This window comes from Nicotiana tabacum, chromosome 14, assembly GCF_000715075.1.
Source record: "Nicotiana tabacum cultivar K326 chromosome 14, ASM71507v2, whole genome shotgun sequence".
In the NCBI taxonomy this organism is placed as follows: Eukaryota; Viridiplantae; Streptophyta; class Magnoliopsida; order Solanales; family Solanaceae; genus Nicotiana; species Nicotiana tabacum.
In genome coordinates this window covers 44,393,275-44,465,363 of record NC_134093.1, presented here as the reverse complement: position 1 = coordinate 44,465,363, position 72,089 = coordinate 44,393,275, and the positions used below count along the sequence as shown (strand labels likewise).

The 72,089-nt window shown below is 38.9% G+C and overlaps 2 protein-coding genes across 2 annotated transcripts; one reads left to right on the top strand and one right to left on the bottom strand.

The window, feature by feature from the left end:
- Window positions 1-14,149: 14,149 nt before the first annotated feature.
- On the top strand, window positions 14,150-14,659 carry LOC107797357 (serine/threonine-protein phosphatase 7 long form homolog). The gene has a single exon (XM_016620238.2). The coding sequence runs from the start codon at window positions 14,150-14,152 to the stop codon at window positions 14,657-14,659; it is 510 nt and encodes a 169-aa protein (XP_016475724.2).
- Window positions 14,660-33,447: 18,788 nt separating this feature from the next.
- LOC107797358 (uncharacterized) lies at window positions 33,448-45,520 on the bottom strand. Its single transcript, XM_016620239.2, has 7 exons — window positions 44,763-45,520; window positions 43,322-43,519; window positions 42,946-43,218; window positions 42,131-42,233; window positions 34,824-34,942; window positions 34,562-34,738; window positions 33,448-34,259 (listed from the first exon to the last, which is right to left on the bottom strand). Exons 1-7 carry the CDS (start codon window positions 45,057-45,059, stop codon window positions 33,513-33,515), a joined length of 1,914 nt encoding a protein of 637 aa, XP_016475725.1. The 5' UTR covers window positions 45,060-45,520; the 3' UTR covers window positions 33,448-33,512.
- Window positions 45,521-72,089: the final 26,569 nt, after the last annotated feature.

Sequence of the window (72,089 nt, the reverse complement as noted above, 5' to 3'; positions counted from 1 at the left end):
CCCCTCAGGACCCCGTCCGAACTTACTACCACATCCCAAAAAATAACATGAATCTACTCGAGGCCTCAAATCACAGAAAATAACATAAAAAACACAAATCGCACCTCAATTCAAGCTTAATAAACTATTTCAAATTTTCAAATTCCAAACTTACGTCGAACACGTTTAAACACCTCGGAATAACCCCAAATTTTTCACACAAATTCGAAATGATATAACGAAACTATTCCAACTCTCATAACAACAACCCAAACCTCATAATATCGAAGTTAACTCCCGTTCAAACCTATGAACTTTCCAAACCTTCAAATTGCCAATTTTTGCCAAATAAAGCCAAAACCTTCTAGAAATATCCAAATACGAATCTGGGCATACGTGTAAGTCCAAAATAACCATACTAACCTATTGAAACCATCCAAATATGAATCCGAGACTATTTACACAAAAGTCAAACCATGGTCAACTCTTCAGCTTAAAGCTTCCAAAATGAAACTTCTACTCCACATCAATTTCGAACCTCTCGAACATCGAAACCAACCATACACGCAAGTCATAATACATCATATGAAGCTACTCAAGACCTAAAACCACCATATGGAAGGCCAACGCTTAAAACAGTCAGTCGAATCTTATATTCTCCCCACTTAAACATATGTTCATCCTCGAACGTTCCAAGAGTCATTCCAAAGCCATCAAATCACTGTATAAAATCACCATAAACATACCCATGGGCGATCCCACTTAATCTAAATCCATAAAATATCATAAAAACAACCTAACCAAAGACTCTTCCTTCATCCTTAATATATCAACCATAGACCCAAATTTCAACATTCGAAATTCCTGATACGATCTGATTCTCGCATATAAATATTATATCAATCTCAACATTTAATGACCCGACCGGTCATTTTGAGCATTTACGCTCCTTTCCACTATTTGAAGCCTTGAATAATTCCCTACGAGGTATTATGACTTGTGTGAATTGTTGGTTTTGGTTTTAAGGTATCTTGGAGTTAGCTTGGAAGCATAAGTTGAAATAGTTGACCGGATATTGACTTATGTGTAAACGACCTCGAAATTTAATTCAGATGATTCCAGTTGCTCCGTATGGTAATTTTGGACTTAGGAGTGTGTCCGAAAAATTGTTTGGAGGTCCGTAGTGGAATTAGGCTTGAAATGCCGAAAGTTGAATTTTGGGAAGTTGGGTCGGGGGGTTGACTTTTTGATATCGAGGTCGGAATCTGATTCTGAAAATTTGAATACCTCTGTTATTTCATTTATGACTGGTGTGCACAATTTGAGGTCAATCGGACGTGATTTGATAGGTTCCGGAGTCGTTTGTAGAAATTAGAAACTTCAAAGTTCATTAGGCTTGAATTGGGGTGTAATTCATGGTTTTAGCGTTGTTTTAGGTGATTTGAGGGTTCGACTAAGTTCGTAAGATATTTTAGGACTTGTTGGTATATTTGGTTGAGGTCCCGAGGGGCTCGGGTGAGTTTTGAATGGTTAACGGGTTGGATTTTGGACTTGAAACTCTGTTGGAATTTTTCTGATGCACCATATGGTTTCCTTCATCCCGTTCACGAGTGGAGCCTCACGTTCACGAAGAGGAACTGAGAGGCTGGCAATATTTGCTCTTCGCGTTCGCGAAGAGAAGAACGCATTCGCGAAGGGTAGACTAGGTGTACATCGCGAACGCGAGAGGTGTTACGCGTTCGCGAAGAAGAGAGGAAGCAGCTGAGGACCCCAGGCAATTAGTCTATGCGTTCGCGTAGGGGGTGTCACATTTGCGTAGTGAGTGGGAATGAAGCATCGCGTTCGCGATGGGTTGAACACGTTCGTGTAGAAGGCATTGAGGCAGAGGTATTTTGTGCTTCGCGAACGCGAGGGTGATGTCGCGTTCGCGAAGGTGGAATTTGGACGGGAACTATTTTGTGCTTCGCGAACGCGAGGCACTGACCGCGATCGCGAAGAAGAAAAAGCCTGGCCAGTGAGTTTAAGTTCTGAAAATGGGACTTCGTCCCATTTTCAGTTTTTGACGATTTGGAGCTCGGATTGAAGCGAGTTTTGGGTGATTTTCAGAGGAAACAACGGGGTAAGTGTTCTTAACTCAATATTGGTTAAATTACCCGAATCCATGGTTGTTTTTATCATTTAATTGGCGAATTGAGTTTGTAAAAGTTTGAAAACCCTCTTAGTTTAAATTGAAGATTGAGGGTCGAGTTGGGGTCGAATTTTGATAAAATTAGCATGGTTAGACTCGTGGTTAAATGGGCTTTTAGATTTTGTAACTTTTGTCGAGTTCCAAGACGTAGGCCCCATAGGCAATTTTTGAGCTAAAATTCGGATTTTTATGGAAAATTTGCATTTTCTTATGAAGTTAATTCCAATAAATTTTATTGACTAAAATGAATTATTTGTGACTAGATTCGAGGCATTCGGAGGCCGATTTGCGAGGCAAAGGTATAGCAGAGTGAAGAATTTCATGCTCTGAGGTAAGTAACACTTCTAAACTTAGTTCTGAGGGTACGAATCCCCGAATTTGGTATGATATGAACTGTTTAGAGGTGACAGACACGATAGGTGACGAACATGTAGACGTGCACCATAGAATGTGTGTCTTGAATAAATCCTATGAAGAAGAAAAATTAAAGAATCATGTTATTATCTGAACATGTGGCACGTGTTAAAGGAATTAAGTTGAGGCTAGTAATAAAGATCATGTTTAGGCTATGTGTCGATATTTTAGGACCCATGGGGTCGTGATGCTATTGAATTAATTATTCTAAAATATACATTTCACACTCAGTAATAATTGTCCAGTGTAAGGATATTTATGGGATTGAGCTGCGCAACGCAGCAGGCCATTTGGCTTTATATATGTTACTATTTTATGGATCGGGGCTGCCCTCCTGCAGCAGGCCTTATTAGCTTTACTATTAAATGGATCGGGGCTGCCCAACTGCAGCAGGCCTCATTAGCTTTATTATTATACGGATCGGGACTGCCCGCCTGCAGTAGGCCATATTGGCTTTATATCACACTTGGGCTGAAGGAGCCCCTCTGAGAGTCTGCACACACTCCCAGTGAGCGCAGTCGACTTATAGCGCTTGGGCTGAAGGAGTCCCTCCGGAGTCTGTACACCCCCAGTGAGTGTAGATGATTATATATATTCGGGATGGATTTCCCACGGCATGGACTTGCCTTACTTACTGCTTATATATATGTTTGGGATGGATTTTCCTAGGGCATGGACTTGCCTTACTTATTTATATTGTAATGAATTTACCTGGACATGGATCTTGTCCATATCATTTACATTTGGGGATAAATTACCCCAGGGCTGGATTAGCCTTATACGGCACTAAATGACTGACTGTCAGTTGATGTGCATATGTGTGTATATATATATATATATACGGGTTGGAACACCCCGGGGCTGGACTGGCCATAAACTGTACCGAGTGACCATATAATTGGTGACCAGTATCTACAGGAGGTCTTGCTACTGAGATGTCATATTCTTTATATCATGCAGTATTGATCTATTTCACTTGTACTGAGTTTATCTGTTGAACTTGAAAGCATGCCTACATTTCTGTACCATTATTTTTACTGGACTGTACCTGCGGAGCTCATCATTTCTTTCAGCCCAGAGGTTAGTCTTGTTACTTATTGAGTTAGTTGTACTCATACTACACTCTGCATCTCATGTGCAGATCCAAGTGCTTTCGGACACAGAGATTGTTAGATTTCAGAGTACTGTCAGTTGGAGACTATCAAGGTAGCTGCTTCGCATCCGCTGACCTTGTCTCTCTTTCCTTCAGTTATTGTAATGTTCTATACTTTCAGGCAGTGATTTTTATCAGTCAAACATTGTATTCACATTAGATGCTCATGTACTCAGTGACACCGGGTTTTGGGAGTGATATATTTGAAATGTTAAGATTTCTTTCGCTGAATTTAATTATTTTGTTTTCAAACTTGAGAGAAATTGTAGTTTATTGAGATTTTTGGCTTGCCTAGTATTGAGATAGGCGCCACCACGACAGGTGAGATTTTGGGTCATGACACAACAAGATGTAGCAAATCATAGATATATTCCCAAGATATAATCACACGACATATCCCATCGCTCAGATGTCTGTAGCAATATCTCTAACCACAATAGCTGCCCGGTACTAGTAACAAAACTCATATCTAATAAATCCTTGTTCCAAACCTTCAAAACACTGCTAATGATGTAAGAAATATGTAGAAACTCATAGCCACTCACCCAATCAACAAGTCATGGAGTTCTCTCGCTCAATAAGAACCATTGCCAAACTCTAAGTTGATTAATGACATTCTTATCCAAACATACCTTATTCAAGTCCGATTGCACAAATTCCAGGTCTAATGATCTCATCTCCCCCCGCACAAGCTGCCCAACTGACATGTCACACACAATGCTACCTAGAGCCACATATGATGTAATACGCACCTAATAAGTAACAACTTAAATATAACTAAAGATGGAAGGAGAACCAAATAAGAGAACCACCCTACAAATTCAAAGCAGCACAAAGCACAACGCTATGAATGCATCTCACAAGGGAGAAGCAAAACACAAGAAGCAAGCACAAAGACTATATATACCAACATAACTCTGTTGCGGTACGTAACCCAATCCAAACATATTGATCCACATGAAATATTCATCAAGCCATAATTCTCACAATCAACAACCACATGTGTACCAATAGCAAACATGCAAAATGCATAACCATAACCATAGAGAAATGAATAGTGCAATATACCCCAGATAGGAAAACCATTACCAAGGTGCAGTAAACATTTCAACACCCCAAGAGCCACCTCGCTCAAAATCTTGCCACAGGGACTAAATGGAATCACATCAGGCATGTGAAAAGCCAGTAGTCTCACAATCTGTCATAGCATAAGAGCAACACGTGAAACATGATAGAACATGAATAAGGTCAACTCTAGCCGGTGAGACACCTCCAACCATAACTGTGTTGAGTAAACAAAACCCGATCTGATGCAGAACATACATTCTCATTAAGCCTACCAATGACTCCCAAATCAGTTCCAATCATCCCAAAATGGGTAAAATACCTTCCAAAAGCGTCAATAACCTATCCATAGCACATACCATCAGCTGACTAACTCGTAACACATCTTCACAGTCCGCAACCAAGGAATAGTCTATCTCTAAGAACATCCAGTCCCTAAACCTCGAGAATACATAAATATCGATATTCAATCCCAACTACACCACCCAAATGACAGTCACATCTCTCATATATAATCATCGTACAAAAAATACTCACATAGATCTTCGGTGCCACGTAGCAAAACCTGAAACTCAGTAGCTAAAAATTAGGCAATTATCGTAATACTAGTCAAGCATTCGCAATTCAAAACACACTGTGTATCCTAATACGCACACCCCTCAGGCGATACAATGTAGTACTAACATCCTCTAAGCATCTGAAATATCCCATGTCGTCTAGAACTCATGACCTTCTTTTAAAAATCAAACCGCAATATTTCCCATGAAATCCCAATCCCACACAGTGAACCACCTCTATCATGATATCGTATGAAAAATACGAGAATCCCATTCTCAACTCTGAATCGCAAGTAGTATAGACATTCCATCAACCAAGAACCTTCCATTTAACTCAATCCAGTAGGACATCACCACACGCGACTAACCTTCTATACCCGTGGAAAATATCAACCTCAAGTCTTGGTCAAAATTTTCACGAACTCTTCGAAACCCATTTGCACATAACAAAGCCATTAGAACTAAATCCCTCTAAGTCAACCAAGTCACGTAGACTGCTAAAACCAATAGTACCTCAACATGAAAATGCCTGCCCTGAAGGACCCTTTAATGAATCTGAAATTGTTTCTCTCACCTTTCTAATACCGCAATATAGAATCAATAATGTTATTAAAATACAACAAGTCTCGGCACCATCCAATGCAAGCCCCAAGTCTTATCCATACACAAATATGAAAACCCTTAAATATCACATAGAAGTCACGAGCCCATTGGAACCTTCTCGAAGGTCATTCACCTTGATCTAATTCCCGATGTGGATCCATTACCCATCGAACAACCTGCACTCCACCAGCACATGAATATCCAAAAGAAGCAACCAAGCTATTCATTTTCCCTGCACACTACATCCACAACGAGTATCAAACCTGAATCATTCCAAGTCCTCTATATATCCTTAAGGTGTAGTACATTATATATCCAACCGGTCCCTTGATCAAAATCATCCTCGATGAAATTTTTTTCAAATCATAGCTAATCCACAAACACATCCTAGTCTAAGAGCTAGTATAATACATGACCATGCAATCCGATCGTCGATAGCAGACTCCCTCACTTGGCTTGAAGCCATAGAACACATCATATGTAACACACAATACCCTTCCTTTATAACTGTCCCGATCTCGCATTGCTAATTAACCGAATACTTCATAAATTCTTGTAACACCAATCATAAAACACTCTAATGACTCTGCCAAGTGTATGCTCATCCTTGTGACCGTTGCCCGAACTTCCTAAAGACCTCAAAAATGGTAGTATATGCATTCCGCTGAATAGAAGCCTCATACGAATCACATAACCTCAAATCTTCTCACAAGAGATAACCTACCGGCTAGCCACGAATCAACATCTTCCCAAGACCCTACCACGGTCACAACTAGGCAACTAGTTAATCCTCTCAAGTTCATACTCATCAACCAGATAAAGGAATCTGTTGCATCCAACAAATGAACAACTAAAAGGTCTACCACTACATCTGCTTCCACTACTAGACGACATAACGCAATGATAATCTAGAATTCATAGCCCTTCGTAGTCCATCCGCATCATCACAAGTCATCAGTGCATAGCTGATACCGAGTGCGCAACATCACATGCAAGTGAGTAGGAAGAAATCAAAGATACAGGTTTCAAGCTAAAACAAGGTCTCACGATAAGGAAAGAAAGAAGGAATGTTTCCTAGGTGCTATGTAGCCTCTTGAAGATAAGTATGGATGTCATCATACCGATCTACAAGATTCTACTAGACATTTGCTCATGACTCGTAGAACCTTTGATTCTACAGCTCTGATACCAACTTGTCACGATCCAAAATCCTACAAAGTTGTGATAGTACCTAACCCAACCCGCTAGGTAAGCCAAATAGTACAAGTCACTATAATGAGAATCATTAATATTATTGATAAAATTGCAAAAGAATTAAATAAAATTGTCCCAATGACTGGTAGTACAAATTATGAGCCACTACGATTTAGATTTACAAAGCTGGTGAAATGATTGAAAATTACATAAACGTAAATAAAATCCTAAGCTAGCATGAATAAGAGAGTAGCATAAATCTGGAACGCTGGTACATCTCCAATTCAAAGCTTCGTGTTTACAGCTACTCAGCTCTGAAATCTGCACGAAAAGTGTAGAAGTGTAATATGAGTACAAGAGACCCCATGTACTCAATAAGTATGTTCAATAACCTCAGAAAAGTAGTGACGAGGTTTATAAGTCGAAAGATACTCACCAGTCAAATAACCTGTGCAATATATCAAAGACTAGAAATGGGAAGTATAGTAGAAAAACAATAACTACAATCTCATCAGAACAAGTGATAACAATTTAAAAGAAGTAAAGGCTCAGCTTCAACAATAAGTCATTAAATATACCCTCTCATATTTGGCGCCTCGCACCCACATTATCAACTACCCTCTCACGACAAAGACCTCGTGCCACAATATACATCACACCCGCACGGAAAGGACTTCGTGCCACAATATAATCTGATTCTGTATCAATTGCCAAATAACACATTCAAGAGAAATTTTCAAGAATCAGAAATAGTAATGCATGATAATAACTTACTTTTTACTTCAATCTGTTACGCTACCAACAACTCAACAGAATATGACATAACAACTCAACGTAGGTAAATCCATTTCAAATCATCAAACAATAACAAAGGGATAGATTAGCTTGTTAGAAATAATGCAACGAATCATGTAAAAAATGCATGACACACATAAAGAAGTCATAAACACAAACAAGAATGTCCCTCTTGTACCAGCACACAAACATAATCAATAAAAGTTCCCCCAAGCTATCCCATAACATGCCCACAATGCCACCCTTATTTCACTGTGTGTGCTAAAATAAAGTAATTGTCCGCCTTGTCTTGCCACATGCATAATAACAAATCATCCCATCTTGTCTTGCCACATGTGCAAACCCGATATAGCCCGCCTTGTCTCGTCACATGTGCAATATCAACAATAATAATAGCACGGCAGAAACCTCGTACCAAAACCCAACAATCCGCCCAACATGTCCACATGTGCCACAATCACAACAATGCAAAATAACACCTCATCATCAAGAAGCATACCCTCATAACTCATCAAGAAAGTGCACTAGGACATAATAAACAAAAGTGCGGATAGGGTTCAAATATAAAACATGACTGCGGCAATACAAAATCACATATGTGTCACAGAGTGCACATGTCCCAATCAAGGCTCAACATAAGAATAAGTACGAATGGGTATTCATAACATACAAGTATCTGCCTCTGAGCTAAGCTTAACTCTCAAGATTTGCTCATCATGTCCAACATAAGGTATATAGCCTAAACATTTCTCTAGCATGGTTTATTGTGCTCATATAATCAATTAATGGAACAATACATAGAATCAAGTTTAACACACAATAAAATAAGGCATAGAGTAAGCTAGAATCTACCTAGAACATGAATACACATGGCACTTGTATATACGCTCTTCACCTCATATATTCATTACCCCCGCATGCAGCAAATAATATAAATTAGTAGGAAATTTCCCTCAACCAAATCTTGGAAATATACTTACCTCAAATAGGCTAAACCAATACTCTAAAAATATCTTCCCGTGCTAATTGACCTCCGAATGGCTCGAATCTAGCCAAACAACTCAATAACATCAAATAATACCATCAGAATCAAACCCAAACGATAAAGATCGAACCTTTAATAAAAAAAAATTCAAAGTCAACAAAAAAAATCAACTCGGGCCCGCACCCCGAAACCCAAAAAACTCACAAATTCCCATAACCTATTTGAATACGAGTTCAACCATACAAGTTTCATCCAAATTTGACTCTGAATCAATGTTCAAAGCCTAATTATTCACTATAGAAAAGTTTTTGGCAAAAACCCCCAATTTCTCTTTTAGATTCACCAATCAAATGCCAAAATCAAAGATAGAATCATGAATAATAATCAAAACTGAGTCAAGAACACTTATCCAATCCAAGTGGGTGAAAATTGCACAAAAATCTCCTCAATTCGAGCTCCCAATCTCGAAATGTGGTAAAATGAGTTCCAAGTCCGAAAATAACATCTTATATGCGCTTCCCAGGTAAACTCTTTGTGATCATGAAGCACAAAACTTCAGATGCCTCAAAGACTCCTACGTGTACACGGCCCCAAGCAAGCGATCACGGTGCATGGCATCACGAATAGTAGTATATGCATTCCGCTGAATAGAAGCCTCGAAGACTCCTACGTGTTGTCTCGTGAACACGAAGGTCAACCAACCTGGCATTCCTAACCTAACTCAAAACTATGTGAATGTGTGGTCCCATATGCGAATACAAAGGCTTAAAGCCTCAACGAACATGACTCCAGTATCGCGAATGCGAAGAAGAACGTCCAGCCAACACCCAGAACAATTCGCGATCACAGCCCTCTTCACGTTATCGCGAAGAACACTCTCAGCACCAGAAAAATCAGAGAAACCAGAAATCAACAACTAGGGGAAAATGGTCTGAAACTACCCCGAAACACACCTAAGTCCCTCAGGACCCCGTCTGAACATACCAACACATACCAAAAAATAACAAGGACCTACTCGAGGCCTTGAATCACACAAAATAATATCAAAACCATGAATCGCACCTCAATTCAATCTTAATGAACTATTTCAAATTTCTAAATTACAAACTTGTGTCGTAACTCGTTTAAATAACTTGGAATGACCCCAAATTTTGCGCAGATGTTCCAAATGACATAAAGAACCTATTCCAACTCCCAAAATAACAACTCAAACCTGATATCATCGAAGTCAACTTCTGGTCAAACCTATGAACTTTCAAAACCTTCAAATTGTCAATTGTTGTCAAATAAAGCCAAAACCTTCTAGAAATCCAAATACGAATCCGAGCATTTTTCTAAGTCCAAAATAACTATAAGAACCTATTGAAACCATCAAAATGTGAATCCAAGACCGTTTACACAAAATTCAAACCTTGGTCAACTCTTCAACTTAAAGCTTCCAAAAATGAAACTTCTCTTCCACATCAATTTCGAACCTCTCGAACATCAAAAGAAATCATACACGCAAGTCGTAATATATCATATGAATCTATTCAAGACCTCAAACCACTGAAAGGAAGGAAACACTCAAAATGACCGATCGGGTAGCTATAGGTGCAACTTGTTCACTAGCTTGCTTCTCCTGATTAACTCCAGCTTTGACAGAGCTATTGTGTGAAATTTTTTCATCATTACTCTCCTCCATAGTCTCCACTTCATCACTCCAACGAACACTAGCATTATCCTTGGTCTTGGACCTTGATCCCTTTTTAGAGTTGTCAAAAGTTTGTGAAGGAATCTCCTAGAACGACTGATTTTAATTCACATTAAGAACTTCTTTAGGTGTGCCAAAATTAATAGATACCCAATCAACAATCTTTTCTTTTTAGTAACCTCCCCAATCCTAGAAGACATAGGATTAGGACTCTTCTCCACTACCGCAATTTGAATCCCTTTTTCCTTAGGATTAGGGCTAGTATTTCCTGGATCCTTCATTTTAAGTTCAGGTGCTTTCTGCACTTCTCCCTTCACCTAGTCCTCATATAACATCAAAGCATTATTATTTTCCCTATCAGCATCTAGGGCATCAAAAGCATTGCCCATTGAAATCCCAGTATCATTGACCTTTTCAGTCACATTTTCCACCTCTTTCCCAGTTGCATTGTTATGTATCCCCTTTTATCTATTTGATATTTACTCTGACGTCTTTGCATATATTCTTATTTTGCGGGATTTTGAATTGGCTTTCCCACAACTTTACTACTGGACAATACCTTAGTTAAGGCTGCAGATGTTCCCACAACATCCTTCTCCTTTCCTTTATCAATTATTGGTTGATCTACCTGCATGAGCTCAGGATGAATGATCTAGCATTCATTCTCCTTGTGACCTTGTTTCATATAAGTTCTACAATATTTGGACATGTAATCATACTTGATTTTAATCCATTTTGATTCTTCTGACCCAGTTTCATCTTCCTCTTATATGATCATAATTCTTTGAGGAAAATTAGATAACAAATTCACTTTTACTTTAATCTTAGCACAACTAGGCCTTGTACTATTCTGTGTAGCCATATCAGCATGCAAAGGTCTACCCATTACATTAGCTAATTAAAAAATAAACTCCTTGCCAAAGAAGTTAGGAGGAAAATCCAGAAAAGAATTCCAAACAATGGCAATAGGAGTCTCCTCTTCAGACTTCCACCATGGACTCCACTTAATGCATCTCATCTTCCACATATCTCCTTGAGCTTTCAAGTAGAATGCAAGCTTTGATAGTAAGTGAATATATTCCTCCATGAATGAGAGTTTGATGAGTACGTATGTATCCTCTATCAATCCAATCGAACAGGGGCCTTTTAACTTACATTGAATTAGAATACCCAATTCTTGAATAACATGTTTCTCATATGAAAACTTCCCAAGAACTGCAAGTTGTAATCCTTGTTGGGCAATAGATTGTCTAACTTTTATTTTTTCCATCGCACAAGAGGTTCTCCATGAAGATACTTCATAGGTTTTAGGTTTACGTGGGGCAATAGTTGTAGGAAAGCATTTAATGTAGGGGGCTGTATAGATGATGAGGACGACTGACCGGCCTCCTTAAGAGGCTGGCCAGCGGCCAGAGAAGTCATGGAAGGGCAGCCATGAAAATCGCCTTCTTGTCGACTCAAAATCGCCTGTCGCCAGAGCTCTCAAGCGTGGGTTTGGGGTAGGGTTCGGGCTTAGGTTATTGGTGTTGATTGAAGTAGCAAATTCAGGCATTTTTCTGTTAAAGGAGAGGCATTATCCTACTCTATCTACTGTATCCCAGTATCTTGTTGTATTCTACTTTTATCCTTAGTGTACAATGTATAATCATAGCATACTCAGTGCATATTTAGTGAGTATACACTAAATATATAATAAATATATATTTAATATTTTAATATACAAAGATGGTGGGAGCAACACAGTGTACAATTAGAGTATATAGTGAGTATAGATTGTATAGTTGCTACATACTGTATAATATGAGTTTTCTTTTTGCGTATTTTTCGGGGTTTTAATGGTGGCTGGCTAAATGTCTATTGATGGGTCTTTGTAGATTGTAGTGTTTCATTGATTGTTAAAGATTGATTGAATTTATGTGAAGGAAGAAGATGTAACGATCATCCATGGCGGTAAGAATGTGAGTGTATGAAAGCTGGAGAAGGTGGTTGGTTTTCTAGAGATGAAGAGTTATTAGGTGGGACAAGGTGGTGGGCTACAGTGGAAAGGAGGTTGAGAATAATAAAGGGTAGAGGAGAGTTGGAACTTTAGTGAACGAGAGGTCGGAAGAAGAGGAACAAGTGTGGCGGCTAGGAACTAGGAAGGGAGGGTCGACGCAAATAGAGTCCGGAACCAAAGTATGGTTCATTTGGACTCAAGAGATATAAATAGGTTAAAAATAATTGGGCACCATTTTATATATAGCGTGGTTATTCACCGCGCTATATTTGTACTTAAAATGGGCGGGAGGTATAGCGCGCATATATAAGGCGCTATAGTATAGCGCCTTATATATGCGCGTTATATCTATATAAAAAACCGTGTCATCTCCTTCCCCCACCAGACGTGAACCAGCAGCCCCCATTTTTAATTCCCAGCGGTACCCCTCCATTTTTAACGCAAACAAACTCCATTGGAGCCCACCGATCCCACAAAAAGTGTAGATTCTCGGTATTGTAGCAAGCTTACATCGGATCTAAGGCGTTATCGCGTAATGGATTGCTCGTTTCGGTCCCCAAATCATCAAATCTTCACCTTTCAAAAAATTTAAAATCGAGGTATTCCGACTTATTTTTTGTTAAAACTCATGTATAAAAAATGACTATTAGTTATTTTTTACTGTGATATATGTTCTTTCGTGATTGTTTTTTTGATATAATTAATTTGTTATTTTTTTATCCGTATTAGATTATTATTGTGCTAAAACAATTAGTAAAGTAGAGAAATTGTTATTCTATGAATAATTAATATTATTAGTTGTTATAAAAAATATTTATTAGTTATTGTTTACTGTGGTATATGTATTTTCATGATTATTTTGTGATTAAATTAATTTGTTTTTTGTTATCCGGATTTGATTATTTATGTGCTAAAAGATTAGTAAAATAGATAAATTATTATTTTATGAATAATTAGTGTTATTTAGTTCCCTTTAGTGTAATGTTGTGCCCATAATTTTAATGTAGTACTCGTAATTATAATGTAGTGCCCTTTAGCGTAGTACAATGTAGGTCCTTTAGCGTAGTATCTTTGTAGTTATTGAAATTAATTATTTAATTATATGTTAACCCCAAAAAATATCTGAAAAAAGATGATAGTTCAAACACAAACTCTCTCAAATTCTAGTCAACAAATGTAAGAAAATAACATAAAAACAACAATATTTGTCAAACTAATTATTTATATATGAATACTTATTAATTAAATCATTGATTCATATAAAACTTAATTATTTAATTCTATTATACCCAAAAATAGGTGAATAAGAAAGAAACATATAAAATAATAAACTAACATATAAAATAATAAACTAACATATAAATTAACATATAAAATTATAATATAGAAAATGTATCAACCTAAGTAACAATATAGTAAAAATATCGATTAAATATTAATATAAAAGATATTGCAATATACTTAAAGATGTTAAGCAATTAAAAAGAAAAATACTTCAATTAATATTTTCAATTTACAAACATCGTCATGGAAGTTCCCCCTGTGCATCCCGGACCTGCATCTCTAGAACGACTATTGATACAGGCCAACCATAGGTCTTCATACATATGGGATGGGCAGTGTTTGTCCCAGACATTCTGCCCCAGAAGTATAGACGATATGTGGGAGTTCATTAGGGACCACCCACTACATCCCTGTATAGTTAGACGCCTTCAGGATACGGGTTTCTACAGGATCATAGAGATCGGTCGGTCGCAGTTCCATTGGGCGTTGATCACGGCTATGATAGAGCGGTGGCGACCAGAGACGCACACATTTCATCTACCCATCGGCGAGGCTACCATCACGGTTGAGGACGTGGAGGTTCTCTTCAGGCTACTGGTTTATGGATTACCTGTAGCTTACCTGCATGCTCTTAGAGACTATAGAGGATTGTATTACCTGCATGCTCATCGGTTTCCAGCCAGCAGAGGAGACTACATTGAGTGGGGCCAGTCGTTTGCATCTGGAGGCGATGGATGCGGAGATTACGGATGATTCACCACCGGAGGTTATCGATCGGCACACGAGATTGTTGCTGCTATTGATGTTTGGTGGTGTACTATTCCCGAACACTTCGGGAAACCTAGTCAGCTTGAGATTTCTACATCATCTTGAGTGGCTAGATGATTTACCCAGTTACAGCTAGGGTGCAGTTGTGCTAGGTTACCTGTATAGGCAGATATGTCGGGCTAGCATGGGCACCCAGAGAGAATTTGCCGGATTTTTACCGTTGCTGCAAGTAAAAACATAGTCAATTCTTTTCATGATTATAACACACATAGTAAAACAATACCTTAAATTTTACATCCACTATCTATATTAGGTTTGGGCTTGGGAGCGGTTCCTGCAGTTCCAGCCACCTCTACCACCCATCGCTCCGGATGCACCACCTTCACCGTTTCTCCCCTTAGCTTGGAGGTGGGTTGATAGGCGAGGCTACGGACACAAGTTCGAGGCTTGACATCAGCTCCCCTATTACAGGGATTTGTTGGATTTGCTTGAAGGCATGCAGGTACATGTATACTTAAGTTTACTTGGCCTGTCTTTATATGTGTTGCGTTTACTCACGATTCTTGTGTTTAATTAATAGTTCTTATGGAGGCCATATAGCGACGCGCTCATAGCTGGTTTGCCCAATTATTGCTCCCACGGCCGAGCTATGTGGAGTTTTTCCGTCCGATTGACATGTCTCGATATTGTCGAGCATAATGCCACGGAGCGAGTCCTTCGCCAGTTTGGTCGACCATAGCTTGTACCTATTCCGCCCACTTGGATTAGGACACATTACCAGCAAGATGATCGCTCTAGGGTTGACCAGACATACTTGGCCTGGCTAGAGGCCTAGATTGAGGTTTGGGATCAGAGGTATGACCTGATTCCTCCACCCCTTGCATCTGAGTGTACGGATGGCGAGCATGAGTATATGGGTTGGTATCGCAGCGTTACCCGACTTCTCGTCGGGAATCCCGTTCATCGCACTGGTGGTCGGTACATTCCATATGCCGGGAGGCCTGAGGCACTGGTATGTTACTTGTTACACTTACTTATAACGTTAAATTATCCTTCTGTAATTAATATTTTACATATTATGCAGGCTATTGGCTTACATCAGTTCTACCGGTTGGGACTGCAGATGCTGCAGCATACCGCCGAGGGAGCGGCAGCTTTGCACGAGTATGGCCAGCAGGTTACAGATCTGGCTGCCCAGACATTGAGGCGTGCCCGAGATGATGAGTGTTTAGGATAAGAGGGGCTGCCTATGTGCCGCCAAAGGAGTACCATCATGGGCCACCAGTGGAGCCTGAACGTGGTAGACGTGGCAGGCATGGGCAGAGAGGAAGGGGTGCCCTACGAGGTCGTGGTGGTCGGCGAGGATGGGGTCCCCAGTAAGGGGGCGTTGAGTCACCCATGGACGATATTAGAGATGATCAGTCGGGTGACCACCCTGAGAAACACGATGCTCATCATGACATGCCATCATTCAGCCTTCAGTTGTCGCCAGGGACTTTGCATGTGACCCTGTCAGCTCCATTATTAATCGCGGTCACAGCCATTACGCGACAGGAGTGGGATCAGTATTTTTCTGATCCTCCAGAGCCATAGACGGTTGTTGATTATCGTCCGACACGAGAGGTGCATAGTGGGCGATGACTGAGTTATGGCTCATCACCGAGGGATGCTGAGGATCTAGCACATACTTCATCTACTCCAGTGCACCTCGATGTTCCGATAGATCCTTGTGGTGCTACTCATACCCAGATTTGTTTGTATTACTGATATTTCTACTTGTTTTTATCTCATTGATTAGTCAGTAATATCTAAAGTGTTTAATATTTTTTAAAGACATCGGCGTTGCCCGTCACGGAGGCCGCATTGTGCGATACTGAGATGCCAGAGACGGATGATCTTATTCAGGAGCCCGCTGAGACCACGGTATGGACTATTAAAAAAAAATTCTAACACGTACGTTAGTAAATATTATTTCATGTAGTAAAATATCTTATTATTCTGTAGGTTACTTCCAGCCCGACGGCCGCTTCTACCGAGTCTGCCAGCCTTACCGACGATCATGCTGCAGCGCATCCTCCGATAAAGAGGCGACGTGATGAGGATGATCCTGATAGCGTAGCCGAGCGGGATGGGATGCGCCTCAGGCCAGCCAATGCTTTAAAGCATACAGGTTGTGGGACACATTGACATTTACTATTATTCGTATATATGACATTAAATATATAATAACCACATTATTTATGTTTTACATAATTTGCGCACAAATTTTTATTTCTCGAGATATTTATTAGTTTAACACTTCAACACAACAAAAAATGACAGCTTAACATAAAATTTAAATTCGTTACAAATTAAAGATAATACATGACACGTACAGCATAAAAATAAAATACTACACACAGCGTATCAATGTATTTGTTAAGTCACTATCGTCCATTATTTTGTGCTTCAACCACATAAATTTCTCCTCTATCCTATTTTTTTTTCTTCTTCTGCCTCTTTTAGTTTCTCTTGCAATGCCGCAAGTTGTTCTTGTAGTTTCACGATCTGGAGTTCATATTCACCGGTCATATTCCAAATGTTTAGCAAACATGATTTGTAGTATTCCTGATTAATGGGTTCATCATACCATTCATCAAAACCATATTTCTTTTCGTCCTACCACTGAGAGAATAACACAAGACTATTAATTAACATGTTATATAAAAAGTATTAACAAATATTTCTTCCAAGAATAATAAATTACAACTTTTTTACACATCCAACGTTCGTGCCCCAGATTGCAATTTGACCAACACGGCTTCAAAATCGCATGTTTGCCATAGTAACACCTTGGTACGTAATTGCGTCCAAATATGTCGTAATGCTCGAAAATTGAAAATTAATGGAAAGTCTTTCTATTCGTTTTGTTACCACGCAAATAATAATTGAAATGTGCGAGGCAGCTAAGAGTGATTTTAGGTTACGTAGCGCATATTGGTGAGGCGCTAAATTTCGCGTGATAATGATTCTTTCGTGTACATGTTGGTCCAGCATTTCAGGTCATCAGCTTTTTCAGTCCGACAGCTTTTTCATGTCGACATGACAATACACATAGCGCATATTGGTGAGGCGCTATGTTTCGCGTGATAATGATTCATTTGGGTACAAGTGGGCCCAGCATTTCATGTCAACAACTTTTTCAGGTCGACATGACAATACACATAGCGCATATTGGTAAGTTGTTATTTTTTGCATGATAATGATTCATTGGGGTACAAGTGGGTCTAACATTTCATGTCAACAACTTTTTCAGGTTGACAGCTTTTTCAGGTCAACATGACAATACACATAGCGCATATTGGTGAGGCACCATGTTTCGCATTTATACAGGTCGACATGCAGCTTAGTTCTTCTTAACTTGAACCAAGAGATCAATATTCAAATACCATTTGAAGAACCAGAACAGCATTCAATTCAGAAATGCCACTAACATTTAATAAGTGGTTTACGAAGAAGCAAAAAGGTGAAGGTAGTTTAAAAGATCCAAATGGATCGCGTCATAACACAATTGATCCCTACCTTGAAAAAAATATGCTAGGTTGCTATACTGATTTGGTTGATGACAAGTGGTATGGTGTTCTGCGTCCCTTGGAAAATAAGCCTATCAATATACATACTGATCTAAAAGTTGCAGGGCATATTATTGAGGGCGAAGCGCATTCTACAAAGCCTGAAGGTATGCGAGTTTGGGGCGAAAAACTACAATGGGTTCCCCTATACACAAAACGGTGTGATTATGAAGTACTATGTCACTGGCATGGGCTTGTTGTACCATAAGCACTATCTTCAACCTTCCAAACAAACACACACAAACATAAACCAGAAGTGATTCGGCATTTGATGAAGGAGATTCTAGAGATGGAAAAGGCACTTGTTGTTCATCATGCTATCGATGATCTTAACTACCTAGAAGGAACGGAGGATCAGTACTGGGATATATTAGAAAATGAAAAATTGTATAGAGACAATGAGTATCATGTTTTCCCAACAGTTGTCGACTAGGAGGGACTACCTAAGTTTTTACCACAAACATTGGACATAGGAGTCCCATATTATTGTAGAAATCAAACAAGTGGTCTTATTGATGATAGCGATGAAATACGAGAAATGTGTGTCAACTGGGGCCTAGATTACGATGCCCTTGGTACCGAAGGGTGCGTACAAGATGTTGACGAATAAGATGAAGACGGTGACAATGAAATACTGCCAGACAGCGACGATAATGGCGAATGAAAACAAAATTATATTCTTTGGGTTGTATGTTAAACTGTTGTATTGAATCTTTAATTCTAAATAACAATTAGATTTAACCCCATTGGAAACATAATTTTATTTCATACATTTTGCAACCTGAACATTTACATAAATTTAGTACAACAAAATTACTCCAATAAAATACTACATTTATCCTTGATAATTGGGCACGTTGGATGAACTGCCACCTGGTGCTGAATTACCACCGCTTCCCAAACCAGCTGAAGGACATTTATAGCGGTCGTGTCCTGTTTGGGAACATATGCCACAGTTATGCGCATAAACGGTATCACCAACATCTATTTGGTTCCGTATACGCGTTCTTTTTGCATTTGTCGTTGATGCACGTCCTTGTTACACACCATTTTAAATGGTTCCGATGGCCAATAATGATCAGCACCCACTGGCTGCAACTGTCCACTATAGGTGTTTAAGTATGCAGCAACACTATATTCTTCATCAACATACCTCGTTGTCGCGAAACCTGTATGTTGAAAGCACTTCATGGCATGTGAGCATGGCAAGTGATAGATTGACCATTTTCCAAAGGAGCATAATCTTCTGGCTTCATTGACGGTGTGTGTATTATTCCCACGGTTGTGATGTAGACCAGTGCAAACTTCAAAAATATTTCGCTCGCTGCAATACTGCAAAAATGAATGCCACTGCGCTTGCTTCCTATATTTCTCAAATCGCTTCATTGGTTGTGGCATAAATTCAACACCCATTTTCCATCAATGACGATGCACCTCTAGATCTTTCAACAAACCTCTCTGCCATCTGCTTGAATGACATCCTCACCATGGCAGTGACTGGCAATCCACGTGTAGACTTCAATAACCCATTGAAAGACTCTGACACATTTGTAGTCAGAATTCCCCATCTTCTACCACCATCCGCATGCAAAGTCCACTGGTCAAACTCATGTCGCATCAACCAATGATAGGCTTCTGGGTCTTCCTGCCTAATCAATTTTATTTGCCTCCTGAATTTACACTCTTGGTGATCTGTTGCAGCCATCCACATTAAATCATGCAAGTCCTTATTCGGATAAGCCCTCTGGAAGTTGGCCTTCAAGTGCCTAACACAGTAACGATGGTAGGCATACAGTTCCTGCCATGCACGCAAATTCTGTACAAAACTTAAAATACCGCCATGCCGATCAGATATTAGACAAATACCTGAACGCTGTTTGACAATGTGCTCCTTCAAGTGGTTCAAAAACAATGTCCACTTATCTTGGCTTTCATTGGCACAAATATCAAATGCTAGGGGAAATATACTTCCATTAGCATCTACAGCAACTGCGATCAACAACTTAATATCATACTTTCCATAGACATGAGTGTCGTCTATGGCGACAATGCACAAAACCATCAATGGTTGGTTTAAATGCCCAGAACACAAATCTGAATATGTATTCTAGTATTCCCGGACTCCACTTAAGCTTCCATTCAACAACAGTCCCGGGGTTAAAGTGTTGCAATAAAGCCATGTACTTGGGTAGAGCGGCAAATGACTTATCCCAGTTACCATAAACAATTTCAAACGCACATTTACGCCCGAGAAATGCCTTTCTTTTGGTAATGGTACATCCATATACCTGGTGGACAGATGTTATACACTTTTTGATCTTGTACCTTATGGATGCTTCAATGTGTGGAATCAAGACAAGAGAAATCAAGTCAACATTCAAGTTAAAATGATTACCACTAAATGTATCCATTTCACAATTGTGGGTGCCTTTGTATTTCCCCACAATCCACATATTTGTTTTCAACTTTCTCGCACGTAGCATCCAATTACAACCTTGAAACCATTTACGACAAATAACCTTGTATACTTCCGGAGATGACTCATGAACCTCGATCTCACGACACTCTTTTATATTGTACATTCGTACCGCCCTATTTAGGCGTGCTTTATCAGCAAAAAGCATGCCCTTTGACAGCACCGTTGCTCTAGATTCATCACACATTGCTATCCGAATTTTGTCAAGATCCCTTGTGAGGGCATGGACATCTGGTATACTTGGAAACTGATCAAGGTAGGGAATCACCCTTGAATAAAACGGCACCTGGGACTCGTACACTCTTGGTCTAACGGGAGGTGGAGCATGCTCCCTGTCACGACACAAATACCCAACTAGTCGTGATGGCGCCTATCGTGGAACTAGGCAAGCCGATATTCTCAATATGCTTTCAATATATAACAGAAGTGAGCTAAAGCAATTAGACTAACTGAAGGTTTACATAATAACGGGGTAAAAACCCAAAACACAAGTGCGGAATAATAGCCTGACATCGGGGTGTCACTAAGTCATGAGCATCTAATAACCAATCTAGAAACAGAGTCTACTGCAGTCTGTGCCAAATGCCAATATAAGAGAGAAAAGATAATAAGAAAGGAGAAACAAGAACTGCGGACGCCGGCAGCTACCTCGTAAGTCTCCGATAATCAGCTCGCGCACGAACTCAGTGACCGCCAGAACCATACACACTTGGATTTGCACATGAAGTGCAGAGTATAGCATGAGTACAATCAACTCAGCAAGTAACAGGATTAAATAAGGAACTGAGAAGTAGTGACGAACTATAATAATACAGATCATTTCCAAAGTTTTCAATAAAGAGTGAACATGCTTTCAAATCCGGTGGTATAAGTCAAATCAGTTCGAGCTCAAGTAAAGGAGATATGAATCTTCCAGAAATTTCACAACAACATCAGATAGCAACTAAGTGCAACAATAAATAAAATCAAGTACAACCTCTCAAGACAACAGTCACTCAACTCATATCATCAGCTCATACTCTCGACTCTCAGCCCTCGATACACACTCTTAATAGGTGCCTGCGCTTACTGGGGGTGTACAAACTCCGGAGGGGCTCCTTTATATATATATATATATATATATATATATATATATATATATATATATATATATATATATATATATATATATATATATATATATATATATATATATATATATATATATATATATATATATATATATATATATATATATATATATATATATATATATATATATATATATATATATATATATATATATATATATATATATATATATATATATATAGGCTTGTTACGGCGTGCAACCCGATCCATATACCTCACAGCTCACAGCTCGGCACTCAGGCCCTATCTCAGTCACTAACCTCTCCAACCCCTTGGGCTCACAGAATATCATAATAATTAGCCCAAATAGATAATACAGCAAGTATCAACAAGAAATGAGAGAGAACAGAGATATAACACACAAGTAAAACTGTAACTGAGTACAAGACAGCAATTAGCAGTCAATTCAACAAGTATTCGACCGTTGCGGGTCCCAACAGTGATATCATATGGCCTAAGCATGGTTTCTATCATGAAAGGTAGTCAATTGCTCAAAGACAAGGAAAAATAAGTAATAACAATGGCTATTCGACTTTACAGTCTCACGGGACGGACCAAGTCACAATCCCTCACGGTGCACGCTCACACGCCCATCACCTAGCATGTGCGTCACCTCCAAATATTCACATCATACCAATTCTTGGGGTTTCATATCCTCAAAACCAGATTTAAGACTGTTACTTACCTCAACCACACAGAAATCCTACTCTGAAATGCCATTGCCTCTCGAATCGGCCTCCAAATGCCCTGAATCTAGGCACAAATAGTACGAGATAATCAATATTGGCTAAAAGGATAAATTCCACAAGGAAACTACTAAAATATAGTCTAAAATCCGAAATCGACTCAACCCGGCCCCCCGAGCCCACGTCTTGAAACCCGACGAAAGTCACAAAACCCGAAAGCCCATTCACTCACGAGTCTAACCATACCAAATTTATCAAAAATCCGACCTCAATTACCCCTCCAAAACCCCAAAATTCACTCTCCAATTCCCAAGCCCTAATCTCCCAAATCGCACCTCAAACACTCACCAACTAGGTGTAAAATCAGTGGGGAAACACAATTATTGAAGATAAATAGGCACAAGGAACTTACCTCAGTGATTACTCCTAAATCTCTCTCAAAATCCCCAAATTCCGAGCTCAAAAATGATGAAAATGGTGAAAAATCTCGAAGTGTTCTATTTTTAGGTTCGGCCCAGACTTCTCGCACCTGCGGCTCCATTTTCGCATCTGCGGGCAAAGCCCCGCTTCTGCGAAAAAATCCCTAAACACTGCCTCCGCTCATGCAATCAAGTGACTGCATCTGCGCTCTTCGCGGGTACGGGAACTACATCGCACCTGCGGTCCAAACTCGCACTTGCCCCCCTACATCCGCTTATGCGACCATCGCAGGTGCAGGAATGCCATTGCACCTACGTCCTCTGCCCAGGTCCTCCTTAGCCGCATTTGCGGCTCCTCCTTCGCTTCTGCGGGCTCGCACCTGCGGTTCCCACTCCGCAGGTGCGGTTACACCAGTAGCTTCAGCTTCAGCTGCAAGTTCCTCAACTCCCATCAAGTCGTTAACCATCCAAAATCACCCCGAGGCCTCCCGGACCTCAACCAATCATACCAACAAGTCATATAACCCCATGCTAACTTAGTCGAACCTTTGAATCACTCAAGATAACATCAAAACACCAATTACACCCGAATTCAAGCCTAAAGAACTTCTAAACTTCAAATTCCACAAACGATGCCGAAACCTACCAAACCACATTTGATTGACCTCAAATTTTACACACAAGTCAAAAATGACACCAAGAACCTATTCCAACTTCCGAAAATCCAATCAACCTCGATATCAAAATTTCCACTGCCGGCCAAAATCTCTAAAATTCCAACTTTTGCCAATTCAAGCCTAATTCTACTACTGACCTCCAAATCATATTTCGGACGCGCTCCTAAGTCCAAAATCACTTAACGGATCTAACGGAACCATAAAAATTCAAATCCGAGGTCGTTTTCCCATAAGTCGACATCCGGTCTAGTTTTCCAACTTAAGCTTTCAATTAATAGACTAAGTGTCTCAATTCACTCCAAAACCACTACGGACCCAAACCAACCAACCCGGTAAGACATAATATAGTTGTAAAGCACAAAAGAAGAATAAATGGGAGAAATGGTGATATAACTCTCGAAACGACCGTCCGAGTCGTTACATCCTCCCCCTCTTAAACAAACGTTCGTCCTCGAGCGAGTCTAGAAACATACCTGGAGTCTCAAATAGGTGTGGATATCTGCTCCACATCTCCTATTCGGTCTCCCAAGTGGCCTCCTCCACAGGTTGACCTCTCCACTGCACCTTCACTGAAGTTATATCCTTTGACCTCAACTTCCAAACCTGCCGCTCCAAAATGGCCACCGGCTTCACATCATAAGTCATATCACCATCCAACTTAACCGTGTTGAAATCCAAAATATGGGACGGATCGTCGATATACTTCCGGAGCAAAGAAACATGAAATACTGGATGCACACTTGACAAGCTAGGTGGAAAGGCAAGCTTGTAAGCCACCTCCCCGATCCTCTGAAGTATCTCAAAGGGCCCAATGAACCAAGGGCTCAACTACTTGCCCCTCTTCCCAAACCTCATAACACCCTTCATGGGTGATAACTTCAGTAGAACCTTCTCCCCGACCATGAAAGATACATCACGTGCCTTCCTGTCAGCATAGCTCTTCTGCCTAGACTGCGCTGTGCGAAGCCGCTCCTGAATCAATTTCACCTTGTCTAATGCATCCTGGACCATGTATATACCCAAGAGCTTAGCCTCACCCGGCTCAAACCATCCCACCGGAGATCTACACCGCCTCTCATATAAAGCCTCGTATGGAGCCATCTGAATGCTCGACTGATAACTGTTGTTATATGCAAACTCCACGAGCGGCAGAAACTGGTCCCATGAACCCCCAAAATCAATGACACAAGCGCGTAACATGTCATCCGATATCTGGATAGTACGCTCGGACTGTCCGTCCATCTGAGAGTGAAAGTCTATGCTCAACTCAACCTGAGTACCCAACTCTCGATACACGACCCTCCAAAACTGCGATATAAACTGTGTGCCTCTAACTGAAATGATGAAAACTGGGACACCATGAAGGCGAACAATCTCTCGGATGTAAATCTCAGCCAACCGCTCTAAAGAGTAAGTAGTACCAACTGGAATGAAGTGCACGGACTTGGTCAGCCGATCCACAATCATCCAAATAGCATCGAACTTCCTCGAAGTCCGTGGGAGCCCAACTACGAAATCCATGGTGATCCGCTCCCACTTCCACTCTAGGATCTCTAACCTCTGAAGCGAGACACCCGGTCTCTGATGCTTATACTTAACCTACTGACAGTTGAGACACCGAGCCACAAACCCAACTATATCCTTCTTCATCCTCCTCCACCAATAGTGATATCTCAAATCCTGGTACATCTTCGCGGCACCCAGATGAATGGAATACCGCGAGTTGTGGGCCTCCTCAAGAATCAACTCCCGAAGCCCATACACATTGGGCACATATATCCGGCCCTACATCCTCAACACGCTATCATCACCAATAGTCACATCTCTAGCATCACATCGCCGAACCCTGTACTAGAGGAAGAGCAGATGGGGGTCATCATACCGACGCTCCCTGATACGATCATAAAGAAAAAACCTAGAGACCACACAAGCCAATACCCGACTCGGCTCCAAAATATCCAATCTGACAAGATGGCTAGCTAAGGCATAACCATCCAATTCCAAGGGTCTCTCTGCTGCTGGAAGATACGCTAAACTCCCCAAACTTTCTGTCCGACGATTCAAGGCATCGGCCACCATATTGGCCTTCTCGGGATGGTACAAAATGGTGATATCATAATCCTTAAGAAGCTCGAACCACCTCTGTTGACGCAAGTTAACATCCTTCTGTATGAACAGATGCTGCAAACTCCGATGATCAGTGTAAATCTCATAATGGACCCCGTACAAATAGTGCCGCCAAATCTTCAAGGCGTGAACAATAGTTGCTAACTCAAGATCATGGACATGATAGTTCTTCTCATGGGTCTTCAATTGGCACGAAGCATAAGCAATCACTCTACCATCCTGCATCAGAACATATCCAATACCTAACCGCGAGGCATCACAATACACTGTGTAAGAACCAGAAGCTGATGGCAGAACTAGAACTGGGGCTGTGGTCAAAGCAGCCTTGAGCTTCTGAAAGCTCTCCTCGCACTCATCCGACCACCTGAATGGAGCACCCTTTTGGGTCAATTTGGTCAAGGGCGATGCAATAGATGAAAAACCCTCCACAAAACGACGGTAATAGCCCCCCAAACCAAGAAAGCTCCTAATCTCCGTGGCTGAGGACAGTCTGGGCCAACTCTGCACCACCTCTATCTTCTTCGGATCCACTGGAATACCCTCGCTGGATACCACGTGTCCCAAGAACACCACTGAACCGAGCCAAAACTCACACTTGGAGAACTTTGCATAAAGCTTCTCCTCCCTCAATCTCTGTAACACAATCCTCATATGTTGGGCATGTTCCTCCTGCCTACGAGAGTACACCAGGATATCATCAATGAATACAATAACAAACGAGTCCAAATAAGGTTGAAACACATTTTTCATCAAATGCATGAACGTTGCTGGGGCGTTAGTCAGCCCAAAAGACATCACAAGGAACTCATAATGGCCATATCGGGTCCTGAAAGTTGTCTTAAGAATATCCAAATCCCGAATCCTCAGTTGGTGATACCCTGACCTCAAATTAATCTTGGAGAACACCCTCGCCCCCTGAAGCTGGTCAAATAGATCATTAATACATGGCAAAGGATACTTGTTCTTGACTATGACCTTGTTCAATTGCATGTAGTCAATGCACATCCTCATAGAACCATCTTTCTTCTTTACAAATAGAACTGGTGCACCCCAAGGTGACACGCTAGGCCGAATAAACCCCTTATCAAGGAGTTCCTGAAGTTGTCCCTTCAACTCCTTCAACTTCGCCGGTGCCATACGATACGGTGGAATAGAAATGGGTTGAGTGCCCAGCACCAAATCAATACCGAAGTCAATATCCCTGTCAGGCGGCATGCCCGACAGGTCTGCAGGAAACACATCCGGAAAATCAAGCACCACCGGAACAGAATCAATGACAGGAGTCTTTGCACTAATATCCCTCACAAAATCCAAATAGGATAGACAACCCTTCTCAACCATCCGCTGAGCCTTCAAGTATGAAATCACTCTATTGAGAACATAGTCTATAGAACAACTCCACTCAACTCTCGACAACCCCGGCATTGCTAACGTCACAGTCTTAGCGTGATAATCTAGAACAGCATGACATGGAGACAACCAAACCATACCCAATATCACATCAAAATCGACCATACTGAGCAGCAAAATATCCACTCTGGTCTTTAGACCCCCAATAGTCACCACACATGACCGATATACGCGGTCCACAATAATAGTATCACCCACAGGAGTAGATATATAAATAGATGAAACTAAAGACTCACGGGGCATATCCAGAAAATGAGCGAAATACAAGGAAACATATGAATAAGTGGAACTAGGGTCAAATATTACAGAGGCATCTCTGTGGCAAACTGAGACAATACCTATAATCACAGCATCTGAAGCAATGGCATCCGGTCTGGCAGGGAGGGCATAGAAAAGGGCCTGGCCACCCCCTGATCTGCCTCCCCCTCTCGGGCGACCCCTAGCTGACTGGGCTCCACCCCGGGCTGGCTGAGCGGGTGGTGGAGGGGCTGGTGCTGATGACATAGACTGGCTCCTCTATGGAGCTGGACTTCCCACTCTATGGGGACACTCTATCCTCGTGTGACCAAACTCCGGGGACTAAAGGGAACCCCGAGCACCGGGATAACTAGCAGAAGGACCTGGCATAAACGAACCCTGACCCGATGGAGCACGAGACGAACTCTACGCTGGGAGGGCACCGAGAGATGAACGGCCCTGCTGATAATTGTGAGAACCATGGCCAGATGATGTACCACGGTGACCTGGACGAGTCGTCTGAGCATGTCTGAAAGGACGGCTTCTACCGTGCTGGAACTAACCCCTAGAAGGAGCACCGCTAAATACTCCATGTCCACGAGGCCTCTTGGCCTCCCTCTTAACCCTCTCCTGACTGGGAACCATATCAATCTGACGAGCAATGTCCTGAGCAGCTGCAACCAGCTGGCTGGTGGTATTCCCGATGTCTGGAATCCCTGTACCACCTGCTCTGGTGTGCGGGCAGCGGGTGTCTGAGCACCTCCCCCGGCCTGAGAAGTGGATGCTGTGTTCAGAACAGAGATTGCCTGAGCAAGACTAGTACACGCGGTCAAAATCTGAGCTAAGGCCTCCTGAAGGCCTGGAATCACAATAGGCACAGGTGGTGCCTCAGCTGGTGCATCAACAACTAGAATTTGGTCCTGATCTAGGGAAACTGGTGGATCTGCAAGTACTGCCCCAGCTGCTGTGTGGGTTGCACCTCTGCCCCTACCGCGGCCTCTACCGCGACCTCGGCCTCTCGTGGCCCTGGCTGGTGGTACTGGTGGCTGTCCATCCTGCCCGGTAGTACGAGTCCTCACCATCTATGAGAGAATGAAACAACAGATGTTTAGTTACTAGAATCAACAGATTCGCACGACAAGAATTCAAGAATGTGGAGTTTCCTAAGAGTTCTGCAGCCTCTCGAAGATAAGCACAGACGTCTCCGTACTGATCCGCAAGACTCTACTAAACCTGCTCATGACTCGTGAGACCTATGTAACCTAGGCTCTGATACCAACTTGTCACGACCCAAATACCTAACCAGTTGTGATGGCGCATATCATGGAACTAGGAAAGCCGACATTTTCAATATGCTTTCAATATATAACAGAAGTGAGCTAAAGCAATTAGACTAACTGAAGGTTTACATAATAACGGGGTAAAAACCCAAAACACAAGTGCGGAATGATAGCCCGACATCAGGGTGTCACTAAATCATGAGCATCTAATAACCAATCTAGAAACAGAGTCTACTACAGTTTGTGCCAAATGCCAATACAAGAGAGAAAAGATAATAAGGAAGGAGAAACAAGGATTGCGTATACCGGCAGCTACCTCGTAAGTCTCCGATAATCAGCTTGCACACGAACTCAGTGACCGCTAGAACCGTACACACCTGGATCTGCACATGAAGTGCAGGGTGTAGCATGAGTACAACAAACTCAGCAAGTAATGGAATTAAATAAGGAATTGAGGAGCAGTGACGAACTATAATAATATAGATCATTTCAAAAGTTTTCAATAAAGAGTGAACATGCTTTCAAATCCGGTGGTATAAGTCAAATCAGTTCGAGCTCAAGTAAAACAGATATGAATCTTTTAGAAATTTCACAACAACATCGGATAGCAACTAAGTGCAACAATAAATAAAAGTAAGTATAGCCTCTCAAGGAAGCAGTCACTCAACTCGTCTCAACAGCTCATACTCTCGTCTCTCAGCCCTCAATACACACTCTCAATAGGTACCTGCGCTCACTGGGGGTGTACAGACTCCGGAGGGGCTCCTTCAGCCAAGTGCTATATTGTTGCGGCGTGTTGCGGCGTGCAACCCAATCTTATATTGTTGAGGCGTTCAATCCAACATTATATTGTTGCGGCATGCAACCCGATCCAATAATGTATATATATAGCCCGAAGGCTTGTTGCGGCGTGCAACCCGATCCATATACCTCACAGCTCGCAGCTCGCAGCTCGCAGCTCATAGCTCGCAACATGGCACTCAGGCCCTATCTCAGTCACTAACCTCTCCAGCCCCTCAGGCTCACAGAATATCATAATAATTAGCCCAAACAGAGAATATAACAAGTATCTACAAGAAATGAGAGGGTACGAAGATATAACACACAAGTAAGACTGTGACTGAGTACAAGACAGTAATTAGCAGTCAATTCAACAAGTATTCGACCGCTGCGGGTCCCAACAGTGATATCATATGACCTAAGCATTGTTTCTAACATGAAAGGCAGTCAATTGCTCAAAGACAAGGAAAAACAAGTAATAACAATGGCTATTCGACTTTACAGTCTCACGGGACGGACCAAGTCATAATCCCTCATGGTGCACGCTCGCACGCCCGTCACCTAGCATGTGTGTCACCTCTAAATATTCACATCATACCAATTCTCGGGGTTTCATACCCTCAAAACCATATTTAAGACTGTTACTTACCTCAATCGCGCAGAAATCCTACTCTGAAATTCCTTTGCCTCTCGAATTGGCCTCCAAATGCCCCGAATCTAGGCACAAACAATACGAGATAATCAATATTGGCTAAAAGGATCAATTCCACAAGAAAACTACTAAAATATAGTCTAAAATTTGAAATTGGCTCAACCCGGCCCCCCGGGCCCATATCTCGAAACCTGACGAAAGTCACAAAACCCGAAAGCTCATTCACTCACGAGTCTAACCATACCAAATTTATCAAAATTCGACCTCAATTACCCCTCCAAAACCTCAAAATTCACTCTCCAATTTCCAAGCCCTAATCTCCCAAATCTCACCTCTAACACTCACCAACTAGGTGTAAAATCAGTGGAAAAATACCATTATTGAAGATAAATAGGCACAAGGAACTTACCTTAGTGATTACTCCGAAATCTCTCTCAAAATCCCCAAAATCCGAGCTCACAAATGATGAAAATGGTGAAAAATCTCTAAGTGTTCTATTTATAGGTTCTGCCCAAGCGTCTCGCACCTGCGGCCCCATTTTCGCATCTCGGAGCCGCATCTGCGGGCAAAGCCCCGCTTCTGCAGAAAAATCCCTAAACACTGCCTCTGCTCCTGCGATCAAGTGACCGCATCTACGCTCTTTGCGGGTGCGAGAACTGCATCGCACCTGCGGTCCAAACTCGCACATGCGCCCCTACATCCGCTTCTGCGACCATCGCAGGTGCGGGAATGTCATCGCACCTGCGTCCTCTGCCCAGGTCCTCCTTAGCCGCATCTGTGGCTCCTCCTTCACTTCTGAGGGCTCGCACCTGCGGTTCCCACTCTATAGGTGCAGTTACACCAGTAGCAGCAGCTTCAGCTGCAAGTTCCTCAACTCCCATCAAGCCGTTAACCACCCGAAATCACCCCGAGGCCTCCGGGACCTCAATCAATCATACCAACAAGTCATATAACCCCATGCGAACTTAGTCGAACCTTTCAATCACTCAAGACAACATCAAAACACCAATTACACCCGGATTCAAGCCTAAAGAACTTCTAAGCTTTCAAATTTCACAAACGACGCCGAAACCTACCAAACCAAGTCCGATTGACCTCAAATTTTACACACAAGTCAAAAATGATACCATGAACCTATTCCAACTTCCGGAAATCCAATCCGATCCCGATATAAAAAAATTCACTGCTAGCTAAAATCGTCAATATTCCAACTTTCGCCAATTCAAGCCTAATTCTACTACGGACCTCCAAATCACATTTCGAACGCGTTCCTAAATCCAAAATCACCTAACAGAGCTAACGGGACCATAAAAATTCAAATACGATGTCATTTTCCCACAAGTCGACATCCAGTCGACTTTTTTAACTTAAGCTTCTAATTAAGAGACTAAGTATCCCAATTCACTCCAAAACTACTTCGAACCCGAACCAACCAACCCGGTAAGACATAATACAGTTGTAAAGCACAAAAGAAGCAGAAATGGGAGAAACGGGGCTATAACTCTCGAAACGACCGGCCGGGTCGTTACACTCCCTCGTCAAATCAGGTTCATCATTCTCGTCCTCATCATCATCACCCTCATCAGGGAAGGGTGTGTCATCTCCAGACTCATCAGCATTGTTGTCATAATCACTGTCATCTTCCTGACTCTACGCATCTGGCAGATCCCGATTAAATATGCCGTCTTCGGGCAATTGAGTAAGGACAGGACCTTCAAGTTGCTCGTTTTCACTGCACAACTAATTAAATAATGAGTTTCCCAAATTCATCCAAACTTTACATAAAAACTTTATCACTTAACTTACAAATCAAAATGTGTTGATATCCCATGATGCACATTATCCTGTTGCGGATGACTCCCGGATGGACCACCATGATCCAACACACCAAAACTAGGCATGTTCCAACTGTATGTTGGTTCATAACTTGTAAAATTCATATCTGGTTGGTACCCCATGTGGAATATATGAGTTTTAATACAAATTTAATACATAAAAATAAACTTCGTAACACAAAGGAAAATTGAAGTTTACCACTCGGCTTATGGATTATGTAAACTTGGGGATAAATTATGTCCTCGCTCCTCATTCGCTCATGGAGATAAGTTTAGATCAGGCCAAACTCTTTCACCGGAACCTGTTCGGCTAAAACTGCTCCAAAAAAACCACCCGATGATTGAGGGATATCCCTGCTTTGCGGAACCTTATTATTGCGAACGTCTTCAGCCTTGACGTACATTTCCAATATTTTTATCACAAGAAGTTCCCGGTGTTCATCCGGAGTCCTCAAAAAATCTGTCGGAGTTTGATCATCTTCGATGTTAAACTCAGCATAAGAAGCAACCCCTTGCGGAGTAACAGAATACGGATATCTCCCGGTTACTTTAATATTCACCGAACATTTGCTCACACTCATTTTTTAACATAACAACGATAACAATCTATCGTACTCTATTGTAAGTCGCAACTTAACATGATACTGTGGAGAATAACTATACTGTACTGAGTTATTCTCCGCCACAAACTCATCCTCCCCCCTCCCCCCAATATAATAAAACCCTAATTTTTCACTCTTCGGACATTATGACAAAATGCAAAATAACTTAACGAACAAATATTTCAAAATACTCGAAAGATGCTGAATGGATTTTTACCAAATTCTCAAACTCCTTAAATAAGGAAAAACCCAGTCCGGGGTCCAATTATTTAATGTATAGCGCATCCATAATACGCGGTATACCTATATGAATTACTGGTGCGTCAGTTAAGTGCAGATGACTTATTGGTGAGGCCACATTTTATATATAGCGCGGTTATTCACCGCGCTATACCTTAACGGACAAAACTACCGTTAAGGAATAGCGTGGTGAATAACCGCGCTATATATAAAATGGTGCCCAATTTTTTTTGACCTATTTGTGTTTCTTGAGTCCAAATGAACCATACTTTGGTTCCGGACTCAGGCACATATAAGTTTACTGCTTAGTATATTTTATTTGTTTTTCGCTGCAAGTTGTAATATAGATGGGTCAGGCGATTTGTTTTACTTTTTGGCCAAGCCGCCAACTATGTCAGAATCTCAATATCTTATTACCCTCATGTGGGTCCTCTACACCTCAGGTTCACTTTACTAGCACCATTTAAGCCCGAAATTAGCACAAATTAAATATAAAAATTGACAGAGGCTTTACAAAGAATAGAATTTACTCTAGCAAAGGAGAAGAAACAAAAAGAAAATACACTAACTCATGGAAGAGGGAGAGAGGGAGAGAGAGAGAAGGATAGGATGACAGAAATTTCAATCTGTTGCCTTTGTTTGGCACCTTCAATATATACTGTGTTCTTTGTTAACTCATGATTCACAATCACAGTCTAATTCATCTTCTAGCTCCCTAATCAATAATTCCATCATCTTCTTATACATTGGCATATAATGATCGTTTATCATTGTCTTTGACAAACGAAGCTTACTATACAATTCTCTAGGGGTCTCATATATCCCAACATTGTCTTCAGTTGGACAATCGTGTTCCAGATCACTTGTCTCCGATGATGGTATAGAAACCATATGCATTATTCTTCCAGGAGGGTAAAAATGGTGGTTATCTGACACATCTGATGGAGATATTGGTGTTTGGTTTTCGGCTGCATCAGCCAGCACTTTCTCCTCTTCAGCAATTTCTTCTGCTGCAGCAGCTGCTTCTTGGTCACGGACATCAGCTTCAAGCTCCTGCCTTTGCAGCTCCCTCTCCAATTCATACCATAATTCACCTTCGGTGATATCTTCTATGGTGGAAGTACCAATTGCTTTATCCACTCCAACAGCATCTTCCTCTTCATCGGTCTCATCTTGTCCAGATCCACTGCTTGAAGAACAATATTCGACTTTGTTCCCATCAGGAACACTGCTTACCACTTCACTCACAAACGTTTCACATGTTCTTGGAGCTATAAGGGGTGCGTCAGAGAATTCATCTGATTTGGAGTTTGCCGATGGGGAGACAACACGACGACGCACGCCCATACAAGTCCATGATGATAAAGAGGAGCGTGTCTTGACAACTGCTTGGGCAACATCTTGTGCCCGCTTCATCACCACCTGCACATTAAGGCAATAAAATCAGCTTTCCTGCCATGAAAATTAAGGAGACAGAAAGTTGAAGATGTGGCAACCATAATTAACCTGAAAGTTTCAATGGCAATATCCTATTAATATTTCACCTTAACTCCATCTACTTATCCAGAACTATAAAGATATAATTACTACTGATCCTGAAAACTCAAGTTAGAATTACATAATCCATTTATTCACAAACTTAATGCTGTGCATCATTCAATAAAGGAAATTAGGACTAACAAGTTGAAGAGGGGCAAAGCCACTGGAAGGCCCCAACTTCCTACCTGAGTACTGCTTGAGACAGGACGGAGAAGTGCCCCTGCACCAGCAACCCTTGCTTTTGCTACAGCAATAGATGGTAGACGAGAACCAAGAGCAGTGGCAGATCGATAAATAACCTTCAAAACCCTATTGCGCTCAACTTGGTCACGTAGATCATTCACCCAGGATGACGCAGTGACCTGAAAATGATTATTTTGAAGTTAGAAACTACAGCAAATCAAAGATAAGACTTTGAAGTTTATGAATCCAAGTAATGTGGCATACCTCAGAACGAAGAACGTCTATAGAAGCGGTTGAGAAAGTTGGCACCAGATCAGAACCATTAATTATTGTAGTGATAAAGTGCTTTCCTGACTCCGCCAACTCCCACGTCATACAAGCAGCTGCGCAACTCTAACACAGTAAGAATATAGGAAAGAAAACCACATCAAGGCATTTGCATTCACAGGCTAAGATGTAAGAGATGCTAATTTAGCAAGGAGACAAACACCACAGTTGTACATTAAAAATTGGAGGCATGGCACAAAGGAGAAAAGAGATTGTGCTATTATACGCCTCAACCTATCCAAAAAGCATCAGAGTTGCAGCATTAAGAGAAAGATCATTTTATTAATTTCATAAAATCCAATATTAAAAACAACAGAATAAACAGATCACACACGAACAAGATTAACAAAGTACTGCAAATAGTTCATAGTACTTGTACAGCATAAAAAGTGGTATAAAATCTAAGCCTGGTTGAGAAGTCAAGTGAAGGAGTCTACTTGTTTGGATAATATGTGGGATGCAGTCAAGTAAAGGAGATAAAGGAGATTGAAGATTTTCGCATTTTTCCTAGTCAAGGTATGTGACAGCCCGATAGATCGTTTTGAGTACTAGCTTCCCTTTTTGTGTTTCGAGACCTTCCATAGCTTAATTTGATGATTTATGACTTGCGTGTGTGGACCGTATCGATTTATGACTTGCGTGTGTGGTCCGTATGGATTTCCAGAAAAATTAAATGTGAATTTTTAAAGAAAATGTAATTTTTGACTTTGAAAGTGGCTAGAGTTGACCTCGGTCAATATTTTTGATAAACGGTCTCGGATCGGTGTTTTAACAATTCCGGTAGGTTCGTATGATGATTTTGGACTTGTACGCATGTTTAGTTGGGGTTTCAGGGCTTTATGTGCAATATTGGAAATTTGAGTTTGAACTTTGAAAATCTTGAGTTTTGATGATCGATTCTTGATTTTAGATGTATGGTGTTATTACACTTGTGTGGATGTTTGGATTGCAGCCCGAGGAACTCGGGTGAGTTTCGGATAGGTTGCGGACTGTTTTGCATAGCTATTGTGTTTGCTGGTGTTGCGGGTCTGTAGATCTCGCATTTGCGAGGTTCTGTTCGCAAATGCGAGCCTCGCATTTGCGAGGCTGGGAAAGGGGATGGCGGCTTCGCTTTTGCGAACTAGCCGTGCTTCGTAATTGCGAGGAATTGGTCGCAATTGCGACACTGGGAGTTGAGGAGCAGCTTCGCATAAGCTTAGTCCGCTTTTGCGATGGGCTGGTTCCTAGCAAATGCGAAGGTTTAGTCGCATTTGCGACATCTGGGAGGCTCAGGCATTGATCGCATTTACGATCATTCGTTCGCAGTTGCGATACTTGCAGCTAGGTAAAAGATAGGTATTTCGGGACTTAGCTCATTTTACACCATTTTTAGACCTAGACTCCATAGAGGCGATTTTTGGAGAGCAATTTCTTCTCAACTTCATAGGTTAGTAACTTTAACTTGCTTCCATTCAATTTACATTACTTTTTCATGAATTTTCACTATCAAATCTCAGATTTCATAGGGTAGAAACGAAGGTTTTTGGTAGAAATTAGGGATTTCGGGACTTAGCTCATTTTACATCATTTTTTAGACCTAGACTTCACGATTGTTGGAGAATAATTTCTTCCCAACTTCATAGGTTAGCAATCTTAACTTGTTTTTGTTCAATTTTCATTACTTTTTCATGAATTTCATTATCAAATTTAAGATGAGTACAAATTGGGTGTTTTGGATAGAAATTAGAAAATTTGTAAAATTGAGGTTTAGACTTCAAATTGGGGTCGTATTTCGAAACAAATCAAATATTTAGATTCGGGAATGAATGGGTAATCGGGATTTGGCCTTAATTTCGAATTTCATCACATGGGTCTTGGTTGACTTTATGTTAACTTTTCCAATTATGTTAAAGATCGAATTTTTTTTAGTACGAGGGTAGTTTCTAAAGCTTGTTTTGACTTGTTTGAACAATAATTGACTAGATTCGGGTGGTTTGGAGGCTTGTTCTAAAGGGAAAGCCGTGTTGAGTTATTGATCTTGTTCTGGAAAGGGGTAAGTATTGTGGTTAAATTTGATTTGAGTAAATTGGGACATGATTGGTCTATTGGCTACGTGATATGTGTGTGGACGGCGTATATGCAAGGTGACGAGTGTATATGTGTTGTCATGGGTTAAGCATGTGGGTTGGGTCATTTACCTTTACGTATGCCATGTCTTTACTTATTTCATGTTATTATTTGCTAGGTGCTCATACGTGATACATGTTTTACTTGATATATGTGTCCCTTCTTGTTACATGTCCTTAATTGTTACACGCTCTAGCTCAGTGTTAGCAAAGGCGAAAAGCACAAAAAAAAGCTCTAAGGTCTGGTGGGGCTTTAAGCGCAAATTAAGCGTGGGCTTTAATGAAGAAAGACGCAAATGGAGAAAAACTACAAATATATATGTGTAGTCCAAGACTAATATCTATAAGCATGAATACCAAATATATGGACCAAGAGATTGAAGAGAATTTACAACAAAGTGATATATCACTTGTTTAGTGTCGTCTCTTCAGGATTACGCTCATTGGCAAGGAAAAGTATGACTTAGAGCCTTGATGACAACACTGAAGAGCCTGCAAAACGAGGCGAAGTGCCCAACATGTTTTGAGTCCTGCTTCAGGGTTTAAGCGCGCTTTAAGCGTGCCTTTGATAGCACTGCTCTACCTTATTTCATACTTTTAGTTATTGTACACCTTTAATTGTTACGTGCCCTTACATGTTATTAGATAGATGTTTTTACCTGTCTCATGCCTCTACTTGTTTCATGTTTCACTCTACTATGTTATATTGGATTGCCTTAGAGAATTATGGGTCTTAGTTCCCTTTTACGTTATGTTATGAGATTCGTTGTATGTGGTTGTTACTGATATATATTGGATCGGGTTGCATGCCGCAACGGAAAGTAACTGTTCTTGGTTGTTATACTCCAGTGTTGTATTGTGTTTCGAGCTAAGTTGCTCCGACACGGTAGTTTAGGTGCTGCACCTGTGTTGACACGACACTAGTATGGATGTAGATATGGGATCCGTACCGGATTTGGTCAAACAATTTTGGGTACTTTGACCACGACGGATGGAAAAATTCGAGACGAGCTACAATTTGATTCCCGAAATCAAAACCAAAACTAGGATAAATTTGAAAAAAATAACATATCTTATCTAGGAAATCAATCCTTTACTCATCTTTTAAAAAAAAAAAAAGGCAGTCTGATGCGCTAAGCTCCCGCTATCCGCGGGTTCTGGGGAAGGGCCGGACCACAAGAGTCTTGGTATATCCAGATAATAGGTAGGAGCATAAACTGAAACATTTTGGGGCTACAAAGATAGTTATTAAATCGTTAGCACCGCATAAAAACATTCCCCCTAGAGTAGTTGTTAATACGAATAAGAGAAACTCTGTTATAGCCATTTCTGTACATTCAATGTACTCTACGGATAGAGGAATACATAGAGTTGAACATAGTAAAATAAGAAATTGAAAGATTTCGTTAAAATTGTTCGTTTGGAAATTTCCCGAAAAGCTAATCATAGGTTCTTCTCTCCATCGAAACAATAAGGCCGTTATGCTCATTACTAAACTTGTTGAAGAGATGAAATATTGCATTTCTTCAAGAGGTTGTTTGCACAGCTCGAACCCGTGACCTCTGCAAGTACAATAGACACACTTTACAAGCTATACGCAAGTATTCCACAAAATTCCTCATAATTTAGAGATATTTTATATTTTTGAATTATTTTTAGCTGGGTCCCCACACCCGTATCCATACTAGGATCCATGTCCCGGAATCTTAGAATTTGCATCTTGAAGTATCCGACCTCTAGATCCGCACCCGTGTCAGATACCCGTACATGTGTCCGAGCAACTTAGGTTTCGAGGTTGTGACGTGAAGTGACGTTATTCAGGGGCCCTCTGTTATCTACTTCTTTTATTCTGTTCGTTATGTAGTTATCCATTTCTCTGCACTGTTATTGCTTCTCTACTCATTACTCGTACAAGTTTACAGTGAGTGTCTTGTCATAGCCTCGTTACTACTTCGTCGAGGTTAGGCTCGATACGTACTGAGTACATGGGGTCGGTTGTACTCATATTATACTTCTGCATTTCTTGTGCAAATCCCGATGGTCCCAGCAGCATTCAGAGGTGATTGCTCGGACCTTGTCCCAGGAGACTTGAGGTAGTGTTGTTTGGCGTTCGCAGACCCTAGAGTCCCCTTCCTATCTTTTACTATTGTTTATTGTACCAGACAGTATTGTATTTTCCATTTCAGACTTGTATTTAGCATTGTTAGTGGCTCATATACTTGTGACACCAGATTCTGAGGATAGTTTTAGACAGCGATGGTTGTACATCTATTATACGTTTATGTTATTTCACCATTTATTATTGTTAATGCCTCTTTAGTTGTTAAACTGCTTTTGTCTATTGTGCTAAGGTTGGTTTACCTAGCACGAGGATGTTAGGCGCCATCACGACCCCATGGTTGGGATTTTGGGTCGTGAAAAGGTATTCTGATTTCGGCTTCGTCAAGAATGCCATTTGTTTTGTGCCTCGCAGAAAAGCATATCAACAGAAAGAAGATAGAAATTAGGTAGTAGTCTCCAATTATATTACTAAAATGATACCATTGGATTTTTGTTTGAGCACATGTCCACCGTCCAATGAGTGTGCACCATTAATACACAACCTAAAGGGAAAGGTGTTGTATTAGTTACAAAGACATCCTAGAGAAAGGTTTAGAACACTTCAGAGAGCTAATTTTCACCACCCACCTCCAAAGGCTCACTTGAGGTGCACTTTGCACTAAGGCAATAAAGGATCGTTTGGTATGAGGTATTAGAAAAAACAATGCAAGCATTAGCTTTGTGCATTACTAATCCTTTGTTTGGTACATTATTTCAACTTATCCTATTTAGTATTATCCTATGTATAATTAATACATAGCAAACCATGGTATTAGCAATGCAAGGGTTTTTAATACTTGCATATACATGGTTAAAGACATAATTGCCCCTCAAATCCCTCAAAACCTATTCCAAATACTCTCCACGATATTTTGTATGTTTTTATATTGTGATCTTTTAATTAATTTTTCCCCTTTAGCATTCTACTATAATCAAAATTAGAGATGGAATGGGGCAGGGCAAAAGTAGGGCAGGTTAGGGCCTTAACAGAGCAGGGCAGGGGATTACTTAGACGGGGAAGGGCAGGGCGGGGCAGGTCAAAGCATATTTTTGGAAAATTATAAATGAGGCAGGGCAGGTAGCAGGGCAAGGGTTTTAACTGCAAAATTGATCAAAAATAAACTGAAACTTTTTCATTTTCAATACAGTGTGTTGCCTATAGATTTAGTATACCTCCTTAATTATGAATTTAATGTGTAATAATTTATAGCATGAATTATGAATTATAATTCATAGTTTACACTATAGTTAGAATGGAGTGTTTTCACTGGGAACGTGCAAATGGATTGCGTATTGGTGAAAGTATCACTAGTTAATTTGCTATTTTCTATTTTTCGTTTCGTACTTTGTTATTTGGTCCTTTCTTCTCCTTGCAAATCTTTGAAATGATAATATTGCCCAATTCTAATCCAAACTTTCATAAACATTTACTGAGTCAAACATGATACATCTTATGAAGTACATGCTTAAGTTTCCTTCAGTAAAATATTATAATTTGTTTGTTTATTAGAGCTCCCTATCTTTAAACAAGTTTCAGATTTTACAAGTTATTAAATTCTATTGACTTAGTTTGCTTTTACTTTTGCTCGAATCAAACTTAGAATCAGACCCGTCCAAATACGTAAGAACATGAAAACTTTAAAATGAAGGGAAAAAAAAAAGTTAAACAGGGTGGGGCAGGCTAAGCGGGGCAGGTTTAAAAAAAGAAAAGTTGTTAAATGGGACTGGGCAGGTCAAATATGTGACAGAATAAAGCTTCACCCGCCCCGCCATTTGCCATCCCTAATCAAAATAATATCATATTTAATACTAAATACCAGACATTTGCCTACGCAAGGTACAAGCCTGAGACATTCCCCTGACCCACACATCACGTGTTGTGTCCTTACCACTAGACCAAAGCCTTGGCGGCAATATTGCGAGCTTTTTTCCTCAAAAGTGTTTCTAGGAAAAAATTTAAAATCCAATGACGTTTCAGACCTCCCCAAAAACAGTCTGTCAAAAAAAAAACACAGTTCTGCCAAAAGTTTAGCTAGTACGTGTGATATATGCTCTCAGCTCAGTTTTCAAATTTATTTTTTTTATAAAGATCTCAGTCATTCAATTTCATTTTCATTGCAGGAAACACAATTTAACAATGTAGGCAATCCCTAGTCTCCTCTTTCAGTTTGCAATAATATGTTGTTTTACCATGATCACTTCAAGGTAATACCGCATAACTATGGAACAACTTTGGACGTTCAAAACCTGGAAAATACTGGAATCGATCACAGGCCAACCTTTTCAATTTCCAAAGAAAACCTATACTGAGCAAACAGAGATGTCTATTCCGAGATGACCAGTTTTAATAGTCGGTTCCTTTCTCATTCTAAATTAGAACCTTTCTTGAGATCTAACTATATGTGTAGTTTATAATTTACAAATAAAACTTAAAAGCTAGTGACATGAAATAACAAACAACTCAAGACAGAACATTTGGCATTTCTAAAAATCCAATTACTGTCAAAGAGTTTCTTATGAAAGAATTCATCATTCAACTAATGGAGCATTGACTTTCGGAAATTTTTTGGTTCCAACTTCACAATTTCCAGATAGCATAGATTTGTTGAAAGCAGTATCATAGATTGGAATATTGGTCTTACAGATGCATCATAAACTCAACTTTTTGAAGAAATGTAAAAAGATGAAATATATATATATTTATCACAAATATTAGGACTCAATTGAAAACAGCCATTTAAAACATAAAATTTTCAGAAAGCCCGCTCTAATTTAGCACTTAATGGACCCTAAATCATTTCGGTAGGACCTAGAAGCCCAACAAGGGCAAATAAGATGACTTCTAATTTCACTTAAAAAATTCACTAAAGAATATGGAAAAAAGGCATGGATGAGAGAATGTTCTACATTCCTCATTGTCACCTACAATTCTCATATACGAGGTACAGATATATCAACCTAGCAACCACAATAGAAGAAGAAAAATAAACCTTTCAACTTTTAAACAGAGATCTGCAACTGGAGCATAAAGACACACACCTGGTGCAAAAGTGACACAGGTGCTCGAGGAAAGTTCTTTTTGCTCACGAAGGATATAGGTCAGAAGTGCAGCAGTACCGCCACCAAGTGAATGCCCAACAATCTGAAAGTTCAAAACTAGGGTTACAGCATTGATATTAAGCACTAAAAACTCGAAACACGAAGTACTAATTCACTTTAAAATTAAATAACCTGACTTTTGAAAGTATATTAACATTATGTATCCACTCAAGAATCACCATTATATTAATATATATCAGGTATGTTCAGAATATTTACATGATACCAACAAAGGTAATGACTACTGTTTCTTTTGATAAGCAAAGGTAATGCTTACTTTGATAAAGCTATCTGCTTAATAATCTCAGTCCGTCACCCTTATCCCCAAGACATGAAAAGCAACAAGAACGAAAGGACACATGACTGTGCGATTACTGTACATCAAAAGAATAGAAGGAATGTAGAAGGTGACTTTGTGACTTGCTCTTTGGAGGAGAGTAACTGGTACTCCGAAATTTGAGATCAATCTAAATGAACAGAAAGGAGATGCAATCACAGTATATAACATTAGGTTGTATCAGAAATATCCAAATGAAAGCAAATCTCATGGTACATCAATGACAATTGCCAAAAATGGGAGTGAAACGTTGAACTACAATCATAACTTGTCGAATCTTCCAATTTTAACATGTAAAACTATGCCATCTTTCAGTATAAACAAGTTAATGAATGAAAAGACGCATCAAAAGCACCTTACAATCTCCATATTCAACAGGAAAAAGGATAAGAATAACGACGTGAATATTAACTTTTACCTTTATCTCATACTCAGGATTTTCGTCAAGAGCCTTGACCAAGAAAGGCATACTAAGCTTGGCAATCCACCTAGCAGCAGCAACCATCCCACAATGCGCATATCCCAAAACAAGACTGCTAATCCCACCATCATCTAAAACTGAATGGTGGAAAGGTACAACAGCACCTGTTGCTGCAGTCAGGGTATCTTTGATGCTATGAGTGCCCCGAATTAGAAGAAGGAAACATTTTAAATTTCTGTCTCTTATAATTGTAAAGGCGGGTTTAAGAAGCTGCAAACAAAAACTTCAAAATCTTAGTTATGACCATCAAAACATTACTATAAAGTTGTGAAATAAATCGAAATAGCAGGGTAATGGTAATGCAATTACATACTCCCGCTTTAGGTTTCTGAAGGAGGACATCTTCTTGAGAGTAGCCAGCAGACTCCAAAAACACAGGAAATGGCTTCTTTGAAAAAAGCATACAAAGTGTCACCAACCTTAAGTAATGATACAACTGAGCAATAATCTCAGCACCCTTTAGTTGCACACAGCTTTCCCCAGCATATACACTTGCAACTGGTGCATTTCCCTTCAAGATCATAAAAACATATGAAATTGAGGTAGAATTCAAGCATAACAAAACACATATATAAAACACCCCACAACTATTGTAACCCTGCATTTATAGAACACGATCGCCCTCTCAAAGAAAAAATAACACCAAGGGACTTGGGCCTGAATTTCAAGGCACTAAAGAGTGCAGCCTCTAGAATTTCTTTCATGAACAGGATGACGCACAAATATCAGAAAAAGGCAAAAACACATAACAAAAGAGAAGTAATAACAGACAAAACATCCATCAAAAGCAGCAGTAGTGTCATCTTGGCTATCAGAAACCTTCCCAAATGATATATTCATCACTATAACTTAAGAATGTAAGAGTATAATGTGACAAAACCAAGGTCAGGATTGGATGTCCCGACTGGTGACATGCTTCAGTTAATCCCGACTCTAACAGGAAATTGCGACAAAGATACCCTCAATTGCATAGTTTGCTAAAATCTGGTAGCTATAAACCTACAATGGGCTAACTATGCTCTAAAAGTGAACACAATTTTCTGATAAAGCTCTACAAGCGTACACAATGATGTACTGAAATTACAGCAAAGCAGTCTAGTTTTCGAGTGGGAGTATCAATTAAAGAATGTACTGGCAGCAATAAAGAATACTATATTTCACTCAATTTTACTTATTCAAGCAATTCCTCTAGCTAATTTGAACACATAACTACTTTTGATGGCAGGAAGTTCACCATAGTGGAAAATGTATTTATGTTGGTTTATTAAAAAACAAAAGCAAAGGATGCAACAAGAAATTATTCAGATAGTATAGGACTTGATGAGAAATCAGTCCATTCACATACATCACATAGACTTCCATTCACCGAGCTGTAAAAACATCTAGCAAGAAAAGATTCTAACTCTACAAACTCAACACTTAATATGAATCAATCAACTATACCTTACTCCCAAACTAATTGAGATAGACTAGCTGAATCATCTATATCCACTTGGCACTATCCGGGCATATCTCATTCGAGTACTGGTAAATGAATTTTTCCATTCGAGATTCCGCCTTTAGGAGCTTAAACTTACCAATCAATCAATCAACTACATTTTCAATCCCAACCAATTCAAAGTCAGCTATATATAAATATCTATAACACTTCCACTCTATTCGTCCACTTCATTCCAATATTGGTACACAATTTCATCATTAATCCAACGCTAAAGTATCAAATAAAAGCTTAGAAGTATAGAAGATAAGCTCACCTGTCTTCGGATAAGGTAGTTGATCCCAAAAGCCAAGTCACCGATAGGCCATTTCCCAAGTGTTTCCGAATATGTAAACCGAAGAGTTTCACACAACGTTGAAATTGTTTCGAGCCACGTGGCCGGAGCTTGAGCTGGCCTTCGTGATAGTCTCCGCTTCACAGATCTACTTGCTGCTTTCGAGTAATCTCCGCTTTCTTCCTCCTCTCCTTCCTTCGCAGTTGTTAATCGGCGACTCAGCACATAGTACAATAACACCACCGCCCCCGCCGCCGTCGCCACCATCGTCGCGGCCATTCTCAGATTATTACGATTCAGCTGTCAAATCACAGCCCTAAATTAATCCGTGTTTGGTGATCTGTAGATCACGATACTCACTGTACACCTAATATCCGGCACAAACTCAGATCAAAGCTGTGCTCACTGTACACCTAATTTTGCAGTAGCCTTATATCAAAGCTATATATATGAATTTCCGAATTTCAGATAAATCAAGATTGGATTGAAAAATTAGGGCTTTCGTGAAATTGAATAGAGGAAGAAGTGAAATAAATTATTGTTTACACGTACATTATAATATGATACTGATTATAGATACTTATATGATTTCGGAAAGTGTTCATGAAGACATTATACACACGCTTTCGCGAAAGGAGCTTGACGGAGACGATAAACGCCAAAACGGAAATGAGACGGAGTTTGCTTTTGCAGTAACGTCAGATGGCATTGTTGCCCTTTGTTGCGTGAGTGTGATTTCACCAAGTTATATGCACAATAAAAATTTATCAAAATAATATTAGCACTATGTTATACCAAGTTATTTAGTCATTTTTTTAATATTATATACTAGCCAATATTTATCGTATACACATTTATGTGCAAATACCTTACCAGTGAACCGATTGGTAAATATTTATTATTACTGTATAAAATTAATTTTTTTAATATTAGGTCAATTAGAAAAAATCAGGACAATTTTTTTTCCGAATTTAGAACATGATCTGTATATTATATAGTGCTTAATTGAAGCATGGGTTAATATAATTGATTCCAACTTGTTTGGGATTGAAATTTATTCGTTGTTGTTGATCTTTTATTGTAATTATGAACGCAAAGTAAGAAATAAAAAACTCCAAAGAAAGGAATAAGATGACACATAATATTGATTATAACGGAATAAATTGAGTCTTAGTATGTTTTATTGCATAGTAAAAATATATTTTAAAAAGATAATTTCGTAGAAAATTAGCTACACATTAAAATCAAAAAATAATAATTAAATAAATAAAAGGGTGGTGATAAGGTACTAGTGAAAGCTCTATCAGTAAAGTGTTGTTGCCTACTCGATCAGATAATGCTCTAGATATGAAAATGTACAATCCTATTTATTTCACATATGATGGCATTAAAGAGAATAGATGATCGCTCATGTATTTTAAAGATGATCTTAATAATAATATTGATCATCTTTTAGAAATAAAATTTCAATAAATTATTATTTGTGTGCTTGATAAATAATGAAAAGTGCATGTTTTTTTTTTTTTTTTTTTTATGTTTGCATATTATTTTTTATGTCAGTTGCGGGAGATCGCATGCTTATAAACGAATAATATGCTTATCACGTGTTTAGTATGTGTAGGAACGAGTTTGGATAAAAGTTGGTGAAAATCGAATGATTTGATGCAAAAAGAAGTTGAGACTTGAGAGGCAAGAGTTGGAAGCGTGCCACAATTAGTGCATTCTTTGATTTCAGGCTCTTTCGAGGAGGGTATCTTTTTGGTTAATATCAGCCCGGCTCGCATGGTCCCTCCTTTCGAGTAGTCTCATAGGTCAGACCGGTTCCAACCATTCTTGCTAAGGCTCCTAGCGAAAGATCAAACTTAAGAGTAAGAAAAATTTCTTGTCTTAGACTTAGATAGCAGTTGCAAGTTTAAAGACCAGCAGCGAGGGGAAGACTTTTGTAGAGAAGTTTAGACAGGTTGACTCCTTTTTTGAGAATTCTTTATAGAAAGAAGAGAGGGAGGAGATCGAAACGAAATACGATTTCCCCGAGCTTAAAGGTCAATTACGGGGGGTAACCGGTCGATCAACTCATTTCGAGGTTAACCTGTCGATCAACTCTAGGCTGAGCTTCTAGTGAAAAACTAAAGCCCTACCCCGCCGCCTTTCTTTTTCATGCCCGAGATGGCCTTATGGTCAACTTCTATTCTGCTTGTTGGAAGTTATCTTAGCCCCAGGCCATGTTATTCAATAATATTAAAAAAATGGCAGCGTAAGGTAACAACTAGTATGGAAAGCTGGTCGCCTTTGGAAGCCTTCGCATAAAAGTTAGGCATGAAAATGACCTAGAAAGTGAATCTAAATTAGTGACATATGGCACTTTGGCACCAACCTAACGCGCGAACCCTAGGCACGCAACTCAACTTCTCCTTTTCGAAATAGGAGAGCTCAAGGTCGCCCCGTACAAACCCTAATTGATATAAATACATCCTAAAACGTCATTTTAGGGTAGAGATACTACTTTAGGGTAAGACAATACCTAAGGAGGTAAGAATATGCTATGAGCAAAGAGGAAGATTCAGCCACGCGTTTTTCCTTTCTTCTTATTATTTTTTATTATTGGTTATGACTTTTAGTATTATGAGTAGCTAATTTATTATCTAGAGTTTTGATGGAACCTTTTAGAGGATGAATTCTTGTTACGTGTTAATATAATTTAGCTTTTGGATTTTTCTACTTTCAGTTGATTGAAGAGCTCTCAATTGACTATGCCTATTTAGTATGTATTGCTTTGAAAATGGTACATATTTAGGTAGTTGTTGAACGACATCACTCCTAACGTATGTGAGGAATCAATACAGAGGATTAGGAATAACGAAACCCTGGTGCAATCTTAGTGAGCAGTGAATTAGTGCCAGCTAGCGTAGTTCGGAATAATACGTCTAGTAAATTGTGGTAGTTGCTCGGAAGAGAATTACGACACTAAAAGTACTCACGATCGGTAGAGAATACTTAGGTGAATTTATAGGAGATGTAGCGGGAAGGATTCCGAAAATTAGGAAAATCATAACTTTAGGCCTCCTTAAATTTGTCTCGAACTCTAAGTCTCCTTAGTTAATAATTTTTACTGCTTTTAATAGTTGCTAGTTAATTAGTTTAAAATAAGAATCACAATCTTTATAACTTAGGAATTTGTTTGAGTTTGTTTCCTTAGTGATATTAAACAGTTATATCGAAACCTTAATTTTTTGTGGGATTCGATTTTATATTTTTAGACCGGATTATATTTACAGTGATTTCTTTATCTTTTTTTGGACTAAAGTTGAATGTTATCGGTGCTCATCTTACCAAAATTCATTTTCAAATAGCAGAAAATACGGTGACAAGAGAAAATAGCAAAGATTGAAGTTTGTGATAGAGATGATAGGTAAAAGAGTATACTCAATAAGGTGTCTAAGAAAAAATAAAAAAGAAAAAAAAGTCTCTTACATAACAGCTTGTTTGGATGGTTGTTACCCGTTGTATTATATTGTATTATTATCCCAAAATAATGTTTGTTTTAATTGTTTATTTAAAATTGATTGTATTGTATTGTATTGTTAAATCTATTATTTCAGAACAATGAAAAACCTCATTTTTTGAAACAACCAAATCGGTATGGTGGGATTGTTTCATACTTTTCTTTCCAATCATACCCTTACATATTGCTCCATAATTATATTTGCCTTTATCCTATTTTATACTTGCTCCACCCAAATAAGTATCTGTCGTTATCACTCCAAGTTATGGTTCGTTCTTAACCTTAGAAGCCATTAAAATACCATCAGTGATTTGCAAATATCTATCACATATTAGTTCTCAAACTATTTTCTATATTAATGGCATACATTATGTTTCTACTTTCATATGTAAATTTATTTTTGTTGTTTCTGTCTCCGAACTGTTGATCACGTTTTATTTATTAATTTTTTTATGGTCAGCTATATGTCAAATAGGAGCAAGCCTTCGTAATTGGCACATAAATTTTCTTGTCCGTTGGATATCATTTTAAGAAAAAATAACTATCTTTATATTATAGCTCCATTTTGTTGTTCATGTCTCCAACTATTTTAGTACTCCCAGTAAGTAACCCGTGTTAAGTACATGATGTTAAACCTGAAGTATCAGGCCTTTCGCTCTTCATCTTGTTCATAGTTAACAAAATGGAAGAACTTTTCTCGAACTCTATCTTTCTCACAAGTTAGCTATTTTTAGCGAGTATTATTTAATCTAGGAAATATTTTTTTTAATATATAAAATAACTAAGGGTATTTTAGTAAACTTATCAGTTACTATGATACAATCAAACCAAAAAGCAAAAATGTTATTTAACAACAGCAAACGATACAATCTATTCAAACGTTGTATCATTAAAACAATACAATACAATAAATTACAGTATAATACGTTACATTATAAAACGATAGATAACAATGATCCAAACAGAGTGTAAAGGAGTAGAGTGCAACGTTAAGGTGATTTGTTTTATAAAAAAAAAACTTTTATAGGCGTGGAAGATAATGACAGACGATTGTAGTATTTTATAGCCCGTTTGGCAAGCTTTTCTAATCCTAGAAGTAGTTTTTTTACAAAAAAAAATTAAAAAGTAATTATTTTTTCAAAGTTGAAGTGTTTAGCCAAGCTTTTGGAAGAAAAAAAATATTTTTGAGGAGAAGTAGAAGAAGTTTTGGAGAAGCAGAAAAAAATAGCATTCTCTCCAAAAGCACTTTGAGAAAAATACATTTAGAAACAGTTTTTAAAAGCTTACTAAATACTGCTTATAAGTATTTTTCAAATTAATTAGCCAAAAATAAACTGTTTCTCGTCAAAAATAATTTCTTTTAAAAAAAAAACATTTTTCAAAATAAAATAATTTTGCAACTTTGGCCAAAATATTGTGCGGTGACGAGAGTTGAGAAAGCTGGATCCGATCCGAGTGCTTTCCTGTTACGTCGTTTGTGTTTTCTCGTAAAAAATACTTTTTGGTCATAATCTTATATTGCGCACTGGAGTTTGGAGACATGACAATGATTCCTACTGAAGTTTCTTATTGCTCCAATTACCTCACTATCTTGTCTTATTCGATGACAATGCTTGTGGTGGAGAAAAGTTATAATGAATAATTCCAATTAATTTGTCTAACTTAATTAATAAAATTGTCCTCAGGTGGACATTATACAAGCATTACGGAGAATTTTTCTAAGAAAAGTTATTAATCGTGAATAATGAATCACGTTCTTATTCTTTCTTGAAAGTTATTTCCTTAGTTTTTTCTCTTTTTGTTTTCTTATTGGCCTTATGATATTGGAGAGGAAATGGGCTTTCATGACTTTTTACAATATAAAAATTAAGAAAGTATCTATTTTAGATCTCTTATGTATAAAAGATATATTCCTTATGTGTAAAAATATATCTCTTATGTGTAAAATAAATGAGGTCATAAAACAAAAAACAAGTTGGTAATGACTCACAAAAATTTAAAATTTACTAAAATTTGAATGTTAATAAATAAAAAGAATTAAGAGGAATAAGTGCACATTAATCAATTTTTTCATCCTCTTGCTAGGGAGGTGGCTAAACTAAAATACATGTTAACATCGAAAATAAAAAAAAGTTTCAAAGTATAAATCAGATACTAGCTAGAAATTGAGAGTAAAATACCACCAAAAGTTGTATTGGATGGTACTTAAATATCCTTAAAAATAGTTTCGCGTTGAGTTTTGAGAATGAAGTCTTTTTTTGTGAGAATATTTTATCCCTAGAATAGAATTTTTCGGTACAAATTTAAATTAGTAGGGACTAAAAGCAGGTACCAAACACAAGGTTAAAAATTAAAAGAAAGAAAAGGAGTAGAATTAAAGAGAAACCCACCACTTGATTCCATGGCCATGTTTACCTAGCAATTAAACGAGGTCAAAGTATGCAGCTATTAACGTAAGTATTCTTTATTAGCCATGTGTAATTGACTTAATGTGGTTATTGAAAAATAAGCAAGATGATGAATCTCGAGATGAGTTCATACATAATAATGAATATTATATCTCTTAATTAAAGAAGTTGGATGAATAAGAATGAAGAGGAAAATATATTTTTTTGGTGAAAAAGAATCAATGGATATTTTCATGTTCTAAGTCAAAGCAAGCACCTTAACTCTATACCGTTAAAGATTGAACAGGAAAAGTTTTCAAGCGGACGCATATACCGTTTAATGGATCGTTTGCTTTCTTCAACAAACAAAGTAAGTAAAGAATACCCCAAAGTATGTGGTGGTGGATGAAGCTGCTCTTTCATTAATCGTAGGTTTCGGGTTTGAGTCATGAGTATGGAAAAATCATTGATAGAGAGCGCTTTCCTTCCGAATGGGGCCATACGCGGCACCAATCCGGAATTGGGCTCCAATATGGTTACCGAATACCCGGTGAGAAATAAAAAAAAAAGTAAGTAAAGAATAAATGATGGCGTTAAGTTACTGAGATCAAGTTATTAATGACGGGACAAAACTAAGAAATCATCTCTCTGATGTGTGAAATTATAGAAGATTCCCTTAAGATGATTCAAGATTTAAGTTTATGCATTCTTATATCTTTTGGCAGAACAACAATTAAGGAATTCATCATGTGTTATTTATACATATTAATTGAATTTCTTAACATAAATATAAGATCTAGACTAAAATTATCGAGTATTGTCGAATCTATAATTGCAACAATAGGTGTTTAACTCAAAAAATAGTTTTTGAAGTCAAAAGCAATTAAATAGAATAATTCGGGTTTCTAACAACCAATTTACTTCTTTTTTTTCAAATATAGTTGATACGAAATATGAATAATAACTATAAAGAAATAAATTGAGAGAATAAAGGAAATACTAATCTTATTGATGATTGTAGTCTTTTCCGAAAGGAAGGAGTTAATCTTCTGACAATAGAGAATGATAAGAAAATTCTATGATTGACAGTATGACTTATGAATTTTTTGATAGGGATACACGTTATGGAAGGGGGGTTTAAATAGTACAACTACTCGTAACCATTTGCTTTGTTTAGCTCCTGCCTATTACGATCATTATTGCATTAATTATATGTTACGTGATTGATTTGTAACGGTTGAGATAATGGTAGCAAGTCACGTATAATCAGGGATTGACTGATTCTTTTCTTACGCGTAGCTATTAATGACCATAATTATCAGTCTCGTGACTTCTCTTATGTTTAGCACCGAGACTAATAGGCACGGTACATACACAAACAACCCCGAAAGTATTATGTGCACTTTCTAAATACGTCACCCTTCTTTGTCGTATTGACTCCCATGACACTTGTCATTACAGTATTAGTTCACATGACGAGTTTATTTTTCACTAATACAGATAGTTCCCCCACTTTTTGAATATTCTCAATTAAATATTTGGGAAATGGAGCGTTTATTTATGGGGAAAATATTTGCCATCTCTTCCCGAGATCATTATGACGTGTTGCAGAAGTGAAGAGACATACACTCTTTCCATTTAATGCTCGAGACACGTGTCTGATCGTGATTGGTTCTAAAGCTTGCAGTGGTTTTCCAGGTACAAACGGCTCTGTCAACCTGAGATGACAATTTCATAATGACGATTTATGATGATGTATCTCTCCTTTATAAATATGAAACTTTACATTCTCAAAAAATTCTCCTTATTCTTTCTTTCGTCTTTGTCTTCTTTCTTCAAACCTTTTCTGCAATTATTCATTCCTGATTTTAACTTTTCTCTTTATTATCTCCAATGGATTCCAAATCTTTGTCCCATACTGTTTCTACTACTTCTCCTCGTCGTGCTATTATAGTCGATGATCTTCCTTCTACTATGGCTCCGGTAAGGAATAGAAGGAGGGGTGGAAGACGTCATAGTCTAGGTTCCTTAGAAAATAGAAATACTTTTTCTTTTAAAAGAAGTTCTTCAAGATCTGCTTTCTCTTATAAATCCAGAACTTCTGCTACTCCTAAATCTTCTTCTTAAGGTAAAGCAACGGATTCTACTGTACCTTTATATTTACATTCTACCAACAAATTATGTTTGGAACAAATGAAATTACTCAGCAGGGGAATGGACAAGGAGGACCGGCTCCAAGAATTTTACCCACACATTCTCCTCAACGTTCACATGACAACTCACAGTTAGGTCCGCTAATCGCATCATCGAGCAGTGAAATGAAGAATCATGAGATTTTCAAGATGAGTTGAAGGAATTCATTGCTCAACAGATTGGTGAGGCATTGCAAGCTTTGTCAAACAATGAACCAAATGTAGTCTCAGTAGCACCAATAATGAATACTACCACAAAAATCCTAATTCAGGACTGGATAATTCAGGCAGTAGAGAAATGTCAAACAACTCTGGAGTAGGAGGGTCACATATGACAAATAATTCTGATTTATAAAATTTAGTTCAAACCTTGCAGAAGCAACTCAAGGAACAGAATGAACGGATAGAATAAATCCAGGGTGTACCGCTAGTAATTAAAGGTGTGGATATGGATAAGAATTTGTAATAGCCATAAAAATCTCATGCAGTACCGTTACCAATATCAAAAAAATTCAAGATGCCAGATATTCCTAAGGATGATGGAACTTCTGATCCTCGCGATCACGTAATTGCATTTTGCACAGGAGTCAAAGGAAATGATCTGACTAAGCAGGAGATAGAGTAAGTGCTAGTGAAAAAGTTCGGTGAAACCCTTACAAAAGAGGCGCTAACATGTTATTCACTTTTACCTAAAAAATTTATTGATTCATTTGCTGAGCTTGCAGATTCATTTATTAAAGCACATTTGGGAGCGCAAAATGTGAAGAAATGAATGGAGGACATAAAAAAATACCGCAAGGACGAATAGAATTACTCAAGGAGTTTGTAGATCGCTTCTAACAAGAAAGGATGGTGCTACCTCATGTACCTGATAATTGGGCAGCAATAGCTTTTGCAAAGACCATGAATGAGAGAAATTCAGAAGCTATGAGAAGGTTAAAGGAAAGTTAACGAGAATTCCAACTGACAACTTTGAATGATGTTTATAATAGGTACAATACGAAGCTTCAAATAGAGGAAGACATGGTGTGTCAGCCAAAGGTGGAAGACACGTTCGGGCCTAGAAGATCAAAGTCAGAATAAAGAAATGCAAAAAATATGTACGATCCTTATATGGGACCAACGAAGATTGCATGCAAAAACCAGAACATGTATGATCTGATCAAAGGTCAAGGCAAGGAGGCTGATTCTTCTTCTCGATTTGAAAAGGAATGAGAAATGGTGAAGTACAACGACCAGAGCCCCATACCAAAATTAGCAGATTACAATTTTAATATAAGTACTTTAGAATTAGTAGCAGTATTAAGAGGCATGTGAGATAAGTTACGATGGCCAAGAGAAATGAGGTCAGACCCAAGCAAAAAAAGTCAGAAATTTTGGTGTGAATTTCACAATGATTATGGACACCGAACAACAGATTGCAGGCTCTTACAAGGAGATGTAGACTACTTATGGAAGAAAGGTTACCTTATTGACTTATTTAGTGAAAAGGATAAACATGCTTACATGAAAAATAGAGAAGAACCACTGAAGCCTTTGTCACCTAAAAGGATTGTGAACGTCATAACCAGAGGTAAAGAGGTCGATGGAGTAACATACACGGCGGCGAAGAGAACAACCAAGATATTCGTGACCCACACAATGCATTTGTTAGGTCTTGGAGGGGGAGAGCATAATATTTGATGATGAAAATGCAGATGATTTGTTCATACCCCACAATAATGCGATGGTAATTTCTCTACTTGTTCATGATACTAATGTGAAATGAGTTTTGATTGATCCAGGTAGCTCAGTAAATATTATACTACGAGTGGTTAGTGAAATGCAAGCAATAGATTGCATAATACCTAAGGCTCGATCTCTGTCTGGGTTCAACAATTCAAGTGTAATAACAAAGGGAGAAGTTACATTGTCAACTTTCACGGAAGGGTGGTGAAAGACACCAAATTTCAAGTGGTGAAAGTTGCTATGGCTTATAACATGATTCAAGGAAGACTATAGATTCACGAGATGGATGCAGTACCATCAACTTTTGCACAAGTTATTAAATTTCCATCACAGTGAAAAATTCGTCAGATTAAAGGAGATCATTGAGCAGTACGAAAAATAAATATTGTGGATGTAGCAAGTGGTGCAACCAAGGATGGAGAAGAAAAATAGCAATTATAGTGCCAAGATGAGGAGCACATCGAACTCTCAGCAACCGCAACATCAAATACGGGAAACGAAGCTGACAAGGATGCAAAACCTGATGTGATTCAGAAATCGGAGGAAAATGATACTATCAAAACAACATCGGAGGAGCTCGAGGCTGTTATTTTATTTTTTCACTGGCCCGAGAGAAAAGTTTACATTGGGACAAACCTAAGCCCGAAGCTAAAATGTAAGTTAATTGAGTTTTGTGCGAACTAACTCTAATTATTTTGCTTGGTCGCATTAAGATATGACAAGTATTACACCAAAGGTAATGGCTCACAAACTGGATGAAGATCCATTGACACACCCTATTTTACACTAGTTAAGACAATATTCAACATAATGGTAATTCCGAGGTTCTTGAAGATAAGGAGTCACCACTTAATATTTAAGGTATATTAGGGTACTACAAGTCGGATAAAGATCAATTCTTAATAGTCTACTAAACTAGTGAGATTATAGGTAAGGGTTCAAGTTATTCTAAGTGGAAGGTGTGACATCCCTTAAAATCTATTTAAAGATAGTTTCTTAAACTCAGTCTAAAATATGGGGATAATAGTCTATTGTTCTAATTATTAGTGTAACAGAAAGTTGAAACCCAAATCATTAAAGAAGCTCGTATGTCATAAGTTGGTTAGAGAAATTAAAGAAGTGATAGTTGTCGAATTTATATGAGGAGGACTTGATAGAACATTATAACTAATAAAATGTGAGTAAGAATAAAAAATATGAGAGAAGCTACCATCACGTATACCTTTATATTTAGAGGGATTAAATTAGGCTAAGTAAAATAAGTCTAATAAACATAGTTGGTTTACTTACTTGGGGTTCATTTAAAAGGGGCAGAAATCTCTGAGTATTGGGCCAGAAATGTTTGGGCCAGTCAGTTTTGAAATCCTATTTCTTTTCTGTTTTATTTTCTGAAAATAGCTAGGTCGGGTAGCCCATTTTGTCGTTTTGTCTTCCTGAGATTATTTGTACCTCGCCGGTTTACATTTTAAGTTGATAATCCTTCTACAAAATACTTTGTGTCACGACCCAAAATCCAAACCACAGGGCTGTGATGACGCCTAAAATCCGCTTGCTAGGCAAGCCTATGATTAAGAATTTATAAGCAAATGATTAAGAATATAAGTTTGAAATACTTGTAATATAATAATCTGAAACCAACGCAGTCTAGTCTAAACCCAGAAACTAGTGTTACAAGTACATGAGCTGCTAAAAGTACTACAAACAAGGTCTGAAATAAAATACAACTGTCCGAAATGAAATAAACAGTATAGTAGGTAAGAAGGGGACTTCAGGGTCTGCGAACGTCGTGCAACTCTACCTCAAGTCTCCTGATAATAATAGTCCCAGCAAATATCCACTAAGCATCGCTGGGACCAACACCAAAATCTGCACAAGAAGTGCAAAAATGTAGTATAAGTACAACCGACCCTATGTACTCTGTAAGTGCCGAGCCTAACCTCGACGAAGTAGAGATGAGGCTATAACAAGGCGCTCACTAACCATCGGAACCGAATCCATGGAAGGCACCTCAGGACTAGAACCACACATATAAGCCAAATATGCCAAACATCCCTTCTCGACCATACACCGAGCCTTCAAATATGAGGCTACCTTGCTAGTGGAGTGCCCAAGAGTCCCTCTCCACTCTAACCTAGGCAACCCTGACATGGCTAAAATCACAGTCTTGGCATGATAATCCAAGAAAGCGTGATATAGGGACAACCAATCCATACCAAGAATAACCTCAAAATCCAATATATATAACAACAAAAGATCAACTACGAGTCTTGTAGCTCCCAATAGTGACCAAACAAAAATGATAGACACTGTCCACCATAATAGAATCCCTAACGGGTGTAGACACATAAATAAGAGTATACAGAGAATCACGAGATGTGCCCAAATATGAAGCAAAATAATTTGACACATGCAAATAAGTGGAACCAGGATCAAATAAAACCGATGCATCTCTATGACAGACCAGGACAACATCTGTGATAACAACATTAGACGACTCTGCCTTAGGTCTAATTGGAAATGCATAGCAACGGGGCTGAGCCCCATCAATCTGACCTCCGTCTCTCGGATGTCCTCTCACTGACTGGACTCAACCTCTAGCTGTCTGACCTCTACCTCGGGCTATCTGACCCCTCCTCTAGCTAGCTGAGTGTGGTGGAGCAACTGATGCCGAAATTATAGAACGACTACCCCTACTGTGGCGTGCTGCTCTGAAGTCCCGGACAATTCCTCATGATGTACCCCATACCCCTACACTCAAAGCACTTTCTCGGTTGACGTGGCTGCTGAATCTGGGACTGACCCTGACGGTCCAGATAACCACTGTGATAACTTTGAATCGGTGGTGCACTGATGGGAACTGAAGGTACACTGAATGCTCAGTGCTCGGGATGAGACCCATAAGAACCATGACTGCTCGAAGCACCATGTCATACCTGAAGCACTGACTGAACCGGCCTTACAGGATGGCCTCTACCAAATGAACCCCTGCCTCCAGACGAGACACCATTGAAGCCACCAAAATGACGAGGCCTCTTGTCAGAAGTCGCCTCTCTACCCTAGTCACTAATCCTCTCGATCTACCTAGTAATCTTCATTACCCGGGTAAAAGAAATACCATCATCGATCTCTCTTGCAATTTGTAGCCTGATGCCATATGTAAGGCCATATATATACCTCCGCACCCTCTCCCTCCAAGTAGGGATCAAGATAGCTCCATGGCATGATAAATCCACGAATCTGGCCTCATACTTAGTAACAGTCATGCTACCCTGTTGAAGGCGCTCAAACTTAGAAAATATGTTAAGTAATAATAATTTTAAATATACTTTATTATGTTATTATTGACTAGGGAGCGTAGTAAATTAATAAAAAAAAGAGGGCCAAAAATGGTTGTCAACATCCCTTACATCCATCAGTAAAGAAAATGAAGAGAAAACAAGGTGCTTTAATAACCATGTAATACAAGAAGAGTTAAGTAAACTCTTGAACGTGAGGTAAAATATCCTGACTAGTTAGCAAATACTATTGTAGTAACGGAAAAGAATAGTAAATAGCGAGTATGTGTGGCTTATACTGATTTGAATAGGGTGTGTCCTAAAGATTCATTTTCTTTATCGCATAAGCATCCAATTAAAACCCCACCAAGTCGTGATGATACCTAATCCAACCCGCTAGGTAAGTCAAGCGGTATAATTTATAACTATAATGAGAAATAATCAATTTAAAAAATAAAAACTACAAAAGTTCAATACAACTATCCTAAGGACTGGTAGTACAAGTCATGAGCCACTATAATTTAGATTTACAAAGCTGGTGAAATGAATAAATACAACATTTGTTCGAAAATTAAATAAACAGAAATGAAATCCTAAGATACCATGAAAAAAAAATGTCACGACCCCAATTTTCCACCTTAGGATGTCGTGATGGCACCTAGTTTCTAAGATTAGGTAAGCCTAACATGCATTGAGAAACATCAGAAATAATAATAAAACTTCAAATTAAACCATTTAAACTATCATTATAGAACTCAACAATACAGCTATCAACAACTCGCCAAAACTTGGTGGAGCAGAGTCATAAACTTTACAAGAATGTACTAATAGTCTCAAAATACAATACTATTTGGAACAAGAAATAAACAGTAGAATATCTAAAAGCAGAAGGTGACTTCGAGGCCTGCGAACGTCGAGCAGGTATACCTTAAAGTCTCCAAAAGAAGCTAATCAATCACTTGCGTCCAGCACGGGCAAACGTACTTGGATCTGCACAAACAAATATGCAGAATCGTAGCATGGGTACACCATAATGGTACCTAGTAAGTACCAAGTCTAACCTTGGTAGAGTAGTGACGAGGCCAGGTGAAGACACCTACTAGGACAAGATAAACGGAACAATGTATAATAAAGACAACTAACGGTAAACGATGAAATGAGTGATGACTAAGCAGTGTAATAATGTAAGCTGTTGACAGAAATTAAATCTAGAAGGCAACAAGAAAGGAACACATAATGAGAACCACAAGTTATCAAATACTGACAAAACGGGTAAGACAAGTAAGAGAAATGTAATGACCCGACCGATCGTTTTGAGCTTTAGCGTTCCATTCAGTGGTTTGAGACTTTGAATAGCTTCATATTATGTATTATGACTTGCGTGTATGGTTGGTTTCCATTTTCGAGCGGTTCAAAATTGATATGGAAGAATGATTCTCGATTTAGAAGCTTTAAGTTGGAAGAGTTGACTAAGGTTTGACATTTGGGCAAACAGACTCGGAATTGGGTTTTAATTATTCCAATAAGTTTTTATGATGATTTTGGATATGTCCACAAAGTTTGGTTAAATTCCGACGAGTTTTGGATAAGTTTGGGTTGTATGGTGATTGTTTTCGGTTTCGATGTCGATTTGAGCATAAAGGTTATCATATTGAACAAACGACCTTTGATTGTGTTTCAACTAAAGTATTATATCCATATAGTAATTTTAGAACCATAGCAACTGAAATAATCAAGTTTTGACTTTGTATGAGAAATTTATGGTCATTTTACTAAGAATCGGGTTGTCAGATTTTTCTGATTAATTACGCAATTGCTATTGAATTCGCATTTAAAAATTTGCACTAATTCCAAATAGTGAAACCAACATATCTCCTTCATTATAAGGTCAAATGGAGTGATTCAAAAGCCTAACTTGACTGGAAGTTTACGAGGAATCCATTGGAGGCATCAAAAGCAAGTTTCAGGATCATTTAGCACAAGAAACAAGGAAGAATAACTGGGCATTTTTGGCTATTAATGTTGGAGTTTTTCTCATCTTGAAAGTTTGGGATTGGGAGTTCAAGGATTTTCTTCAAGTTTCTTCCATGGGGTAAGGTCTAAACCATAACCTAAGTATATTCCTTTGATTCATTCCCTTGGTTTAAGCTTTAATCAGTGATTTTAATTGAAAACCCATTTAATTATTTAAATCAAGACCTAGGGTTATGTCCTAAATTTTAAAAAATTAAAAATGAGTTAGAGGCGTTTATTTCTTGATTCCTTTTGGGGTTTTGTTCTCATATATTAGAAAAATAATATACTCGAATTTAGCAAGTTTTGGAGGAGTGTTTCGGGAGATATGGGACTCAACTAGTGTGGGTTGGACTCTTGGGTTATGAACACCCAAGAGCGATGTTTTGGAAAATTGGTTGAGCTATCGGACTCCTATTGAGTCGGTATTCATTTGTGTGAGCTTGTATTGGTTCGAGCTTCGCTCGGGTAAGCTTGGATTCAGAATCCAAGGCGAGCCCGATGTTGACTTTTTGGTTGACTTTGGGCTTTTGGTTAAAGATTCGGCCTTTAGCGATTGAGTTTGTTTCCTTTGGCATTATTTGATGTTCTTGAGTTACTTTTTTCTAGTTTTGAGCCGTTAGGAGGTTGATACGCACGAGATGGAATTTCTAGAGTATTGTTTGGTTTGCTTGGTATTGTTTTGGCTTGTTTGAGGTAAGTATCTTATTTAAGCTTGGTTGAGGCACTAAATTATTTGTGATAGCTACGTGCTATGGGTGCGCGCATGCGTGGGGTTTGAACCCATGTGCTGACAACGAGGAGTATTTATCCATGCTCGGGTTGTGTTTAGGCCATGATAAGCCTAGAATTGACTGTTAAGCTATAAGCTATGATGTTTCTCATATTTGTAACATTGTGTGAACTATTTGAGCTGTATTTGAGGCTACATAGAGGTTTAATCCCTGAATGAACTTGATAAATGCTATTCTATGATGAAATTACCAATTTGAGCTATGATAGCACACTTTGCAGAAGCCATACTTTAGCATGTCATTTATACCAGTCCAGGAGCGTGAGATTTGTTATTCATTCATCACATATATGTATTCTTGTTTATTTACTTCTGTGTTATATGATTGGACTAGATGCCTATGACCACGCTGTGCGGATTGTGTTTTTATGCCTATGACCTGCCATGCGGATTGTGTTGATATACCTGTGACTATGCTGGGTGAATTGTGTTGATATGCATGTGACCACGTCGGGCGGATTGTGATGATATGCTTATGACCACTCCAGGCGGATTGTGATATAGCTTGTGATCATGCCAGGCGGATTATGATATTGAGCCTGTAACCACGCCGGGCTAGTAGCATGTTTAATTGGTTGTGTTTGCATGTGAATAAGGATCCATCATTCTAGGGTAACCCTATCATGTTTCTCTCTTGATTGTGTACACGCGGATTGTGAGAAACCGACGGGTTTCTAGTTGATGTGAGCTCTGGGAGAGCTGGTTACTATATTTGGATCGGATTGCACGCTGTAACAGGCCTTATTGTCTTATTATTATTGGATCAGGTTGCGTGCCGCAACAGACTGATATTTGGTTGTTGCATTTCATCTTTACTTGCAATTTCCTTGATTGTTTACCTGATTTACTGGCATATCTTCCTTATATGCTGGATTGCTGACTGAGCAAAATATTTTAAACAAATAATTGTGAGCATCAAAGTGGTTTTTACCTGAGATTTCCTGATTTGATCATATATCTGTTTTTATACTTGTTGAAATTATGAACTGCACAGGTGTTGGTAAGTATCATTTATAGTTCTTGCTTCTTTTACCTCACCGAGGTTAGTTAGGATATTTATTGAGTACATGGGATCGGTTGTACTCATACTACACCTCTGCACCTTGCGTGTAGATTTTGGAGTTGATGTTGTTATGAATGGCGGGAGCTAGCATTAAAGATGTACCGCGTTCCAGATTTTACTACCACTAGTTCTTGGTAGCTCTAGATTTGAGATTTTGTTCATTTACATTTTAAACAGATGTATCATTTCTCATTTCACTTCGTAAATCTAAATCTTAGTGGATCATGACTTGTACTACCAGTCCTTGGGGAGTTGTATAAAGATTCAGTTGTTTCATATTGACTCTTAATTTTATTATTAAATTGTGTTTTTTTATATTTGGATTACCTAGCAAGTTGGGTTAGGTGCCATTACGAATAGTTGGATTTTGGGTCGTGACAAGATTGTATCAGAGCGTTAAGTTCATAGGTTCTACGAGTCGTGAGCAAATATCTGGTAGAGTCTTGCAGATCGATATGATGACGTCCATACCTATCTTCGAGAGGCTATAGGGCATCTAGGATAAACTTACCATATTTCATTCCTTATCGTGCGACATTAATTCAGCTTGATGCGTATCACTTTGAATTCCTTCCACTCACTCGTATGCGTATGTGCGCGCTCGGTATCAACTAAGCATCGACGGCTTGTGGTTTCCATGGAGGAGGTGTGAGATATGTTTTTCTGTATTTTGATGGCAGGCCAGTCTGGAGAACTTGAGGCTGGGTTTTGACCGTAGCTTGGGCTCGATGGTTCCAATTGTGTGAGAGTGTGCATTTTGACTTATATGTACGGTTGTGTCCCTTGGAGCGAGATTGATGGCTCAGTGAGTGGTTTGATGACTAAATGGTGATTATGTTGTGACTACGAGATGTGTTCAGATGGTTTTTGATATAACGGGAAGATTTTGCTTGGAATGTGAAAGGATTATGAATGCTTGATTTCTGCGGATGTGTTATACAGTGTTGAGTTATTAGTGTTTTGAGCGATTCTTTCATGTTGTTCATTTGTGCAATGAAGTGGATTCTCATGTCTTGTTGACGAGTTCAGACTCGAGGAGATGCAGTGATTGCATAGTGGTCGTAGCCATGAAAGGGTATAGAGGGAAGCCAGTTTGAGGCTAATAAGGGGGTTATCTCCTGCGGGGTAGTCTACGAATGTGTGATTGTCATGATGTTGTGTGGAGAGTTCCTTTCTATCAGTGGGTTATATGTGTTGCGATTTGAGTTTGGCTCGGTTGAGAAAGTCAACTTGACCATCACGAGGATGAATGCGATATTAGCAGATGATTTGAGGTATTAGATGGTTTGTGTTTCATGAGCTTATGAATGATTTAGCTTAATTTTGGTGCAGGATTATGGTAGTAATAGAGTATGGGTATTGTAAGTTATCGAATGTTTTGATCTATGACTTCGAGCCAAGTGGGGGAGTCTGCTATCGACGATTTGATTGCATGGTTATGTGGTGTACTGGTTTCGGTTTGAGGCATACTTGTGGATCGGTTATGACTTACAGATGGTGGTTTTGAGGATGAATTAAGTAAGGAAATTTCTGGATGCATGGAGTATTACACCTTTTGGGTATATGGGAATCATGGAATGATTGAGTTGTTATTCGTGAAGGATGTAGTGCACACGGAGTAGGAATTTGCTCGATTGCGTTAAGGCGGGGTCACTTCTTTGGGTGTTGTTATGCTAATGGGGCACATGTTTTTCGGCACGCTTGGGCGGTGCAATGGAGATTTGAGTAGAGTGGATGACTCTCGAGAAGGTTCTAATGGATTTAAGATTTATATGTGGAAATTGGGAATTTTTCGGATTTGTATATGGCTAGAATAAAAGATTTAAATTGGATGATGCCGAGACTGGCGGTATATCTATATCATTATGGATTTTAAATTTAAGTATTAGGAAGATAAAGAAAATAGTTCTAGATTCACATAAGGTCTCTTCATAGAGGGTATCTCAGATGCGGTATTTTGAGTGTTTAAATGGGAATACAATATCTTATGGGCCTTAGGGCGATGTGGTTTTATGCTAGGATCTCTCATGGTAGCATTGAGTTAAGGGTCGTAGTGTGCTAGCAAAGAAAAGTGTTAACTTGAAGGCAATTCAGAAGAAACTCAGAGGATATAGGACATCTGAGTAGTAGGTTGGATCAGTATGGTAATGGTATGCTCAGTTCTTTTGGTTCTTACGATGTGATAAGGCTTTACAGGTGTTTTGTGGCAATACTCTTAGGTTTTGCGACCTGCATGACATGGTTAAGTTAGAGGAATTCAGTTCTGATGGCTTAGTTATGTGCAAATGGGTTTCGTAGAGTTCTCGATGATTTCTACCACGACGTGGGATAGATATTTTCTATAACATGGGGAGGTTGTTGTGCATTGCGATTTTCTCCTTGATGGGATCAAGTGGAAGGTTTCTATCTATTTGAGTATGTATTCTACTTGTGATTTCGAGTTGGTAATGAGGTTCTCGTATTTTCATAAGATGGCCTGATAAAGGAGATGCATCATGTGAGATTAAGATTTGCATGTGCACGTATACATTTCAGTTTCAAAAGGAAGGTCTTGAGTTTTAAATGACATTGGCAGTTTCAGATTTTCAGAAAAATGCTGGCACAATCTGATATCAACTGAGAAGGCTACGCATTTCAAAAATATGCCTTGTGTTTTGACTTACGGATGCTTCATTGGTATTGCATACTCGCCTGGTTGATTGACTGCTAATGTTCAGATTTTGCTATATGGCATGGAAGAATTATAGAAGTATTGCTCGTGTGGATGATTATGTATGAGAGAGATGTGTTAGTCATTCGAGTGGTGGAGTTAGGATCGGCTATGCTGATTCATGTATTCTATGGATTTGGAGACTGGGAGTTCTCAAAAGCAGATTGTTTCGTGGTTGCTGATTGTGAAGTTGTGGCCAAAGTTAGCTAGATGGTAGTACGTGCTATGGTTAGGTCATTGTGGACTTTTTGAGGGCCATTTATCAATTTGGGGATGACCAGAGTTGATTTGGGGGCCCATTGGTAGGCCTAATGAGGATGTGTATTCTACACCGGGTCGAATTTATTGACTCAACACCGTTATTGCTGAAAGGTGTGTCATTCGGTTAGAGTTGATCTTGTTCGTATTCTGATACGTTCTATGTGTTACTCTTCTATGCTACGAGGGGTTATGATTTGTTGGTTATATGCACACATGATGCGGTTTCATTTGGGCCTTGTAGCGAAATTCGAGCGAAATGGTTATTGGGGTGTTGAATGGTTGATTGCACCTTGGTTATGGTCTTTTAGGATGTGGTATATTGTGTTATTAGCTTCTCCATGGTTATGGTCATGCACTTCATATACTTGATGTCGAATTGCGTGTGTTTGTTGATTTTGAGCATTGTGGCTTGAGGTATTTCATATGGACCGATGTTTGGATTTCTTATTCCAGGAAAGTATGTAGTTGCAAAAATCAGGTCATGCATCGCACCGACGTTATGCTAGGATATGATCCTTTGTGCTTATTTCGTGTGTTATGTTTCCCTTTGTGTGATGGATTGATACCATTGCGCTTCGTGGTTGTATCTATTGAGTTGGTGGGATGATTTCTTCATTTGTATTCTCTTTCCATTATTGGGTATATTTGAGTTATTGTTCGTTGGTGCACGTACTGCATGGTATGTGGCTCTAAGTAGGATTTGTATGACAGGTCGGTCGAGTAGCTTGTACTGGATGAGGTGGGGTTATTGGGCCTAAAATGAGTGCCATCGGATTTGATTAAGGTATGTTTGCAAGAATTGTGTCACTAGTTGACTTAGATTTTGGCTATGGTTCTTATCGAGCAAGAGAGCTCCACGACTTGTTAATTTGATGGGTGGTTATGAGTTTCTGTATGTTTCTTTCATCATTAGCAGTATACGAAGGTTCAGAATAATATTTTAGTTGATATGAGATTTGTTACTAGTGTCGGGTTGTTTAGCGAGCATCTATTACGGTCGAAAGTTATTGCTATGAGTATTTGAGTTATGTGGTATATCATGTGATTATGTCTTGAGATATAGTTATGGATTGATACATCTTGTTCATAGTTATACAATGCATAAATGCAAGAATCGGGTCATATAATGAGTTCCGAATGTTGGGGATTTGGGTTTTAAGGTTTATGGACAAAGGATGAAGTAAAGATCCTCTATTAGGTGGTGTTGTCGGGCTTATATCGATTGGGGTGACGTGGGATCACCCATGGTTATGTGTATGGTGAGGGTATATGGCGATTTGATGGCTTTGGAACGACTCTTGGCACGTTCGAGGACGAACGCATGTTTAAGTGGGGGGAATGTAACGACCCGACCGATAGTTTTGAGCTTTAGCATTCCATTCGATGGTTTGGGACTTTGAGTAGCTTCATATTATGTTTTATGACTTGCGTGTGTTACATCCCGTACTTTTGTAAGTTGGATTTGTCATAAGATTATTGATACAAGTACAAGGACAAGATTATTTTTGAGGTTATAAGTGGTTATGCTAAGTTTAGAAAGTGTTGGGGAAGTGTCGTATGGACTAGAGGTCAACAAATCGAAGAGAATAAGTTTCGTCAATGTAATACCCCGTGTTACCGGTCAATGGCTTGAGTCGCTCGGCGTATGTAAGTAGACCCGAGCCATGAAATAATTTTGGTCATATCTAAGTATGCAAATAAAGAGCACGATGTATAAGAAGATGAAGTTCCGAAATGATTTTAGACTTATAAGTGTGATGATGATGGTTGGGAATAATAGTTGTTGTTTTGCAAAAGAGGCTATGGACTAGTGCTAATTACCTTGATAATGAGTATAAGAAGTGTGTTAAAAATAATTTGTTATATAATCAAATTGAGGTTCACAAATACTAATGAACTTCCTCGAGCTGCTAGAGGAAGTTATATTATGGATAGGACTGGTTTACCAAATTTTAGAATCAGATCCCATAAAAAGGGTATAGGTTAAGGTCTTTGAATATATAAGGATTCTCGGGGAATAGAGAGTCCTTATTTGATCAGGGTACCTGTTTTGTGAGAGCTAATTTGTTTGAAGGGCAACCCCCTATTTGTTCACACCCCCACTCTTATATTCCTTTTTTGTTTGTATTATCGGAGGTAAGGTTTTTGGTCCCCTCCCTGTGTAATCTTATTTAATAATAATACAAGGTAGGGATTTAAATTAAAAAAAAAGGTCAAAGAGTTAATTATGGGCATTAGTTAAATTTTGGAGTGTAGTGAAAGAAATAAAAAAAAGAATTAGCTAAAGATATAAAGGGACCTTACCAAAATTAGGTGTGGGCACCTTTTCACGTGGATGCATAACACCAAATGAGGGAATGACTCATTCAGTGTACATAGGTGATCTGGTGGTTGTATGTAGGAGGTGGACAATTCATATGTGCTATATAGGAGAAGTGGACCCCACGGTCCAAGGGGTTATGAGTTTTCTTAAAAAAACTACTTGAACTAGATTAATTCCTTAGTTAGAATAGAGGAAAAAACGAAAGTTAGTTCTTTCCTATGGTATGAAAAGTTATTTTACTTGAATTTAGGTAGAAAATTCATTAACCATATCAACGTTATTCAATTAAGATACGAGCTTTCCTCATTGCTTCGACTTCGTTGTTCCGTTGTACTACAGGATGCGTTGGATGAGTTGTCAAACGAATCAGCTCAGGTATGTTAAGGCTCAAGTAACGAAACATAAGCGTAATGTTATTCCATAAATGGTTCAACTCTTAGTAGTTAAGGATGTTTATGTTATTCATTCCTGTAAAATGTAATTCAAAGCATGTCTAAGTATGTTCCTAAGTCGTTATTGAGGCAAAATGATGAATATGTTAATGTTCATAATGTAGTGTTATATGCATCTTCATTTACCAATGAGCTACAGTCGGTTGGGCAGTCATGCATCTTCATTCACCACCAAGATACAGCCGGTCGGGCAGTCATGCATTCACCACCGAGCTACGGCCGGTTGGGCAGTCATGCATCTTCATTTACCACCGAGCTATGACCGTTCGGGCAGTCATGCATTTACCACCGAGCTACGACCAGTTGGGTAGTCGTGCATATTCATTTACCACTGAGCTACGGTTGGTAGGACAGTCATGCATTTACCACTGTGCTATGGCCGGTCGGGCAATTACCACTGATCAGTTAGGCAGCCATTTACGATATGGATAATAGTCCCAAAGAGAAGCATTGAATATATACGTATAATTAGTATGCATATCATGGCCCTCAGTGGCACTTCAGAGGTTCAGGTTGATTCTTATATCTCTCTCACTGATGTTAACTTATTGTTATGTTTCAGTTTTGCCTTACATACTTGGTACATTATTCGTACTGACGTCCTTTTTGTTACGGATATTGCATTTATGCCTGCAAGTATAGGTAATCAGTTTGATGAGCCCTCGAGTAAAACTCCACTTCATTTGGAGTGCAGTCGAGTCTATAAGTCATAATGTCAGAGTTTTGCTACTGACTTATGGGTAGGCCGGAGCCCTATCCCATTTCGATGTCAAACACTCTTTGAGGCTTTGTAGAGACATTTCATTATGTACAGTATGTCAGAGGCCTTGACGACCCGTTTGTATTTATGTTTTAAGTACGATGGATCGCTGATACATCGTTTCCCCACTTATAGTTATATATTACGAGTTGTGGACATGCTGGCCCATGATTGTTATATAAATAATGAATTCAGCCAAATCGACCTATGTATGTTCTAGTTTATGTCGAACGATCATGAGTTACAGAGTGGTTCGCTCGGGCTAGTACGACATCGGGTTCTAGCCACGCCTCCCCAAGTTTGGGGCGTGAAAAAGTGGTATTAGAGCAGGTTGTGTCTTAGGGAGTCTACACAACCGTGCCTAGTAGAGTCTCACTTATGGGTGTGTTGCGCGCCACACTTATAATTGACAGGCTATAGGACATTTAGGAAATATTACCCTTCTTTTGTTTTCAGATCTTTCCATAGGGCTGAGTCGTAATAGGTCAGTATAAAGCTTTCGCCGGATTGTGTATGCACCAGAGATACAAGTACTATAGTAGAGCTTTAAGGTGTCACACCCCGAACCTGGGCCTGGACGTAACATGGCACCCAGTGCTTGGCTACATGTGACCAAGTGAACTAGCTGGCTGATTGAATCAACATGTGATATCATAACATACTGAATGCGGAAGATAAACTAACACATGCTGATATACTGAAAGTCTGAATGATATATAAATCAACGTGCATGAACACTAACATAAGTCTAAAATATATTTGTCGCCAACATTACTTGACATGAAATTCATGTGACTTTGTTTAACTGTTACTCTAGTCTATGAAGCCTCTAATGAAGTACTGAAAACACTAACTATCTGTTTATACTAAAAGACTGCAAAGTGATGATAATTCCCCGAAAGAACTGGGATTCACCAAATAGCAGGTACGAGAATCCTAGCGCTCTGAATCGTCAACCTGTAAATCATTACCTGCATCGTGAGATGCAGGCCCCGGGAAAAAAAGGGATGTAAATATATTTGAATTGCATGGGTGTGTAAAGAAATTGAAAGAATGAATTATAAATGATGAAACTGAAACTGAGCTGATAACTGAGAACTGATAACTGATAACTGAAATGATAACTGCTTGAATTGAAACTGAAATTATAACTAATAACTGATAACTAAACAGAACAAAGGAAGTAAGGATACGAATACTACCTCTTCTGAATGATGAACCACCTGTTTAATATGTATAAATAAACTTCGACCTCATGCCCAATATATATATGTGCACAAACTGCGGCCCCAAGCATATGTATACATAACTGCAGCCTCAGGCCCAAAGATGCATAAAGCGTAAACTGAATAGATGGCGTAAAACCTCATAGCCCTTAGTAATTGGTCGTTTCTTCACCAAGTTCTCATTCTACTACTTCTAGGTGATTCTACAATCCTATATAGATGTAACTAACACCATTTCTCATCACTCAATTGTTTACAACAATCAAAAGTCAACAACCCAAAACTCTAACATAGTTCATATGGTTTTTTTAATCAAACCCATTTACTATTCTCCAAAGAACTCATCAATTCATAGCTATAAATGATTAGGGAGTAGAAAAATTACCTTTTTGACGTTCAATCCTCCAAAATTCGAGTTCTAGGGTTTCTTTTCCCAACAATGATGTCTCGATCAAATATATAATGATTTGAAGGATTTTCCCATGTTAATAAGGTGTTGGAGAATTGAAATTAACTTAGAATCATCGTTAGAACTTACCTTGGGTGATGGAGGGACCTTGGAGAAGTTGGGTTCTTGAGAGCTCCCCTTTCTAGAGCAAATGTACATGTTTGGGGTTGTAGGGAACCAGGTAGGTTTTAAATAAGTGTACACATCCCAAAAATTTAGGAGGAACTAAAAGTGGCTCGAATAAACATCGTTGGTGCATGGCATCATCAAAGGCGCCAAAATTATAGTGCCTTGCACTGTCAGGGGCACTAAACTTAATGGCATAGACAATGCCTTGCACTATCAGGGGAGCTGAGGTTAATGCCCTGGACAATGCCTTGCACTATCAGGGGCGCTGAGGTTAATGCCCTGGATAGTGCCTTGTACTGTCTAAGGCTGTGAGTTTTCATGGCCTTGTACTATCTATGGCTGTGAGTTTTCATGCCTTTCAATGTCTAAGGCGGTAAAACGGACCTCCCATAAACTTAGTTGATTATATTGAATCTTATGCACCTAACTCTCCGTCTTGATTTCAAAACAACTATTTCTACCCATGCTCATCTTGATAGGACTTCATATGTCTAAAATGTTACATTAATACTCATTTAGAACATCCACACCTAATCTGAATTTACGGAGTGTTACATAAGGTGTGGATGTAAATTCCACCTATATGGAAGGGAAGTTATGAAAGTGACAGAAGATACAATGCGTGATTTAAAAGTAAGTAAGGTAAATGTGAAGAAGGTATGAGATACTAAAGTACATAAGGTTGTGAATAGTCGATACTTCAGATAGAGGGTTAAAAGAGCCGTGATTCAGTGTCCAAAAATGATAGTGGTGTTGTCAGTAGCATATCTTTCAGGCTATGGTTTGTAGGTACTGAGAGGTCTAGTTAAAAGAGTAAAGAAGAGTTAGAGACGACTTGATGTCTCTCTTGAGGTTCCAGAAAAACATAAGGAAATTTATGGTGCTAGCAAGTAAATGATGGTTGAAAGTAGTATGAATAGATACATGTAGGTCACAAGCTAAAGTATGGTAGATTAGCAAGGTTTCAAGTAGACAGGAGTAACGATAAGAAAATGTGAGTAAGGGGGTGACGAGAAGAGGTAAGGCCTCGAGATTAAGCCATCAAAACAAGAGAGCTTATGGTTTCCGTAAGTTATAGAAAGCTCAGTATAGTCTAAATGAACTTGGAGGAGTTTAATACTAAGAGCATTTAGAAGAGATGAAATGCTGCCCTAGTAATAGAATAAGAGTGTAATTTGATAAATGATAGGAGGATGGCATTTAAGAATATCGCCTTTGAATGAAGTAATGTTTAATATGAAGGGATTTCATGAATTGCACGGGATACGATAGGGTTCGGTTTTAGTTTATTTAAGAGAGGAGACTCTGGTAAAAATTTCGTAAGTCGCTAAGAGTTAACATTCGAGGATGAATGTTTCTAAAAGAGGGGAGGATGTTATATTACGTACTTTTGTAAGTTTTATTTGTCATAAGATAATTGATAAAAGTTCAAGGACAAGATTATTTTTGAAGTTATAAGTGGTTATGCTAAGTTTATAAAGTGTCTGGGAAGTGTCGTAGGGACTAGAGGTCAACAAATCGAAGAGAATAAGTTTCATCAATGTAATACCCCGTGCTTTCGGTCTATGGCTTGAGTCGCTCGGCATATGTAAGTAGACCCGAGCCATGAAAGAAATTTGGTCATATCTAAGTATGCAAATAAAGAGCACGGTGTATAAGAAGATGAAGTCCCTAAATGATTTTAGACTTATAAGTATGATGATGATGGTTGGGAATAATAGTTTGTGTTTTGCTAAATAGGCTATGGACTAGTGCTAATTACCTTGATAATGAGTATACGAAGTGTGTTAAAAATAATTTGGTATATAATCAATTTGAGGTCAAAGAGTTAATTATGGGCATTAGTTAAATTTTGGAGTGTAGTAAAAGAAATAAAAAAAGAATTAGCTAAAGATAAAAAGGGACCTTACCATAATTAGGTGGGGACACCTTTTCACGTGGATGCATAACACCAAATGAGGGAATGGCTCATTCATTGTACATAGGTGATTTGGTGGTTGTATGTAGGAGGTTGACAATTAATATGTGCTATATAGGAGAAGTGGAC

Bases quoted from the DNA above. Each gene is read 5' to 3' on its own strand.
- LOC107797358 (XM_016620239.2), bottom strand. From the start codon at position 45,059: ATGGCCGCGACGATGGTGGCGACGGCGGCGGGGGCGGTGGTGTTATTG. The intron at 43,520-44,762 runs GTGAGCTTATCT...ATGATCTTGAAG, and splicing joins ACTACCTTATCCGAAGACAG to GGAAATGCACCAGTTGCAAG. The intron at 34,739-34,823 runs GTATGCCACATT...AATCATTTTCAG, and splicing joins TAGACGTTCTTCGTTCTGAG to GTCACTGCGTCATCCTGGGT.
- LOC107797357 (XM_016620238.2), top strand. From the start codon at position 14,150: ATGGAAGTTCCCCCTGTGCATCCCGGACCTGCATCTCTAGAACGACTA.